Source organism: Passer domesticus, chromosome 15 (genome assembly GCF_036417665.1).
Source record: "Passer domesticus isolate bPasDom1 chromosome 15, bPasDom1.hap1, whole genome shotgun sequence".
Taxonomy (NCBI): Eukaryota; Metazoa; Chordata; class Aves; order Passeriformes; family Passeridae; genus Passer; species Passer domesticus.
The window spans coordinates 1,041,079-1,103,434 of NC_087488.1; the positions used below are offsets into that span (position 1 = coordinate 1,041,079).

General features: G+C 50.0%; 3 protein-coding genes and 1 long non-coding RNA gene across 10 annotated transcripts; 1 reads left to right on the forward strand and 3 right to left on the reverse strand.

Moving 5' to 3' along the window:
- Positions 1 to 15,126: 15,126 nt before the first annotated feature.
- C15H8orf33 (chromosome 15 C8orf33 homolog) lies at positions 15,127 to 24,490 on the reverse strand. 6 transcript variants are annotated; one of them, XM_064389786.1, is made up of 8 exons: positions 24,065 to 24,484; positions 23,345 to 23,432; positions 22,836 to 22,924; positions 20,720 to 21,036; positions 19,849 to 20,522; positions 18,289 to 18,379; positions 18,015 to 18,179; positions 15,127 to 17,909 (listed from the first exon to the last, which is right to left on the reverse strand). In XM_064389786.1, exons 4-8 carry the CDS (start codon positions 20,781 to 20,783, stop codon positions 17,716 to 17,718), a joined length of 1,188 nt encoding a protein of 395 aa, XP_064245856.1. In that variant the 5' UTR covers positions 20,784 to 21,036; positions 22,836 to 22,924; positions 23,345 to 23,432; positions 24,065 to 24,484; the 3' UTR covers positions 15,127 to 17,715. The 6 variants fall into 6 exon arrangements, with proteins under 6 accessions (XP_064245856.1, XP_064245859.1, XP_064245854.1 ...); XM_064389789.1 differs by lacking the exon at positions 22,836 to 22,924 and having other exon boundaries at positions 18,289 to 18,376; positions 24,065 to 24,490; XM_064389784.1 differs by lacking the exon at positions 22,836 to 22,924.
- Positions 24,491 to 24,527: 37 nt separating this feature from the next.
- AMDHD2 (amidohydrolase domain containing 2) lies at positions 24,528 to 33,372 on the reverse strand. Its single transcript, XM_064389783.1, has 11 exons — positions 32,991 to 33,372; positions 32,244 to 32,380; positions 31,422 to 31,561; positions 31,019 to 31,073; positions 30,416 to 30,628; positions 29,329 to 29,417; positions 28,214 to 28,358; positions 27,864 to 27,971; positions 27,101 to 27,169; positions 26,558 to 26,659; positions 24,528 to 26,158 (listed from the first exon to the last, which is right to left on the reverse strand). Exons 1-11 carry the CDS (start codon positions 33,071 to 33,073, stop codon positions 26,070 to 26,072), a joined length of 1,230 nt encoding a protein of 409 aa, XP_064245853.1. The 5' UTR covers positions 33,074 to 33,372; the 3' UTR covers positions 24,528 to 26,069.
- Positions 33,373 to 33,526: 154 nt separating this feature from the next.
- LOC135281170 (uncharacterized) lies at positions 33,527 to 39,730 on the forward strand. 2 transcript variants are annotated; one of them, XR_010347906.1, is made up of 2 exons: positions 33,527 to 34,123; positions 34,812 to 39,730. It is a non-coding gene; the product is annotated as an uncharacterized LOC135281170 (long non-coding RNA). The 2 variants fall into 2 exon arrangements; XR_010347905.1 differs by having other exon boundaries at positions 33,527 to 34,115.
- Positions 39,115 to 50,645, reverse strand: ATP6V0C (ATPase H+ transporting V0 subunit c). Its single transcript, XM_064389795.1, has 3 exons — positions 50,053 to 50,645; positions 41,015 to 41,198; positions 39,115 to 39,948 (listed from the first exon to the last, which is right to left on the reverse strand). Exons 1-3 carry the CDS (start codon positions 50,126 to 50,128, stop codon positions 39,744 to 39,746), a joined length of 465 nt encoding a protein of 154 aa, XP_064245865.1. The 5' UTR covers positions 50,129 to 50,645; the 3' UTR covers positions 39,115 to 39,743.
- Positions 50,646 to 62,356: the final 11,711 nt, after the last annotated feature.

Here is a 62,356-nt window from a genome sequence, read left to right on the forward strand (position 1 = left end):
GGCTGGGCCCCAGCTCCCTGTTGAGACTCAGGACATGGCTTTGCCAGCAGCAGCACTCTGGGGAAGCAGGTCCCATTGATCCACCTTCTTTCTGATGTGGTGGACAGGGGCTGACATGATTCACCAAGATCCCCTGTCAAAAGTCTGGAGCATGCCTCCTCCCTGCTCCCCACTTTCCTCTGAACTTCAGCTGCCAAGGAGACGGTTCCAATTATACATCAGCAGATGTTTTGGATGCCTGAGGGAGGTTATTTCAGCTGCCAGCATAAGCTGATGCTTGGAGACTGGGTCAAGTCTAAATTGCCATGACAGAGCATTGGTGTGACCTCCCTGGCAGAGCCAAAGCAAGGTTAAACCATGTCAGTACATGGAGGTAACAGTATATAATAATATACACATATACAGCATTCTAATGCACTATATGCAGCTAATGTGTATACATATGTTTGTAATATATAGGGGATACCTAACCATAAGTGTGCTTCTTCAACTGTGCTTACTTCCTTGAAATCATCACAAGTGTTAAACCTGTGCTGGAGAAGGTGGGAGAGGATGCTCTAGCTGAACACACACACTATATGTGCACATGCATTCCTCTATGCACTGTGCATCATACTGGGCACACAGCACTACTACAAGGTGTGAAACCATCTCTCCCAAGCTGTGGATTACAGGACAATTCTCAGACTGTATGAGCATTCACCACTGAAGCAAAAAGAAATAAAATCCCAAGGAGATGCTTTTTAATGGCTGAAGAACATAACAAGCATTCTTTCTTTTTCTATAATCCCTATATCCCCCTTACCCTTCTCTTTTTTCTCCTCCTTGCTTGGCAGTAGGAGCCCACACTGGGTTTCCATAAGTGTCATTTCTTCCTTTCCTGTCACGTAGATCACTGTAAACTTTGGAGCTGGGTGAACTCTCTGTGACAGGCTGTTCAGCTCTGCTCCATCAACCTGGCTCACTCTGAGTCCCTAAGCTGTGAAGTGGCTCAGCAACAGAAAAAATCCTTTTCCCTCTCCCCTCAGGTGTAGCCCCCAGCACGCTGTCTGAAGACAGCTCAGATAACAGAGAACAAGCTGCAGTGTCTCCAGGCCATGGGATACTGGACAGACTTCAGGCTCCACCGAGGGCTCTGCTGCCACCCAGGGACCTCATACTGGGAATGGGCTCTCCATTTCCATGAAGATTCCCGGACAAGATCCTGTCCCATCCCTCAGACACACAGTGACACCAAGTGAATGGCAGAAGCCACTCTGCCATTCATGAGACACCCCCTTCACACAGGAAGAAAATGACACCACCCCTTCCTCAGCTCTTCTCCTCCCATATGGTCACAGCTAACAGGGAAAATATCCAGAACCCCTTGTGTTCCTTCACATCCCTATCTCCACAGCTTCCCCATCCCCAGCCGAATCCTGCCCCACAGCACACCTCCCGTGGGGAGCCACCAACACCAGGAGGAGCAGTTGTTTTCTCACCCCAACCCATTAAGGACATGGCTGAGCTTAGCAGAGTCCAGAAGTGCAGGAAAGTGCAGGAAAGGGAGGCAACAAGAGCAAAGCCAAGACAAGAATGCCACGGATCTAAATGATCTTTGCTGGTAACACTCACGGTTATCTCTGCCACCCCTTCTCTTTGTGCATGTGGTCCCACATGCAGCCAAGAGACCACCCTCGGGCTGCACAGATGCTGTGTGCCAAGCATGCCAGCCACAGAACCACGTGTCTCCAGGGTTATCTGCTGTAGTGGTGTGTTTTTTGTTTTATTAGTATGCTTACTCTTTGATTTGCAATTTTATAATTTCCTTATGCTCTCCTTTTTGTCCCTGCCCTCTCCCCAGAGCTGTCCTCACTCCTCCTTTCATTAAATGTCAATTTTTCACCAAACCTGCCTTCCCTCGAGAAACTTCCCTGTCAATTTTGTATTTCTCCAAATTCTATTAGTTCACTGAAGCTGTTTTCCTCCCTTGAAATTCTTTATTGGTTTATACATTGTATTCCCTGCCTTGTTTTTCACTCCCAATTCTCCTGATTAGTTAAAGATTGCATCCTCCCTTGAGACCTGCCCCTGTATAGAAGTTGTTGTTTGCCCCTAGTTTGGGGTCCTGGGACACTGAGAGGGGAAGTTTTACCATCAAATAAAGGTACCCCAGTTCCACCCCAGGACCCATGGTGCTGCTCTTTTGTTTCCATGCCAACTTCCACTGGTAGCTGGGATTTTGCGGGGTTCAGAAGGAGGATGTCACACCCTGCCATCATCTAGCTGGGACAGGCGACAATCTGCCATGCCACTGGGACCTTCCTACTGACCCCACTTCAGGGCTCTGCAGCCACAGTGCTCAGAAGAACCATCCCTTGGCATTGAGCTTCATTAAAGCAATGCCCAAAGACAGCTCTTTGGTTTGCTCTAGGTTTGCTTCCTTCAAAAACAAATGGGCCACAGGGAAATGTCCACTTGCCTGAGGGATAATGCAAGCACTTAGAGCTGGACTCTAGATGCTAAGAAGGACCCTGAATACTTGGTATACAGATATTCATGCATGAGATGGCAAAGCCAGAAGCAGTGCCCATCATTCTTGGCTGAAGTAGCAGAAGCAAATTCCTGCATGGGAGAAGGAGATTTCAGCAGCCACAATCTTGTTTGGCTCGACTCTCCAATCGCTTCCACAATATTCTCAGTGTTTCCAGGAGTGTTTTTTCCTGCTCAAAAATGAAACAAGAAAGGAATAACCCTTTAAGCGCCCCTTGACCTGCCCCATGGGTCTGAAAGAGGAAGAAGAAAGACATTGAGGAGCTCAAACACGTTCAGAGAAGGGAACAGAGCTGGGGGAGGCTCTGGAGCACAACTCTGATGAGGAGCAGCAGAGGGAGCTGGGAGGGGCTCAGCCTGGAGAAAAGAAGGCTCAGCAGGGACTTTCTGTCTCTGCACAACTCCCTGATGGGAGGCTGCAGCCAGAGGGTGTTCAGGCTCTGCTCCCAGGGGAAACAGCCCCAAATTGTGCCAGGGAAGGGTTGTAAAGCCCTAGCACAGGCTGCCCAGGGCAGTGGTGGAGTCACCATCTCCAGTGGGGCGTTAGAAGACCTGTGGATGTGGTACCTGGAGACATAGGTTAGGGCAAGCAGTGCTGAGTTAATAACTGACTTGATGATCTTAAAGGTTTTTTCCAACCTTAATGATTTCATGTTCTGTGAATCTATGGTTCTGTGAAGCAGTGGAGCTTTCCTGGTCATAGCTCTGATTAACACCAACAGTGTGGGGACTGAACTGTCACCCTCTTGCTCTCAGCACCATCATGGATGTTTTCAGACACTCCACCCAGCAGTGTGGTGTCCAACCCACCCAGCCCAAGGCCTTCAGTTATGCTGCTGTGAAACTACATGAAGAGATAAGTTATTCTCCTCAGGGTGTTTTTTTTTCTTAAAACAGATAACTTTCCTTAAAAGATAACTGTACAAATTGGCACTGTTTGCTCCAGAGTTTGGAAAAAAGAGCAAGAAAAGCATAGTTCATTCTTCTGATAAACACCACTAATGTGACTGGCATGCACACAAAGAAGAACAGTGCTTCCCCCAAACCTGTAAACAAAGTTATTGTGAGTGATATGCTTCAAATAAGCAAATATTAGAGATTTCTGTAAAAGAAAGGAGTAAACTCTAACAACACAAAACTGTTGGCGCTCAAACCCATCTAAACACACACTGTCCTCCTGCAGCTGCATCAGAGCTGCCTGCAGACATGTCCAAGTCTTCAGGAGTTGGATCTCACCCTCCTGCACTGAAAGAACAGATCCAGGAACCTGCTCACGTGGACCTGTAATGCCTGATGAGGTTTCCTAATTCCAGCTGAATGATAAAAGCAAATACCTCAAAATGCAGATGTCATTTTCTAATAAATTCAACTCAACAGCCACATCTGGAAAAAGGGTGAATTTAGAAAGGAAATGGGTAAAATGATACTACAAATTTCCTCAGGGGTTGAGTTTATCAATGGCAAGACTGATTACATTGATCCCAAAGGTGTTGGAATATTTGATGCTTTGTTACTTGGGATAACAAAAGAAATCACAACACAGAGTCCATGGAGTGGCAGCAAATTTTAAACATTATGAAAAAAAATAATTTAGAGAGAGAAAAAATAAGAGCCTTTCAAAAATCATAAGAACCCTTTTTACAGTCATAAGGGGGAAATAAAAAAAACTGACTTGATTTAATTCAGATAAAAACTATCACCTGTAGTCTAATGCTACGTCAAATCCCTGCTGGCACTACCTTTTGTGCCCTCTGCTGTTGGTAGCTTCTTGCTGAGCCCTTTCTTCCATCAGTTTGGGTGCTTGCTGTTCTTTTCCTGCTCACCACAGAATCCAGCTCAGAAAATTTCATGTCTTTGGTAGGAAAAAATCAGAATGAGGTGCACAAATCTCATTTTAATTCATCACAAGCTCCCTACTGGAGCCATGCCCAAAGCTCCCTACTTTCCATGTTGTTTCACATGTCCTGTATTCATCCTGCCTGTACCTAACCTGGTAAATAAGGATGAGTGAGGGAGGAGAGCTGAGCTTGAGCAAGATCCAAGCAGTGGGAATCAGTTTGCATGTCTGAGGGCTGAAATTTGCTTTGCTCCTTCTCAGTGACTACAGGTAGCACTGAGCATTCTGCAGTCTGTGCACAGAGCTACACACCAGGAACTGGACACCAGTGACTTTGGAGCGTTCATGCTAAGGCTGCATGGGAGCATCCATGTTAAGGTGGTTTTTGATTGGTTTGTTCTGATTTTATGGAATGGGCTGAGTTCAGACTGCAGATTAGAGGATGGGATTCTCCGCCTCTACACCACCCTTGTGAGATCCCACCTGCAGAGCTGCCTTCAGCTCTGGGTCCTCAGCATAAGAAGTATGTGCCCCAGTTCAAACAGGTCCACAGGAGACCATGGAGATGCTTCAAGGAGTGGAGCCCCTCTGCTCTGGAGCCAGGCTGGGAGAGCTGGGGCTGAAAAGCTCCAGGAAGACCTCAGAGTCCCTTCCAGTGCCTAAAGGGGGAATATAAAAGAGAGGCAGGGCAAATTTTTACATGGGCAGTGATAGGACAAAGGCAATGTTTTTAAACTAAGCTGGGAAAGATTTAGATTGGGTGTTAGGAGGAAATTGCTCCCTGTGAGGGTGGTGAGGCCCCGCACAGGTTGCACAGAGAGGCTGTGGCTGCCTACTCTCTGGAAGTGTTCAGATTGGATGGGGCTTGGAGCAACCACGTCCCATGTGGCAGGACCCTACTGCGTCATGGAACGAGGTGAGCTTCAAGGTCCTTTCCAACCCAAACTCTTCTGTGTTCTGTGATTCCACACCCTGGCACTGGTACTGCGAACAGCTGATAGCCTTTTGGGTCACAGATGGGCTTTCCTGTGAGCAGGTACCCTTTGGGACCACTCCTTGTATGCCTGAGAAATTACCCTTTCTGAACTCACAGGAGCTCCTGGAGGTCACCAGGTTTCCTTGTGCGTGAGCTGGTGCAAGGATCTGTGTTTCTTACTGGAATGGCCAGTCTGAGCAGCTGAACAGACCTGACCCTTGAGCTGCAAAAACTCCTGTTTAGCATGCAGATCTCCCTGAAGGCAACACTGGCTGGGAGCCTGCTATGTGGGCTCTTTGTGGAGCACTGCCTTCCCTCCAGAGGGGTATTTGAACTTCATCACCCATCTAAGGGCTTTAAATCAACCAAACAGACCACCTGAACCACCCCAGGGAAAGGCTGGATCATCTGGGCTTCAGTCTTACCCTCCAGCATCCAAACTCTGATGTTTCTCCAGCAGGTTAGGTCCAACAGGTGAGAAGGAACAAACAAACAAATGGAAAAATACAGAACAGATGGGAAAATCACATCCAGTTAGGTCCCAGACTGCACTTTCAGGAACCTTCCTTCTGGCAAAGGTGTGCTGTGACATTAACTTGACCTCTCTGCTTAAAGGACTGCCAAGGGCTCCTGCTGTCAGCTGGGGTATCTGAACTGGTCATACTGGCACAGCCCTGCATTCCTGCAGGCACCTGACTGTAACTCAGCACTGCCTATGTCAGACTGTCCATACCCTGCAGCAGCCTGCCTTTGGAAGCAGGACCTAAGTCATGGCAAAGCCAGGTGCCCCATGAATGGCCCCATGAATGGCCCCTTGGAGGGAGCGGGCAGCAGCAGCACGAGGGCATTGCTTTGATGGATGTTGGCAATTTCCCATGTGTGGAGATGCGAGGCTTGGTTCTATGTTTTAGAAGGTTGGTTTATTATCTTAAGATATATATTGAAATACTACAATAAAACTATACTAAAAAACAGAGAGGGAAAGATCATTAGAAAGAACAAAAACAGAATACATAACAAAATCTCGTGACTGCTCACAGCCTCGGCACAGGTGGCTGTGATTGGTTATTAAGTGAAAACAATTTACATAGACTAATGGAAGATGCACCTGTTGCATTCCACAGCAGCAGATAGTTATTGCTTACATTTCTTTCCTGAGGCTCCTCAGGAGGAAAATCATAGCAAAAGGATTTTTCAGAAAATATTATTGCTACAGATGGAGACAGGTTTCAAACAACAGACAGGTTTTCCAAGATTTTTCCAAACAAGAGCTGTGGGTTTCTTGGGAACACCATTCAGTGGAGATGCCCAAAACTTGAGGCCAAAGCTGAACAGGAGTAGACAGGAAGGGGGCCTGGGAGATGCTCCGAGGGCTGGAGTCCCTCTGCTCTGGAGACAGGCTGGGAGAGATGGGGGTGTTCACCTAGAGAAAAGAAGGCTCCTGGGAGATTTTAGAGCCTCTTCCAGTGCCTTAAAGGAGCTCCAGGAGAGCTGGAGAGGGACTTTGGACAAGGGCCTGGAGTGACAGGACAAGGGGTGCTGGCTTTAAGCTGAAAAAGGATGACTAGATATTGGGTACTAGCAAGAAATTCTCGGTTGTGAGGGTGGTGGGGCCCTGGCACAGGTTGCCCAGAGCAGCTGTGACTACCCCTGGATCCCTGAAAGAGTCCAAGGCCAGCCTGGATAGGGCTTGGAGCAACCAAGTGTAAGTTGTGATTTGCTCCATCCTTCCTCAGACTTTCTCCAAGGGATCAACACACTACACCTGAATGCTCCACTAGCAGCTAAGCCAAGAGAAAACTGTCCTTGGGGGCACCAGGGAGGGGATTGTCCTGCTCTGCTCTGCACGGGGGTGGCCTCACCTCAAGTCCTGTATGCGACATAAAAAACACATTAAGCCATTGGAGAGCATCCAAAAGAGGCCATGAGGATGGGGAAAGGTCTGGAGGGGCCATATGAGGAGCAGCTGAGGGTACTTGGTGTGTTGAGTGTGGAGGAGAACTGAGGGGAGACCTCCTTGAGCTCTTCAACATCCTCCTGAGAGGCAGCACAGGAGCAGCTCAGGGTTTGCATATCTAACTTCTAGGTGCCTATGTTTGCACACAGGAATTTTCCTCCCATGTATGTCTTGCATTAGACAAAATAAAGGTTTAGGCTCATCTCTGTAAAGCACTTGCAGGCTGTTCACTGTTGAAGACTGTCACTACTGAGCTGCACATCTGCACTCACAACTCTTCCAGTGGCAATGCCATGGCTTGTTGGAGTGGTGCAGGCTAGGGGCCAGCTAATGGTAGGGAGTTGGTGTATGGTTAATTAATTGAGGTCATTGTAGGCGTTTTACTTTTGCTCCTACCTTCAGTGCTCCAAACCACACCTCTCTTCCACGGCACCTACATTTAATGTCTGCAGCTAGGTAGTGTGAATATGCCTGAGGCCACTTCTGCTCATCGTAAGAGGCTGGCAGGGATACAGTTCCAGACACTCAGAGGACAGTACAGAGAACATAGTGATCAAAAATCCCTCACAGTTAAACAGATTCCTATTTGCCAAGGGCTCAGATGCTGTCACTGTGGAGCAGAGCTTGGAGGACAAACTGCTGACATGAGAACTAGCAGGGCACACTGGTGGGCATGACCAGCTATGAGGACAAAACCAGGCTGATTTTGCTTATAATAAGAGGTCACTTGCTTGTTTATGGTAATTTTCTCCTGCTGCTCTTAACTCCTTTTGGGGGTCTCTAAAGCACACTACAAAGTCCTATTTAACAACCAGAATCAAAGACAGGAACACTGAAATGATCCCCAGATTTGACATGGCCAATATGACACAATGACCTTCCTAACCCCATCTGGGAAAGAATCAACAGGTTATGCCATGACTGGTGGCACCATAAGCAGGTGGCAAAACTTTAGGTGACAGCTCAGTTGCAGCTCAGCTCAGTTGCAGGCGATGTGCATCAACACTGCCTGATTCAAAGAGCCAAGAAAGGAAATAAGAGCTGGCAAGACTCTTCCAATGAACTCTTGCTAAATATTTCCCCTAAAATAACATCAACTTTTTCCACTCTTTCCCCCCAAGAACCAACCACATTCTTAAGTAGATATGTTCTCTCTCTCTTCCTTCACTTTGACTCACCAGGTCTCTGAGCACGTGCCACATGATTAAAAATGCCACATCACGAAGCCCCACAGTGATACCAAATGGGCAACATATGCAATACAGTCAGCTTATGAATAACTTGGGAGGTTGAAACTTATTTACACAATGTCCTTGAATAAATAAAATCCAGGGGCAGAGCTCTTGGAGTCTTTTGAGAGCAAAGGTCCATGGAGGGCTGTAAATATCAATCCTTTGCCATTTCAGTATTTCCACCAATTTGTGACTTCATACCCTCCCTTACCCTGAATCCTATGTTCACTCTGAAATGGGAAATCAACCCAACAAGCCTAAAAATGGAAATGTGTATAGGATGACAACATTGAATCACTTATTCTCTGAATATTCTTTTATCAAGTCCTGAAAGCAAGTCCACAAAAAACTCCCACATGCTGCCTAACAAAGCATGAACAATCAAGTGCTCCTCTCCAGTCTCTCTGAATGCATGAGGTGGATCCACGCACACATCACTGAGTGCTGGCTCACATTACAGACTGCTGGGACAAGCTGGGTCCTTACAGAGCTTCTGAATCACACCAAGACTGTGACACAATTAACTGCTCACCCAACTGGAAGCTAAATCTTGCAAGTAAAAGAAATCCTAATCTTCTAGACTACAAATATAGCTGTTACTTAAGTTCCACCAGCTGCTGAGGTAGGAAAGAGATTCAAGAAGGGAATTCTGTACTTGTAAATAAATGCTTGTTACTGATGATGGGCTCCAAACCTATTAAACCTCTGATCATTTTGCTGGAAGCAAATGTCATCATTTTGCTGGAACCAAATGTCATCTAATGGATGACAAAAAAGAGGGTAGAAATGTCTTCTCATGTTGAAAGAGACAATTATTAGCTCATTCTGCTTGGAATACATCTGATTAAAAGTCAGGGTTGAGACACAAACATGAAACTTCATTTTCCAGATACTATCCTGTCATCTGCCTAAATTACTTCTCTGAGGTTAATGTGTGCTAGAGAGCTAAAGAGAGTGGGAAACAACTAAATGCAATACAGAGATGGAGGACCTGAAGAGAAGCAGAGACTTCAAAAGAAACAGTGTTTTGTTTTTCCTGCACAAATGCTCAATTTTTCTTATGTTAGAGGACATCCAGTATCCAGATAGAGATACTAAAAATCTGACTGGATGTAGCCCTGGGCAAAAATGCTCTAGCTGACTGTGCATTGACCAGGGGGGCTTGGTTAGCTGATCTCATCCTTCCCACCTCATTGCCCTCTGTAGTTTTACAAGAGACAACATGGGACAAAGCTGTGCCAGGGCAGGTTTAGGTTGGATATCATGAAAGGTTCTTCCCCCAGAGGGTGCTGGGCACTGCCCAGGCTCCCCAGGGAATGGGCACAGCCCCGAGGCTGCCAGAGCTCCAGGAGTGTTTGGACAATGCTCCAAGGGGTGCCCAGGGTGGGATTGTTGGGGGGGTCTCTGCAGGGCCAGGAGCTGGGCTGGATGATCCCTGTGGGTCCCTTCCAGCTCAGGGTGTTCTATTAAACATAGATCAGAGGCCCTCTGAAACACTCATGTGGCAGATAGATGATCTTTCCCGAGAGCAAATGATGCCTTTCAGGCAGAGAAGCTGCACAGATGACAGATATCCTCTCTCCACAAACCTCTCTGCTTTGCGACACAACAGCTGCAACACAGACCTCCCAAAGCAGTGGGATTGCAGGGCTTGAGGGGATTACAGAAACATCCTAACAGTATTACCTCGGGCAGTGTCATTTAAGGTGTCTATCACTGCACCGTGTGATTCACAGAGATTTAATCAAATGACTATCTTAGTCATCCAGGTAGTTTTCAGGGCCTATGATGGGCTGAGGAAGCAGACTGAATCAGGTGATGGACTGAAGGTGCAGAGGCTCTTGCAGCATAAAGAAAATGTCGTGGTTTGGCCCGGAAAGGTGTTTTTGGAAAGGTCTAAGTCGGGCCAATCAGTGGCCAAATTCAAAACCACACAAAATGCACCAGGAATTCACTGCAGAAAGTTTGCTACTCTTGTCAAACCCGGAGAAGTGAGAAGGCCCAGTGCTACACAACAGAAGTGAACCTTGTGCAGGTGAATAATCTTTTTTCCCTCACAACTCTGTCCATTCTGCTGTGCTCACATGAATCTGTGCTGATTCTGAAACATCACCATGAGGATTTCCATGGGTACAACTCAAAAAAGCTGTGGCTGCCCCATTCCTAGAAGTGTTCAAGGCCAGGTTGGAGGGGGCTGAGAGCAACCTGGTTTGGTGGAAGGTGTTCTTGCCCATGGCAGGGGTTCGGAACAAGATGGGCTTTAAGGTCCCTTTCAACCCAAACTATTCTGTGATTCTATATTTGGGTTAAGGACAGCACTGGAGATTGCTGACTATGAAGCACTTCCAGCAGAGGCTGCCCCATGTCAAACTCTGCATACACAATTACAGGCCCATCAGAGTTGGGCAAGCCACCGTTAACTTACCCAGTGGGTGTTTCACAGTCCCTGATGACAGACACTCCAGGCATGCTTCTTCTGAACTCCAATTCTTGCTGTGACAGGACACAGACCCTTTGGAAAGGACTCCTGACTCCCCTCAGCTGGGGCATTACACAGACCTCCCGCTCCTGTCGGGCTCAAAGCTGGCACTGTGGGTTTTCTAAATCCATGTCTGTTATGCAAAGAGCTCCACCTCTTGCCTTGTCCCAGTGGGCACATGTGCTCTGCCACCCATAGCATATCCTGCAGACTGGCTGGCAATCTATTTTTCCAGCATGTGGGAGGCCCACGCCTCTCTGCCATCTGCCACCATTCATTTCTTGTTGTTTCTGAAGCAACCTGAAAAATACCTCTGATTAAATTTAATGAAGCAGGAAACCCTCTGAGTAAATTTATTTCCCAAATAATCTGCTTACTGCTCTATCACTCTTGCTGTGTGTGACAGACACCCATCTTATCCCTCCTGCACTTCTGAATCCATTCATTTGCTCCTGTTTTGGCTCTAATGAGTGGACTGCCCAGTTTCCACAAGAACAGCTAGGAAGTGCGAAATGGGGGGGAATCTAGAAAGGATTTTTAGATAATAAGGTATAGCAACAAATAGGAATTCTTAAGAAAATATGAATTCTACCCTACTAGGCAAAAGCTTAGATGAGTCTAATGGATGACAAAAAAATCCCTGTCTGTCCCTGTCTGCAGGAAGGGCTCTGAGCAGGGACCAGGCTCTGCTCCAGGGCCCAGCCATGGCACAAGAGGCAAAGCAGAAACTGATGCACAGGAAGTTTCACCTGAACATGAGGAAGAACTTTCCTGTGCACTGAGCAAGCACCCAAGAGGCTGCCCAGAGAGGGGATGGACTCTCCTCATTGGAGATATTCCAGAACCATCTGGATACAATCCTGTGTCATGTGCTCTGGGATGACCCTGCTTGAGCAGGGAGGTGAGACCAGATGAGCCACTGTGGGTCCTTCCAGCATGAACTGTGCTGTGATTTGTGTGAGAAAACTTCCTTTTTCTAAGCAAGTGAACATTCCCTGAAGCTAGCTAGCACTAGATTAAACTGTGTGAAAAGTGATCACTGAACCTTTTCTCCCCAGTCTGTATTCTGATAACATCTTTAACCATAGCAGAAAAATAAGCCAACACCGTTACTTTGCAACATGATCCATTTCTAGAATGAAAAAACATTGCTATTTTTTTATCTGTAGCAGATCTAATAAATTAGCATCTTCTTCAGTAAATTAAATTGGCTGCTAAATAAATTTGAATTACTAAGTAAACTTGAATTACTCTTCCTGCCTATGTGCTTCGAAAAACACACATTTTGTGTATCTGTCCCTCTGCTTTCAACTGGCTGTGCTAATTCCGTCAGATACTCAGGCAGCTCTGGAGGATTTAGGAAGTTACAACATCCCAGCTCACTGCAAAGGCTGTTCACATCTGTCTCTTGATTCTTGGGCAGGGCATCATTATTGACAGCAAGGTCTCCTCTGTGCTGAAGGCTTCATGCTGGCACTCCCACCCGCACCCAGGAGGTGCTCCATGACACTGGAGCACTGGCACTAAGGGATCCATGTCTCAGGAATGAAGAATAGAAACAGCTGCTGTATGGGGAGGAAGTGGGAGAAACAGCTACTGGCATAAAGTGACACAGCCTCACGGAGCTGCCATGAAAACTGTCATCTCAAGGGCAAAATCTGATGTATTGCAATGAAGCTAATAATTAAAATATAGAGACCCACATTGCTTCAGCCCCTAAAAAAGGGCTTTGGTCAAGGCAAAGAGAATTTTGCAGGTTCCCAATAGTGCCTTTCACGTTTACAGAGTACACTGCATGATCACTGTGCACAGAACAAAAATTCCTGAAGTATTTCCTATTGCTCAGTAGCCTCTAGATAAATGTCTGCAGAGCTCCTGTACTGTACTGGGCCAGACCCTTAGCTGGGAAAACTGGCAAAACACTGCTGTGTGAGGGGAAAGTGGGAGATCTGTAACAGCTGAAGAGCTGCACAATAATTTCTTGAAGTAAGAAATGATGCCTGTTTCTATGGGAGGGAGTAATTTACATAATAGCCACACACACATGCATAGATGCTAATGCCAACATTTACATATTTCACGTGTAACATATACTACACAAGTCACAGAACTCTCTCTGGAAGACTGCGTATTGTTGAATTAAGCAGTGCAAAAATAGGAATGCATTACCTTCAAAATAGCAAGACTTCCTCCCACCTCTTCCCCCTCCAAGTTCACGGACTATGCATTTCATCAGGATTCACTATATCAGCCAGGATTAACCACCTTAGCCAAGAACTCTACCTTGGGTTGAGTCTGACATTCATTTTAAGTCTCCTACCTGAACTTTTGTGTAGCCTGACAGATGCTGAGAACGTCCCACCTCCTTTCCTGAGTATTTCTTAGTTTCTGACACAACATCTGTGCTTCTGCAATGGAGAGACTTCTGATCATGGTGGCCATCCCTTTTTCTGGCTTCTGTGCCAAAGAAGACATGGTTTAGCTTCTCCAGATACTTATCCAGCTCTTCTTGAGGTTACTCCAGTTGTTTGCTAACATTACTGGGGGAAGAAGAGGGTGGCAGGGACAGTTTGCTTTTCCTCTCCTTCCTGGCTTCTTCCACATCTGGGTTTTGTTTCATTAGAACAAGCATGATGATAATGGGAGATAAGCAACCCAGACTGCTTCCCTTATGGTGGTGAGATACCGGGAGCTGGTCATGCCTGATGATGTACTTGGAAGAAGCCAAATGGACCAAACCATGGACCAAATGCTAGTAGTCAGAACTCCCAGCTGCCAGCATGCACAGGAGGACTGGTGCCAGGAATCAAATGACTGGGGATGTCACTGCTGGATTTTCTAAAGTAGCATGTCTTACAAACATTCCACAGTTCTAAAGATGAAAACAGCAGAAACAGTAAGCAGCAGAAAAATTTTAAGCAGCAGAAAAATACAAGATCATCTGGCACAGTTCTGTATGGTCTTAAAATAGCAGCATCTCTCCTCTTTTTATGTTATGGAGCTGCAGGTTAATTGATCTTTAACTTTCCTTCTGTTAGAATGTTCCAGTTGATGTCTTTCCTGAAATGGTAAGTTCTTCCTCTTCCTAATTCAAAGAAAAGTTAGGATTTCCCTCCCCAAATGAAGAGAATGTGTTATCCTTTAGGACTGTTTGGATGCTAAGTCCACAGTCTCAGCATCTAGAAAACCAAAGTGAGACAACGTAACATCAGTCACCTCAAACATAGGATCAGCAGGACCAATGTTGGCTTCTTTCTGGTCTTGGGAGAGGAAGTCCCTGCTGGGATTCTGAAAATAATTCCAGCTGAACTCTGTACAGATCCCTTGAAGATTCTTTGTGGGCGATTCCTTGGTGACTCTGGCCCCTGGTTACTCAGAGAAGGGCAGCCCGAAGAGAAGTAAATGCATTTCTACTGACTAAGCTCAGGAGAAGGGGTTGGACAAATGTCTGATGAGTGTTCAGTGTCCAGGGTAACAGCCAAAATGACAACTGGGACAAGGGCCAGCCTGTGAGGGGGCTGGCAGGCCATCCCCTGAAGGCAGGGTCTCCATTTGAAGGCAGAGTCTGTCTGGAATGGGATTGCATTTCCTAACCTTTTCTCAGGGGATCTGTTTACAGAAGCCTAAAAGGAGCAGAGATCACACCCAGATTTCTGCTGCCTCTGTGTGTATTTTTGGCCTCACTCTGCCACAGAAATAACCCTAAAATTCTTCACTTTGTTCCCAAAAGTGAGACATTTCCCCTTCTTTGCTACAGTGAATGGTCTGAGACAAGTTACAGTGTTCCTGTAACCCCCTGCTCTCTTTAGAAGATGATCCTCAGCTTTTAGGTCTCCAAGACTGATGCTGTGAAGCAGGTTTTGATCTAGAAGCACTGTGGTACTTCCCATCCCCTTTTGCCTTGTATTTTATTCATTCCTGAGCTCACAGCTGTGCTGGATACTTCTGTAAGCAATTTGCTGCCTACAAGCCTGGGCCTGGCACTGCTGCTCTACATATAGGGGGCCAATCAGCAAAGAGATACAGTATTCCCAGTCCAGTCACCCTGGCGGCACCAAACTCAAAAGCCAGGCACAAAGCTGAGAAGAGGATGCAGAAACAGGCAGGTCAGAATTGAGCTCAACTTTTTATCAAAACTGAGATACATTCCTTAAAGCAAGAACAGTGGGTCAGAGATGTCCAGGTAGATCAGAGTATCTCCCTTCCTCCTCGCTGCTATACATCATTAATGCCTTGGGGCATAGACCAAACCTCCAGCCATAGGTGTTACAGTTACTAGTAGAGCAAAACCCTGATCCCAACCTGACACTGCTGTAAGAAGAGACATCACTGAAACCCTAAATAGCACTGAAATCCTAAAGAAATGCTAAAAGGGGAAAACACAGCGTTTAAAAAACATTACTAAGACTGCACTGTGGCCCCTGTAAAAGGGGAAAAGGATGGATGGAGCAGCCATGGCATTTCCTAACTTCTAATATCATTGCCTGCTTCTTTTCAAACAAATATAATACAGCAAAGCTTAAAGGTGAAGTACAGACTGCTGTAGTTTCAGACACCTCTTCAAGATACGATCACTAGTGAAGTGACTTGGGCACATCTGTCAAAAACTCAGGAGACATCACCTTGACTACAAAAACAGGGAGTAGACAGAAAAAGGCAAAATGCTTTGTCTAAGATTCCACGGCTGAGTCGCGGACCCGAGCCGACATGGCACGATGTATCACACTGATGAACATCTGCCTTCCCAAACACATATATTAAATCTTCCAGTAATGAAGGAACAGAAAAAGGAAAAGGAACTGGTTTTACAGGTCAGCATTATTTAGATCTCTGGAAAACCACAGGAATTGTTCTCATTTTAGAATGGAGTTTTCTCTGACCCTTTTGAAGATAACTGCTGGATCAGGTTACACCAAACGTCCACCTCACTGGTATCTTTGATTTAATTGTGAATGCCTAATGAGCAGCATGAACATGATGCAATTATATAAGAATGCTCTCCAGAACACTTCTGCAGCTTTCTACAGCAAGGATTTTATAATGTTTTGGCAGCTCTAGCTTTACCTGAGACATGACAAGGAAAAAAATAACTATTTCCTAGGCATCTCCTGCATAATCAGCCAGGGAAGCAAACAGCTGTAGCTCCAAGGTCATGTAGACAATGCTCTTGAATCTCAGTAAACAGCGTGAAAACATGAAAAGCATGTCAAGGACACAGCTTTTGTATGTTGAATGTAAAATCCTGGAAATTAAAAAAAAATACTGTCTAAGATTGTTCTACACATTCAAAGTAGCAGCTGGGCTCCTTGGCAAATAAAGTGTGCCAACCTCGATTTCCAGTTTTCATCTATTGACTTCCAAAAGACAGATTCATTTCTCCATGTTTCTCTTCATCATATATGTTACCTGTTTCTCCTCATCATATATGTTATCCAGGTTCAGTTTCTTCTTATGCCCAGACAGGAATTCTTTAAAATATTCTTTAAAAATTTTTTAATTTAAAAGAAATGAAGAAGTATTGCAAATGCAACCGCCTGCCATCAGAGCTTAGTAATAAAATCAATTTTTTAGAGCAACAATCAGGTTTTTGTCTTTCACAGCCAATGTTTTTCACCATCTCTCAGCTGCTCTCAGCACTCCTATTTCCCACTTTTCACACAGGCCAACTGGACTATAAAAGGCAGGAAAGCACTGCTCCCTAGGGATACCTGATAGCATGTAGCCTTTCACAGCACTTCTCTTCCTTCAGTGTTTTTTTACCCTTGGTGGGAAAAACCTCCTGCATGAACTTAAGAGATGGCTTCAGTACTCAAGCAGTATTGACTGGAGACACACATTAAAAAAGCCAAAATTTAATACAAATCAAATGGAAGAGAGTCTTTGGGCTGTGACAGTTTATTTTACCACCACCCAAGGCTGGCATGCAGCTAATTTTCCTTCTGAGGCACTAGTGGTTGTAACTGAGCTACTTATGAAGTTAACTTTATTTAAGAGCTGATTGTACATATTTCCTAGCTGTCCAGAACCTGGCTTCAGCAACAAAATTTTTCCCTGTTTTCCTAGAAACAACTCTCTTTACATCTCTAGGCTGGATTAAATCATGATGTGCAGTTTTATTCTAGGTCTGCACCTGTCAGTGAAAGAGATGAATGAGCAAAAATGGGTTTCATTCACTTTTCTCCAAAGACCCTGAGCTCGTGCTCCTCCATGTCAGGGATGACACACTGCTGGTATCTGTTGGATGCCAGAAGCTGCATTCACACAGACTTGGGGAGTGGGAGCACCCAGCTATCCACTGCTCTGGATCTTGATTCCAAACCATTCCCTGCCATATGCATTGCCACCTCAGCTGCTAGAAAGGCTCTGCTCTATTTAAAAGCAATGGGAGAAAGGGAAAATCTCATGGTATAGAAGACAGATTCCATAGTTAATGTCAATTCTACAGGAAAGAAAGCAGATCCTTCCACACTGCTGACCTTTTCAAAGGCGCCTCTTTCCATCGTGAGCACAGAGGAGCACACAATTATGTATGCTGAGTTTTGGGGTCATATGCATAATAGGCAGATCTGGTTTAAACTTCTAGATAAGGCACCCTGGAAGAAGATCCAGAGATTCATGCACGACATTTCCTACTGCACAGCACTTTTCCACCATTCTTCACTTTACAGGAGATCTGGCACACTTTTAGTCAAAGTCACTTTTCTAGAAGAAATTAAAGCGAAATTCTTGGGGAGTTGTGGAATTGAATAAGCCTGTGTTAAGTGTCCTGTGTGACTCTGAAGGGGATTCTGCTGAACCTTGGCTTTTCCTGCAAGCTCCCAAGCACTTGCGGATGAACTGACCATTCTTCTTGTGGATGCTTCCCTTCAACTCCACGATCCTGGCAGATTTTGCAGCTTAAAGAAGGGAGAAAAAATAAGAGATGTTCAGTCATCTCATATAGTGAGGCCTCAGTCTGCAAAGCATAGGGCAGGATTGAACCCCTTTCTTCTCCTCCTCACCATGCAAAGTTCCTCTACCTGTTTCCATAAGCTTCAGCTCTCTGCACAGCTCCTCCTGCATCTTTTTCCTGTAGTCTCCAAACATGGCTCTCATGAGCTGACGCTTCTTCACCAGTGGAGCCTTCTCACTGCGCAGTGTCCTGATTGCCCTGAGAGCCTCCTCAGCTGCAGCAAAGGAGAAACAGCACACAGGTTAAGGCTCCCTGCAGCTCTGTCCCTGCATTCCTGCCACTGCTGCCCCCAGGAGAGAGCTCTTCTTTACTTCAATGCTCACCCTGCTTTGGAGTGGGTTTCTGTGTCTTCAAGCCGAGTTCCAGCTGGTTCACACACCAGTCCACCTCTTTCCACAGCTGCTCATCTGACTGCTATCAACATGAGGCACAGTGAGCAAGAGGAAGTAAATCACCCAAAAATTACAGCAGCAGTTGCTACACAGGATGAAAGGGAACTCCACAAAGTCAGAACTATTCCAAATATTATGTTCTGGTGACCACTTAATAGACTTCATGACATCTTCTCTCTAGTGTTTTTCATCAGATAAACTAAAAGCACTGTGCAAATGTTTAGTTGCAACTCACTGTCTCTATTAGATGGATTTAATGTGGCTGCCATTCAGAAGGTGCTGTTTTCTGGAAACCTGTACAGCTTTCAAAGAAACTTACAGATGGGAGAAATAAACATTAACAACAAAAAACCCCTATCCTCAAACCTGCACAAAATCCAAAAAAGCAAACAATGGACCAAATCAGAAGCTGAGTCTTTCTTCTCAGCTCCTCTGTGCTTGCTCAACCAGAAATGCATGAGGGACGAGGAAGATGAAGCCCATGAAGATGAAGGAAGCCAAGTGCCATTGAGCAAAGCCAGCTGGCTAACTCAGCAGTGGGACAGGGAAACAGGGCTCCACCCTGGGACTGCAGCAATTCTTAACTGTTATGTACATGTAAATACAAATGCCCTCACATTGTCTCCTTTTACCTACAACAGTGTCCTTCTAAACGACTGGAAGGGCTTTACCTGACCTTCAACTTTTTCTTTCTCTGGTGCTCAGCACTGTTTATTGGTAGGACTGCAGGTGAAGCAGACCTCTGGATGAAATGTTCCAGAGGCAGGTGAACACTCAGTGCAATTTCCTTGTAAAATATTAAGAAAATGAAGGTTTTGTGCAATCTTGTGTTACAGTATGAATCAGCTGGCACTGCTTGTTAGTAAAACCTACACCAGCGCTGGAAAGTAAAATAAAATGAAGACCTGGACCTCAGCAGAACAGAAAACCTCAGGGTGTGCCTTAATGTTGTGTTTACACATAACTTGCAACTTCAGCTGATTTCTGGCCATGCCCTACAGAGGAACCTTCTCGGAAGCACCCTTAAGTTCTACCACAGGTCCTTGGCTACACCAGGGTGCAGTTCTGTGCCTTGGCTTTGCTCCTTGTACTACAAAAGTAATTCATCCTGCAACACACACATCAGAGCTACAGGGCCTGGCTCAGCACCCACAGGCACCAGTTTGGCACCAACTGAACAGTTACCTCCATTTCCTATTTTTATTTTCTTGAAAAAACATAGCATCCAGCTTCCCAGGATTAGCTGTCACAAGCCTAAACATGAAATCTTTCAACACAAATCTGAAGGACCATTAACTTCCTTTGCTCTGGTCAGGTTCCTCAGCTGTGTAGCAGAGAAAGCAAACAGCTGCTGGAACATGTAAGCAGCACATGTGGGCTTTCAGTTTCCATCTCAGGGCAGTATGCTAGTTGTTCGTCTGTGCAAAGAGATGAAGCGTCTCTTTAGCTCAAGGGTTTATAAATAATGGGATCCCATCAGCATTTAATTACCTGAGAGGTCTTCTCATCCTGATGGGAAGTATCTGTATTTTGAGAGCTGTTAGCTTCTGCCTTTGTCATCCTGCTGGTCTCAGTTTCTTCTGTTTTGTTTTTACTGACAGGTGTTTTTTGTTTCTTCTTTTTCTTCTTCTGGGCAGCTCCACCTCCTGTTGATTTTTCTCTCATTGCCTCATCTGAAGGGGCTGTCTCTGTTTGGGGGATCTTTGATGTGACATGGCTTCTATCCTCTTTGGGTGCATTCCCTGTCACCTCAGTCTTCTGCAAGGCTGCAGCCTCTGGCAGAGCTGCTGATTCAGCAGGCAGTGAAGCATCTGCTGTGTGCTCTGTATGTTGGCTCACTGGAAGTAACTGAAGATGAGGACAGTCTTCATCTGGGATGGCAAAGTTGAAAGCAAACTTGGGTTCTTGTCCAGAGGCAGCAAAACTCAAGGCGCCATTCCAGTTCTCCTGCTTAGTGGCTCTGACATTGTTTTGTACCTGCTCAGCACCACTGTCACCAGGATCAGCTTCTGGGTCAGTCTCGGAAAGTGTAAAATCAAATCGGAAGCTGCTGCCAGACGATGTGAACAACTCTGGCTTTACCTCAGGGGGTGGGTCAGACTGTTTCACACCATCTGCAGCCTGCCCCTTGCTTGGCTGTACTTCCACAACATCAGGGGTCATGCCTAGAAAAGGCAAAGAATATTTGTTTGAGAACACCAATACTGGTGTTCTCAGTGCACCAGTTTCCTACCATGGGGGTGTCACTGCAGCTCCCACTCTAAGGCACTGCCCAGAGAGGTGACTCAATTAATGCTGAAACCTAAGAAATCTATAGAAAAGAACAAATCTTACCATCCCCTGAGGGACAGCTCAAGCTCACCTTTCTCCATGCTCTTCTGACCCTCATCCATTTTGAGATGACAATCCCCAAACTCATTGCTCATCACTTGCTGTTTCTCTGCAAGAGGAGTCTCAGGGGAGTGCAGGACGTTGAAAATGCGTTGGGTCTCTTCTGCTCCACTCAGAAAACATCAAGAGAGACAAGAAGCAGTTTACAGTGGGCCTTAAAATCCACACTATGGGATGCTGATGACTGACTCTTCTCTTAATGTACTCTGTGTTCATACCACCATAACTAGCATTCAATTGAAAAGAAACTCCAAGTGCTTCCAGAAGCTCAAATACTGTGAGATGTTCCTACAGAGGAGAAAAAAAAATCATAACTGCTTATTATTTACAGTTGGACTCTTATGCTGCAGTAAGTGCACTGCTAATGGCACAGAAGCTACAGAGAACTTAGCAATCTTTCCCTCAAGGTGAAGACAAATCCCAGAACGTAACTCAGTGTCTCTTCTCTGGAATACTTGAAAAAATCTAAATAGAGGGTATACCCTCAAAAGCAGGATTCTTGCTCTTCCCTACAAACCAGCCTGAACACAACAAGAATCCAAAACTTTTGTGTTAGAACAAATTCTCTAAAAAATAAAGTTGTTCTGTGACAATGGTCCCCAAGACGTCAATTTGGAAACCCTAAATATAGTCTTGTAGTGTTTGTTCCACTTATTTTAAACCACAGAACAACTTGAGAGTGGTACTGTGGAATGGGAACATCCCACCTCTCCCAGCTGCAGGGCCTGACCATCCTCTCGGGAAAGAGCCTTTCCCTAACATCCAGCCTAATAATCACCCCCCAACACAGCTCCAGCTGTCCCCTGTGTTCTGTCCCTGGTCACAGAAAGCAGAAATGGGAGCTGTCCCTCTGCTGCCCCTCAGGAGGAGCTGCAGCCCCAGTGAGCTCTGTGCTCCATCTCTTCTCCTCCAGCTGAACAAACCAAGTGCCCTGAGCTGCTCCTCCTACAGCTTCCCCTTGAGACCCTTCCCCACCCTTGTATCCCTTCCCTTGGACACTCTCTAACAGCTATAGACCCTTCTGATATTGTGGTGCCCCAAAGTGCCCGCAGCACTGGAGCTGAGGCTGCCCCAGGGCAGGGCACAGTGGGACAATCCCTCCCCTGTCTCAGCCAGCAATGCTGGGCCTGATGCACCCCCAGCCGTGGTGGGACAGAAGTGAGATGTACCTTCACAGCATCTGGGTGTCAGGGTCCTGGCCACATGAACTCTTATTTCAAGGGGTTTGGCTAGCTGCAATCCAGGCCAGTTACACAACAAGAGGTAGAGAAAGCCCCCCTCCCTCACCTGGGAGTTACTGTAAGCTGAGTGCCTTATGCATACAGTGCAACAGCCAAACAACTCATTGATCCAGACCCTGAATTCCTGGCTAGATGTTGGATCTGCCTCCTCACCAGACTTCTCCAGCAAGTGGGACTCCAGGCAGAGCCTGGGTACTATCAGCAGCACTGCTCAGCTCTCCTGGGTCACATACTGTGCAAAAGGGTCCTTTTCTGGCCAGGGCACTGCTTCTGCTGCCTCTTTCCTGTGCTCAGCTCCTGCTTCCCCTCCAGGAGCTGCCTTCTCTCCTGCTGGGCACTGGGGTCCAGCACAGGACACATTTGTAACAAAATGGTCTGATCACAGAATAGCTTGGGCAGAAACTTTAAAGCTGATCCCCTCCTGCCATGGGCAGAGACACCTTCCACTATCCCAGATTGCTCCAAACCTCATACAGCCCAGCCTTGGACACTTCCAGGGATCCAGGGGCAGCCACAGCTTCTCTGGGTAAGCTGTGCTAGGGCTTCACCACTCTCATAGGGAAGAATTTCTTCCTAGTATCTGATCTAAGCATTATCTTTGGCAGTGGGAACCCATTCCTCCTTGCCCTGTCCCTCCCTCCCTTGTCCCAAGTCCCTCTCCAGCTCTCCTGGAGCCTCTTCAGGCACTGAAAAGGGCTCTGAGGTCTCCCCAGAGCCTTCTCCAGAACGAACAATCATAACCCTCTCCCACAAGCCTTAATTCTTCTTGGAGCCTGATGCTCAAGCACAAGGTGCAGGCACCTATCAGTCACTGCTCCATCCTCAGGTGGACCAGCAAACACTCACCTGAGCATCTTACATGGGGTTCACAATCCTCTTCCAATGTTAGGTACTGACCAGCAGCAGGACATGTGTCTGCAGCTCTACAAAGTGGACTAAGGAGATCAAACCATGACCTTACAGAATTTTATCTTTCATGTAATTTTGCCCTGGAACAAGCTTCTCAAAAATAAACCTACTGGTGTTTGAGGGCCAGACATGCTGGCACAGCATTTCCTTAAGACAAAAAACAAAGGCAGAGCTGTAGCAGAACCAAACAAGTCATTATATGGGAAAAAAGAACATGACAAAGAATACAGAAACCAGGGAGAACAAACACTAAATGAATGAAAGATAAAACTGCTTCCAGAAACACAGTCCTTTAAGCCCAATGTTGTCCTGTGTTTAGAACAAATCCCAAATAACACAAGAACAGGGAACATAAAGGAGAGAAGAAATAGAAAAACACCCACATCTGCTAAATCACACCCAAGGCCAGAATATTGGGGAGTGTGGGCTGGGAAAGAGGAACATACCTAGTTTGGGGTGTGGAGTGAGATAGAGATCTGCCTCCAGTTGTGAAATGCACCACTCCAGCTCCTCCTGGAACACACCTTGGGGAGCCTTGGACATCGTGTGGGGAAGGCAGAATGATTAGAACCACAAATCTCTCACCTTCAAAACTGAGTTTTCTGAGGCCTCCTCCCCTCTCACAGGAGATCAGACCTGTCTTTACATTGGAGGTGTGCTGTGTAACAGTTCATTTATACCATAAATCAACACAGCACAGGGACACGTCCTGTGTGGAGGGCACCAAAATGAGCCCTCTGCATTGCAACTCTTACTAGCAGGAAAATTACAGCTCTTACTAGCAGGAAACCCCGCCACTCCTGGCAAGTCAGGACTTCCCACAAATTTCTTTTTTCATCTTCTTCCCCACCTGTCCCTTTTTAAAAGGCCCAAATGGGAAGACCTCTCATTTTCCTGAAGCTTAGGCAATAGCAAAATGTCTCTACAGCAGGAAATTTCCCTTTAGCACAGCTCTGGTAACAACAGAAGTTATCTTTAGCCTAAACACAAGCCCCATGTGCTGCCTCTTGATAAGCGGTGGGCGTTAAGGTTTGCAGCCCGCCTGGGGACAAGGAACACTAAAACACTGGGAACGAAGAATGTTCAGGATAAGGAGAGGAGCAGGGAAAGCCTTTAAGGAGCACCTGCGGGCGCTGTCCCCGGGCCCAGTGCAGTGGGAGCCTTACCTGCTCCGCGCCGCGCTCCCCGCGCCGCCGCCGGAAGACGCGGCCCCAGCGCACCGCCCACCTCCGGTCACGGGCCGCGTGTGGGCCCCGGGAGCAGCCCCGCCCGGGCCGGCACCGCTCTGGGCCTCTTGGAGCCCCCGGACCCTCCGCGGGGCCTCCCCCGCCGGCCGCGGGCTCAGGGCGGTGGGGGCCGGGCCGGTGTAAGCCGCCCGCAGCGCTCCCGCCGGGCCGCAGTGCCCAGCGCCCGGCTGGGCCGTGCGTTTGTGACCCCCGCGCCTCCCTCCGCTCCCCTGAGCCCCGCACTGTGCTGGGCACACGTGTGCCCACGGAGCCGTGCCACCTTCCCTGGGCCAAATCCCCGCAGGAGCGCCCACACCAGCCCTGGCCCCTCACATGCCAGCCTGACAGAGACCATGCCAGAAAGCACCAGCGCAGGCAAAAAAGGTTAATACACACCTACTGGTACTGTCTAATCCCATTTCTATTTTAGATTTCCTTTTGATTATTTAATTTTGTAAATAAAAAGTTAGACACCTTGTTTCATAGGCATTTTTCCCTATTGGATTGTTTCCAACAACAGCCGGAAGATCCCTGTGAGGTCAGTACTGCAGCAGCACAGCGTGTCACTGCACAGGATCTGGCGTTTCACACCATGGAGGTTGTAATTTCTCTTGACATTGGCAGTTGATGTTAGAAATCTTCCAAGGCTGACAGAATGGGCTCTAAACTGCTGGGGAAGCACTTCCAAATGTTGCTGCTAGAGATTATAAAATGGTACTGGAAAAATCAGTACACTTCTGTCTGCCTTAAAATCTCCACCCTCGCTGAGACTTAGCCATTGTCTGAGCCCTCTCCTCATTACAAAAACCATCTCAGTGGTTTGAGGCTTATCCAAGGTTGTCTTGTGACTTTATCTCGAGGCTTGTTCTGAGTGGTTGAGTAGGGTCGAAATCACCCTCAGCTCTCGTATACAAGTGTCCCAGCGTCAGGAAAAAATGCGACAGTCAAGTATTGGAGAAGATAATGAGCTATCATATCTATCTTGAAAGGCCAGAATCCCACCGCAGTTTTCCTCTCCCTTGGTGCCTGAGCTGGACTAAGGGCTTGTGAGCCTGTCACCACCAATCTGGATGCATCCCCTACAGCAAAGCTTCCCATCCATAGCCTCAGGAACGCACAAACCCATCAGGCGATGCAAAGACTCTTCTTGGTATGGCTGGCACAGAGCCTGCAGAACCCATCCACACAGTGCAAGGAGTGAAAGGAACATTGTTTTATGTGGTAGGATGCTGTCCATATCTCCAGCTCTGTGGACTCAATGCCCATGCAGGGAAAAGGCACAAAGGACCAGCAATGCCTTGGTTTTCCTGGGTTTGATCTCTGCCCTGAGGATTCAGGCCCACAAGGGCACCGAGTAAGCAAGCTGTGGCAGCCTTGCTCTGAGGACATGATAGAAGGGCTGTCGGGAGATCCAAATATGATCCTCAGCTTCTGCTTACACAACAGAAACCTTGTTATGGGAAGAGCTGCAAGCTGAGCTGGTGGAAGCTGATGTCTAACAAGTCATGGCTGCCTGGGAGTGAAGCAAACAGCTGGCAGAAGAATTGGAATGGCTTGAGCCTGCCTCAGGTACAGAGTAGGTTAGTGTGTGCTGTATAAACTGTGCAAAGGCTGGGAGAACTCCTCACTGCTGTCAGATGGTGACAGAAGCACCTGTTGGGGGGGGCAGGTCAGCTGTGCAGTCCTGTAGGTCACTCCAGGACTGGCATTCCTTGCCAGCACAGAGCTGCCTTCTTTCCCCATATCACCAACTGAGCACCAACAAATTCGTGGCAGGCATGGCTGTAACTGGAAGCTGGAAAATGCAGCTCTTTGGTATGATGCTCCATCGAGGGAGTTGCAGGAAGGAATTGGGGAAAAAAACCAAAAGAGAGAAGTGGGGTGGTTGCCAGAGCTGCTAACCACAGTGTCAGTGAGCCTTGGAGGGCACTGGGACAGCCCAGTGTCACATGCCCGACACATCCTGTCGCCAGACTTCCTCGCCGGCAATGTACGTGGCTTGCACATACAGGCTGTCATTCAGCATTAGAAAATCTGTGTTGGACAAGAGAGAAAGAAAGCAGCTGTCAGAATGGAGCTGCTGGAGTTAGCTGGGGAGAGCTGAGGTCATTGGGGAAGGGCTTCTCCCCACCCCAGGATGGCACTGCAGTGCAATCCTGGAAATGGCAGCTCTGCTTTCTGCTCAGCTGAAATGTAGGGGGCACTACAAAGGGTTTCCCAAACACCACCAGCATCCAAGGAAAAAAACACTGGAGCAAAAGCCCAGAGCATATCTCAGGTGGAGCAAGTCTTCCTGCAGCTCCCACGAAAGCAGGGGATGAGCATATGCTTACAAAGCAGCCCCTGCTTTGCTCCAGCACTTGTGAGCTCTGACACCATCATCTCCAGTACGTGCTGTGCCCACACCAGTACATGCTGTGCCCACACCAGTACCTGCATCAGAGTCATAATTCAGTGTCCCCTTTTTATGTTCAATCCCCAGGAGCTGAGCGGGATGCAGAGACGCCGCCTCCAACGCGGTCTCTACCGAGCACCCTTGGACAGAGAATTGGGGAGATGTTAGGGCAGCCAGAGCCCCACTGCCAGAGCAGCCCAAATCCCCCTGGACAAGGCAACACCCAACCAGGCTGTTGATGGACCCAAGCTGGAACACCCTCAGCACAGCCAGCTGGAGCTGGGGAGGGAAATATTCCTACAGGAGAGAGCAGGCGTAGGAAAACTGAATACCTGAGGTATGGAGAAGAGAAAAACATTCAGTTTTGTGAGGAAGAAGCAGGAGAGTTCATCTCTTATTAGTTCTATGGGTTAAAATGAAACTTCCTCCTAAAAGGGGCTCATCTGAAGGCACTGATCCCAGCCCTCACCATGTCTCAGGTGAGAGGGAACGTTCCTGGTGGAATGGACACATCTGGCAAAAGCAAGACCTCCTCCTGTGTCAACATAGGGAGCAGCAGCTTGTGGACAAGGCTCTCTTACCTGTGGCTTCTTGGAAGTGTCGAACACAAGTGTCCATGGTTGCCACGCTGCCACTCAGGGTCTTTGTGCCTGGGAGAGAAACAGGATGGCACTGAGCAGCACCCATAGCTCACAGCAAGAAGGAGAGCACTAGGGAAGCATAATGGGACCAGAAGTGCAGAAGTCCTGTGTGGCAGGAGGAGCAAGCTGAAGGGCCTGCAGCCAATTCCTGCTGGAGCACAGGAAGAGGTACGTGGGTGTTATTCCCAGCTCTACTATCAGACCAACTGGACTGGGTGAAACCAGCTCACAACACAGGCATCTGCTGCCAGAGGAAGGGAATGAAGAAAGGAATGCTTCTTCACGGAAATATCTTCCCAGTCTTCATCTGCTTGGGAATTTGAAACTTAGGGAATTTAGCTAGCAGGAGGTGCTAGTGTTAAAATGAAGAAAAGGGACAATAAATATATTTAAGATTTCTCTGTCCTTACTGACGCCCTGAACCTCTAGCACCCTTAACACTGGGCCATGAAGCTTTCAACGATGTTGCAGACAGCTATAACTGGACAGATTCTTCCACGAGGGTGGCACATTTCTCTTCTTTACCAGGAGTTTCATTATCCCCAAGGCCAAGTCACTGCAGATCCACCAGGCATCAAAACCCAAGAGGGTGGCACAAACGCTGCGACACACCAACAGGGACAGCAAGGTGTGCTCAGCTCCTCAGGAACGTTGCCAGTGGCAGCACTGTCCCGAGCTCTTCAGCAAGAGGGACAGCACTTACCTGCGATGTAGGTGTTCAGCCCATCGATCTCCACCACCTGCTGACCCAGTGTGTGCCGACCCGGTGCCAGCCCCATGCCAGCGATTGCATCTGTCACCAGCACCAGCCCTGCGGAACACAAGGAAAGGGGCTTGTCAACACTGCTGCTGATTTTGCTGCAGCTCCAAGCACTGTGCCCTGTTGACCCTCCCAGAGGAACCACGCGTCTCCAGCCACATTGCACCAAAGCAAGAGGACTGAGGGATCACATGTGGCTGTGACCTTCCAGACAGCAAGGGCAGCACAAATTCTTCTGGGAGATGGTACAGCTCGGAGTGGCTGGTAACACTGTGGGGACTGCCATGGCTCACCTTTGGGGTGGGCTCGGTGGGCAATGCGCAGGGCAGCGGGGTTGGTGTGGATGCCATCAGAAATCATGCCATAGAAGACCCTCCGCCCAGCCGGAATCTTGTCACTTGTCAGCAGCCCCACAATGCCAGGGTCACGGTGGTGGAACTGCTCGAGGGGAGAGAGGGGACAAGCTGTGGAGGACCAGGACACACTGGCTGAGACTTCACTTCAGGGGATGCAGCTGCCAACTCTATCACACAATGCCTGGCAGCTTTACCAGGCAAACCTGGGCATTGCCTTGAATCACAGAATCACAGGATGGTTTGAGTTGGAAGGGACCATAAAGCTTATCTTGTTCCAACCCCTGCTATGGGCAGCGTCACTTTCCACTATTCTGGGGTGCTCCAAGCCCCATCCAACCTGACCTTAAATGCTTCCAGGGATGGGACAGCTGCAGCTCCTCTGGGCAACCCGTGCTAGGGTCTCAGTACCCTCACAGGGAAGAATTTCTTCCCAGTATTCCATCTAAGTCTGCCCTGTGGCAGAGAGAAAACATTCTTCCTTGTCCTGCACTTCAGACCTTTGTCCAAAGTCTCTTTCCAGCTCTCCTGCAGCCCCCCTTTAGGCCCTGGCAGGGGCTCTGAGGTCTCTGGAGCCATCTATTTTCCAGGTGAACACCCCCAGCTCTCCCAGCTGGCTCCAGAGCAGAAGGGCTCCAGCTCTTGGAGCATCTCTGTGGCCTCCTCTACGCTCTCTCCAGCAGCTCCACATGCTTCTGATGTTGGCCCCAGGGCTGAAGGCAGCTCTGCAGGTGGAGTCTCACCTGAGTGGGGCAGAATCCCCCCCTTCCCTGCTGCTCACACACAGGAGGGCGTCTGGGTGCACAGAGCAAGGGCATGTCCACCTCTCACCCACCAACACTTCCTAGTCCTTCTCAGTGATGAACCTCAAGAGTCTGCTACAGCCTTGACTCTCTTTCAGATCCAGCAGTAGGAATGTGAAGCCAGAGGTTCAGTGCCAAAACCTCATTGCAAAGCATGTACAAAACCAGCTGGGGAGAACACAGACCCATGGGGAGCAGGAGAAAAAGCCCAAAAGCAGCCCTGGAGCAGGGCAGGTGCCTCTGGGGACTCACCGGCAGCATGGCATTGAAGAGGTGAGTGATGAAGGTTGCTCCGTGCTGCACAGCCTCCTCGGCCTGGGACAGATTAGCCACTGAGTGACCTGGGAACACAGACCAACACCTGATTCCTCTGCCCATCTTTCCACTGATTTCCCTACAGGACCAAAGACACTGCATCACTGCACTATGCTCTAATGGCCACTCTGGCCTGAGATCTCAGGTGCAGCCTCGACACAGATGTATCTGGCCATGACCTGGGGGGACTCTGGGGGTGGGTGCTTCACCTGAACTCCTTCAGTATTCACATCACAGCTGTCACAATGCTGCCTTGCTCACAGCATGTTGTCTTCAGGCTGAGTTTGAGGTCCAATGATATGCCTTTCTGCTGGCCTCACATACTTAAATGTTTTGTAGAGAATTATCAGAGGACACCCTCACAACAGTGGGAACTCTTCCAGGAAAACATATGGGAATCAAACTATCCAGAAAGAAATTTCTGTTTCCCCAACAGGACAGCAGCTCTGTGGGCTAACCTTGCCTTTCTGGAGTTGTTTATGTGGCTTTAGGATAAGAGATAGTCTGCTGTATGAATGCCCTTCTCACTTGAGGTTTAATTTCACCCTGAATAACTCCCTCCTTAAAAAAAACCAAACAAACTTCTTCAATGATCTGAGACAAAAAAGAGTTTGTGAAGCAAAGGAAAAGAAAAACGCAGCCAGTTTTAAGTCAGAAGTCAGATGTTGGAGGGAGAGGCTCCTACAGTACCTCTGGTTGAAAAACAGAGTTATCAAACTAAAAGTAACCTTTGGAAAATGATTTCACCTGATTTCACATAAGGCCTAAAGCAGTGGAACTTCAGAGTTTGAACCCTTCCACATCATCAAACCTCCAACTAAGACTGCTGTTCTTCCCTGTGTTAGAACAGCACCTTGTGTTTACTGCAGGGGCTCCTAAGTCGATACAAACTTTGGCCCTTGCCATGACAGAGTGACAGCATCAAGCAACGCCCCCATTTGTGACAGGTCTGTCATCTTCATCCAGAATCCCACCCGGTCCAGTTGCATTCATGAGACACTATTAGACATGCCCCAGCCCTCACCCAGGGAGACGCAGATGCCCCGCTTGGTGAGCTCCCGGATCACCTCACTGCTCCTCCTCATTTCAGGGGCCAGGGTCACTATCTGGACACAGTCCAGGGAGCCGTAGGTAGCAAGCAGGTCCTGGAAAGCACCTGCCTCAAAGGTGCGGAGGCAGTGCTCCGGGTGGGCACCCTTCTTCTCCTTGCTGATGAACGGCCCTTCCAGGTGGGCTCCTGTCCAAACAGGAACAAAGAACCATGACTTTTCCTCCCCCTGCCAAGGACCAAGAAACCTGGTGCTCCTGTCATACTCTTGCCATTTTTCTGCAGCAAAACATGTCCCAGGCAACTGTCAGCTCAGCACAGTGAAGATGCAGTTCTGGCCAGTCCAAGCCACCCCGCTGCCATTGCTCCAGGGGCTCCAAAGGGGCTCAAGCAGTGTGTGTATAGAGACAGAAAACAAGGTAAAAGCCAGGCACAGACTAAGGGAAAAGGTGCCCACATGTGCATCCCTCCCACTGAGAGTTCCAGCCCCTATTTGTGCTCTGTAACTTCTTTCACCTCAACTGTGAACAAGATAATTGCCAACCTAGGTTAGCACCACAGAGGGACGAATCCACTTACCCAGAATTCCTGCTCCATGGGCTCCACCATTTCTTACACTGATCTGAGGGAGAATCTAGAGAAAGGGGTTTGTCAGACATGGCAACACAGACACAGCCCCCCAAGCCTGCCAAGTCAGACCCAAATGTCAGGTCTGCAGGGAGATTTGTAGCTGGACCACTTGGGACCATCACAGCCCACAAAGGAAAAGCTGTCTCCAAGCCTTGGTGTGCAGACCTCACTTGGGAGACATGGCTGTCTCAGCATTCTAAAGGCTGAGGGCAAGAAACCCAGGGTAGAGTCCAGCTCCTCATGCCCATGGCTTTTCTGCCCTGGCAGCTATCCCAGTCTTGGCCCACCCACCTCCTGATACCAACCTCAGTCCCTGATCACCCTGCGCATGGGAGAGGAGAAGGCTCCTTACCTGGTGGTACACAGATGGAGGAGAGGTCACCAGGGTAGGACAGAAAGAGGTCACTCCATGGGAGAGGATCTTCTGACTGACCAGGTCAATACCTGATTTGAAGTCATCCGTAGCCAGAGAGAAGTCCACCCCGAAGCCTCCTACACCACAAACAAAACGGGGTGAACCTGCTGCTTCCCCAGTGGGTGTGCTCCACCCAGAAACACTGAAGAAAGACTTAATGTGACTGGAGGGAGATGTTCCATTTGTAGGGCACTGACACAGAGGGCTCCATCAGCACTTCTGTCCTACATTCCAAGGTTCCACAAGTACAAATCCCACCATCACCGCCCTCATGAAGTGCTCTTCCCTGCAGCACCCCGGTGTTTTGCAAGCACAACCTTTTTATTTTGATGCAGGGTAAAATGTGACAATTCCCAGCTGAAAAGGGAACTGACTTCCAACTTTACCTACCATAGAATAAGCCCCTCTTTCCTTCTGAAGAGAGCTGTTGCAGTTATTTGTTATTGTTCCTATGGGAAGTCTTGCCCTCTCCACCCACATCCTGGAAAGGGTAGGGCAGGCATCTTGCCAGTGCAGGGGCAGGATAAAATATAGATAAAAATGAGTTCAGAGGAAACCCTTACCTGGCCAAAGGAGATCACTTACACAATAGCAACAACCACAGGCAAAATTGCTCTTTGTCATTGGTTGGGTGACTCACACCTCCCTTGAGCAGGTGAAACGTGGCCATGGACAGGACACCCAACCGTGGGGCTGGGGGTCAAGGACTGACAAACCCGGGATGTCCCCAGTCCATGAGTGCATGTAGCTTCACTGTACCATTGATCTGGACATCAATGAATCCTGGGGCGATGATGCTGTCCTTGCAGTCCAGCTGGACATCAGCGGAGCCCTTTTCGTCAAAGAAGAGTTTCTCTGGGTTGAGGATCTTCCCCTCTCGCACCCACAGGTCCTCCCTGGAGGGACAGTCACAATAGCAAGCTCTGGTGCCATCTGCAGCACACGGAGCAGGTGGCCATGCCCCAGTGACAGTGATCCTGAGCAAAGTGGATCCCAGCGGCACCTCCAGCCACAGGCTCTGCAATGTCTGCCAGAGCACAACTGCTCTTTAAGCTGAGGCACAGCGAGCAGCCCTCTCTACCTGGCTCCGGCTCTACAAAACTCACAGGAATGGGATTTTCGTGGGCTGCTCCTCAAAGGTGATTGTAGTGATGATGGCCAAAGCACCAGGGGGTTGGCAGAAGAGGCAAAACAACAGGGACCGTACACCACACCCGCCCCATCTCCCTCCAGAACCTGGCAGAGGGGACATGGGATGGTAGAGCACGGCAGGGTGAGGGCAATAGCCGGTGCACAGGGGGAACCGGCGGCCGTCCTTCGGCACTGCAGGTGTCAGGCCAGGTCGGCAGCCTGTCCGGGAGCCCCGCAGCCCTGGCACCCAGACACACGATACCCCCAGACAGCCCTGGTGCCCGCAGCAGCCCTGGTACCCCCAGACAGCCCTGGCAGCGCCGGACAGCCCTGGTGCCCGCAGGCACCGTGGTAGCGCCGGTTCCGCCGCCTCACCTCTGGAGCTGGTGGTCCCTCAGGATGCGGCAGTTGGTGAACTGGACGATGGGCGCGTCCGAGACGGATTTGTTGGACGGCATGGCGGGGCAGCGGGAGGCGGCGGAAAGCCCGAATGCCCCGGTGGCCGGCGCAAGGGGAAGGGACCGGGCGTGGCGAAGCAAGGCCAGGCCGTGGCTCCGGTGCGAGCGGCCGCTGCGGGACTGGACAGCCGGCGAGGGGCGGAGGCACCGGAGCACCGCCTCCGGGGCAGGCGGAGGGTGAGTTCCCTCCCCTGCCGGGTGCTCTGAGCCGACGCTGTGAGGAACGAGCCCCTCGAGGCCGGGCCCCGCCGCGGTGCCCGCTGAGCGCCGGGCCCGGGGCGCTGTCCCCGCCGCGGGGCGCCGCGCCCCTCAGCACCGCCCGCGCCTGGTCACGTGAGCGCGCTCGGCACGTGCCGGGACTCCCCGCCCGCCCTGCGGCACGTGACCCGCCCCGCGGCACGTGACCCGCCCCGGAGAGCCGCCATCACGGGAAGGGCGCTGCCATCTTGAGAAGGTCGACGGCGGAAACCCTCCTCGTGAGACCCCATCCTGAACCCCCACAACGAAATCCCATTGTGAGACCCCATCCTGAACCCCCATAACGAAATCCCCTTGTGAGATTCCATCCTGAACCCCCATAATGAAATCCCATTGTGAGAGTCCATCCTGAACCCCCATAATGAAATCCCATTGTGAGAGTCCATCCTGAACCCCCATAATGAAATCCCATTGTGAGAGTCCATCCTGAACCCCCATAATGAAATCCCATTGTGAGAGTCCATCCTGAACCCTCCCCCGAGACCCCATCATGAGACCCCACTGTGAAGCCATGCTGACACCCCACCCATTGTGAGACTCCATCCTGGAATCCCCATCCCAGACTGCATTCTAAGACCTCATGCTGAGAATCCATCCAGAAACCCCCTCCTGAGATCCCCAGCCTGACACCTCCATCCCAAGACCCCCACTGTGACACCCTGGGCCCACTACCCCTGTGTACCCAAGGGAAGCTGACAAGGCATGGTTTCACCCAGCTGTTGTGGGCTCTGGCACTGCTCATGAATCTCTCCTAGGAAAGAAAAGTGATGGAGAATGCAATTGTGTACGAATGTAATATCCCTGTCTGGCCTGGAATTGGATTTTTATTAAGTTTTGAGCCATGCACATCATTCCATGATGTCAGTGCTTGTAGCTTGTAGCTACAAGCTTGTAGCGTGGAGCTACAAGCTGCTCCTGTTGTCAGCAGGATGCTGGGAAAGGGAACTGAAAGGGAGAGATGGGAGTGATGCTGCTTGAGGCTGGGAAGACAAAGTGCAGCACTGTTTTGGGAATTTGAGGCTAAGAATGGTTTCAGGCCACAGAGATGCTCCAAAAGCATCTGTTCTGGGGCCAGGCTGAGAGAGCTGGGGGAGTTCACCTGAAGAAGAGAAGGCTCTATGGAGCCCCTTCCAGGGCCTGAAGGGGGTCCAGGAGAGCTGGGGAGGAACTGTAGACAGAGGCATGGAGGGGCAGGACAAGGGGAATGGCTTCCCACTGCCAGAAGGCAGAGCTAGATGGGATATTGGGAAGTAATTCTTCCCTGTGAGGGTGCTGAGGCCCTGGCACAGACTGCCCCTGGATCCCTGGAAGTGTCCAAGGCCAGGTAGGATGGGGTTTGGAGCAACCTAGAATAGTGTAAAATGTCCCTGCCCATGGCAGGGGGTGAAACTGGATGAGCTGTAAGGTTTTCCTCATGAAATTATGTACATCTGGGACACCCAGCACTGTATTGCTGGGAATGATTTTTAGCTTCATACAGGTGGAGCTGAGGAGACCCCAAAATTAGAAGTTGAGAAGATGAATTCTAAAAACAGCTCTCAGCCCTTCTAATCTGTCTGTGAAGAAGAAAGGACCCATCCAAGCTGCTAAATCAAATTTGGATGTCAGAAGACATGTATAGCACCCAAACTGCCTGTGGCCAAAACAGGTCCCTTCCCCAGGAACACACAACTGACAGAGCTGTGACAGTAACGAGCTGGCAGTGGAAAAGATGCCAAGGTAAAGGTGCCAAATACTGACTGCAGAGATAGGAACACCCACCATAAACATCCTGCCTTGAGCCCACCTGGAGCAGTGATATAGCTTCTTCCCTGAGAACCCTTCAGCCACACAGATCCTCAGGCTGCCAGTCCCAAGCCTAGATCAGAGTGCTGAGACTGTCTGCACTGCTGGGAGAACTGAACAGCCTGTGCCAAGCGACAGGCATCTGCCCCTGGAGGCTACAGGTATATCATCCAGCCCAGCTTATGGCATGTTCTGCTACAGTCTTAATCCTTTGGATGTTCTCCTTTTATTTCTCAGCATTAAATTAGCCCTGTCTTGTATCACCAATACTGCACACCCCTCTAATAATAATTCCATATTTCTCTCCATTGCCCCAGTAACAGGCAGAAGGAATCACAGGCTGTAGTTTTGCTCACATTTTCTTTAGCAAACGTGTGGTTTTTTTCCTTCAGGTTGAGTTATTTTTAATCTGGCTCAATTCCCAAATTAGTTCGCTGCCTGGCAGCAAGAGCAGCTGTACCTGCACACTTGGGAGGAGCTGGGGAGCACATGGAGCAGCTGCAGGAGCGGGGCTGGGCCAGCACTGCTGCTGCATGAGGGGCTGTTGAAATATAGCCTTGTCTTCTGATTTTCACAAACATTCACAAAGATGTGTAAGAAATTGTCCCAAGGCACACAGGAGCCACGGAGGCTGCTTAGAACAAACTGCCAATCTTGGGAATATACATGATTTCCCAAGGTTTGTCCTTAGCCTACCTCATGCAGACAGCCATTAGGAGAGGGTGGCTGAATTCACTCTCTGCCAAAGGCAAAGGAAGAAAGCACAGATGTAACAGCACAGACAGGGCAGTTCAAAGTGCCAGAAAAGGCTCTGGAACTTACACAGACCCTGGTATCCCCTTGATGAATCCTGAAGATTCAAACCTGATCTCCTGTGGGGAGGGCAGCTTGTCCCTCAGCAAAAGGAAAATGGCAAAGACAAGCCACCAGTTCTCCAGGAGCTGCATCCTGGCCAGCTTGTGCTCTCAGGTCTGAGAGAGCTGTCAAGGGTCTGTAGGTCCCTAAATACTATAAGGTCAGGGCAGGATTTTTCCATGTGTGCTTTTGTGTTGTGACACAAGAACAAGCTTGGCTGAAAACCACTGATACAAATTGCAAAGCTGTGGCTCTCAGGAGTTCACTGAAGAAAAAAATAACAGCAATTATTAGCCTTAACAGGAAGAAAAATGGAGAAGCATTTTGGTACAAAATCAGTTGACCGTGAAACAGAAAATTCCCACTCCAGGGCAAGTGGCATTGCAAAGATGTGCTCTGGGTTTAATTTAATAATGTAAAGAGAAAAAGATGGTTAATAGCTATAAAACTAAGGCCAGAGGTTGCAAGTCCTGTACATCAAAGACAAGTAACTCTCACCTGAGCACAGTGATGGTTTGGACACTACAGATGTCTGGAAACAGCAGAATGCCCTACAATCAGTATCCTGTGGCCAGCCTGGGAAGGAAACTACTGAGAGCTGCAGTTATTAGCTCTACAGTTACTCTGTAATTGAAAACGGCAACTTCGTTTCTGGGATAAGTTTCTCTTAACAAGGTCTTCCTTATTTCCCCAAAGCTTATTTACTTTTCCAGGTTACTGTGCTTCTCTGCAAGCCAGATCTCCCCAGGAAAGCAAATCTCTGAGCAATCACAGATAAAATGCTGGTACTGAAAAATGCTTCTTCAACAGCAATTTAAAAAAAATTGCAGCCTTTGGAAAAAAAACAAAAAACAGTGTGAAAGGGTTAACAAAGAACAAGGTCAGCAGGCTCTGTGGAGGCACTGTCTGTGCTGGTAGCTCTGGCATTTGGTCCTGAACCTCCCTGAGCCTGCACCTGACTGCAGATGGCCCCGTCCCTGTGGTGCTGCTGCTGCAGAGGCCCCACTCCTCTCCTCTCCTCTCTGCAGGGCTGACTCACTGCAGCGCTCCCAGCCACGCACAGAACACAAAAGCACCATGGCTGTGCCAGCACAGCCACTCCCTTCCCCTCTTCCAAACTCACCACCGAGTCAATCCCTGCCAGATAGAACTGCCCTCTGAGCAGCCATGCTCCTGGCAGCAAAAAAATTTCAAAAATCCCAAGGGTCCCTTATATTGTTAATGCTGCGAGTCACTTGAGAAATGTGCTGATGCAATTGTACCAGCAAAGGATTTGAAATGGGAATTTTCAGCCGTGGGTCATCACAGAGGAGTCAGAGCATCACATGACATGGCTGAGGCACTACAGACTGTTAATTTGACTCTGGATGTATTTGCAGGTACTTGGCACAAAGTGATCCTCCACCAATCCATGCTCACCCCAGCTCTGTTCTTCTTGCATGGGTTTATATATTAATGACAAAGGCTTCATGTTCTAAGGCATGAAGCAAAATGCCATTGGAGATATTTTTCCTGCACTGGTTCTGCAAGTCCCTATCAACTGTCTCTGCATGATGTCACCAACCTACAAGGGACCTTAGGGTCCCTTGGAACAGGGGGCCTTTCAATTGCTTAATGCCCTTGGAGATGAGAGCACTTAGCTGCTCTCTCAAGTCAAGACTGGCAGTAGGGCCCCATTACAGAAGGTAGAACTGAATGTTAAGCAAGTTTGCAGCCCTGGGCAGGACCCTCTCCTATCCTTCCACACAATTTGACTTGCTAAATTAAATTCCTCTCACCAGAACTGCAAGCTGGATGCAGCATCCTCTGCAGAGCCTGGGTTTGGGATTCACCCCCCAGCTACAAGCTGTCACACTGCACCAGGAAGATCCCCTCTGCAGTGTGAGACAATTAACCTATAGATTTCATAAACATTTATGACCCCTGGAGAAAGCCTAATTCAGATGTTTAGTCTTCTTTTGCTGATGAATAACCAAAACCATTGAGATCAGAAATTTCTCCTTCTCCAGCCACTGCTTCAGCGGGCATGCAGGATTTTCCTTCAGTCAGCTTACACCTTTGTACAGCCCCATCTCACATTGCCATAAGGCAAAAGCACTGCCCAAGCAAAACCAGCCCAGCCCAGAGCCAGCCCACTGAGAGGTGACTGCATAGAGATCAGTGCTCTAGCAAACAGCAAAAAAAAGCCCATTCCTTTGTTAACAAGTACTGCTGAGCCTGACAGGACAACTGGCTCATAGCTACAGTCTCCTGAACGCCCAGAAGGTGCACACAGTGGCACCAGGCCTGGGCAATGCCCTTGCCAGGTTAGAAGCTCCAAACAACTTCAGTGAATTCCTTATGTTCTGGCCACAACACTTCATGGTACTCACACCACTTACTGGACGGGTACCTTGGTGAAACACAAATATGCATTTTCATTCCCAACCAGGTGAAACATCCCTCCAAATACATCAGCTTGGTTTGATGCCAAGGGCACTGCTAGCACCAGGTGTCTGAGTAGTAACATTCTGGCTTTAGCACTGAAAGGGTCCAACACATATTTCCCACATAAGCTCGGCAGTACTCAAAGTCCTCAGGCCAGAGGAGGCTGCTCCAGCACTCAGTAGCTGCAGCACCAAAATCTCCCAGCTCAAATGGTCCTGTGATTTAAGATAAAAATACAAGTTCTTGACTGAAGCCATTTTCTTGATGAGACTATTGTTGAGCTACTTCAGAGGCAATTACTATTCACAGTACAGCTTCCAAGCAGCTCAGCTTCTGCAGGGCCAGCACAAGGACAGGCTGCTTGTTTCCTGACAAGGCAGCTCCTCTCTTGGGCACAGGCTGCAGCCTGCATCCTCTCTCCCTGGCCCTTGGTGCAGGCTGCAGCTACCTGATCCCTGGTTACAGAGCACTGCACTGAGCCAGATGTGATCAGGGTGAGCACAGCCCTGCATCCCTGCTCACCACAAATATGGCCCATGGCAGCAGCTGGGAACCACACTGCCACGACCCAGGAGAAAGCAGAAGTCATGGCAGAGCTGGCAGCATCATTCTGGCATGCTACCCAGTGACTTCAGGAACCTGCCTGCCTCAAGAGACCTCACCCTCTTCCCAAAGGGGCAGCAACAGCTGGAAATCAGAGCCAGGGACGCATTACAGCAATGTAGTGAGGAAGTTTTATTTGGAAACATGGTAGAAGTTTGTAACCCAACACTGGGTGCACGACTGATGCCGGAGCATACGCAGTTACTATTGAAACACGGGAGTGTTTCAGACAATTGCTGTAATAAAACACAAAATTCTCATACTCCAATACCAGGACACTACAGCAATCTTTAGAATCAAAATTACATCCAAGGAATTCTCTGCACTTACAATTTACCCCACAGTGTAATCTACCTATATATAAGATTAATATATAGCATGGGAAATTGAAAATCCTTGCTCCATAGATGTATGAACATGTCAAGTCTTTTATAAATAAACATCCAGTGAAGAGAAAAAATTACATTTCTAGTTCATATTTATACATAAAATACTAACAGCAATGGGTGGAAAATTGCACATGGGCCACCCCAAGCCATGCAGCAGGCCTGGAGCAACCCTTCCAAGTTAATATTGAAGTACACACAGGACAGACAAGTCACTAACATATATTGCGCATTTACAAGAGATCAACTACCAAATTGGGACAACTGTACACATTGGAGAAACCATTTTCATTCTGGAGCTTTTTTTTTTTGTTAAACGTAGATTTGTTACATCTCTTTACATCATACTGCAACATTTACTTCGTGGAGAGGATAAGGGCAACAATGAGGCCATAGAGACCCAAGACTTCAGCGAAGATCAAAATGAGGATCATCCCCACAAATAACCTGGGCTGCTGTGCTGTGCCCCGGACACCCGCATCGCCCACGATGCCAATGGCAAAGCCAGCAGCCAGACCGCTGAGACCCACGCTCAAGCCAGCGCCCAGCTGAAGGAAGCTCCTGTGGGACAGAGATGGAAGAATTTCAGTGGCAAGGAACAGGACACCCAGCCTTAAGCCCCTACTTCTTTCAACAAGCTCCATGTGTCTCAAAGCAATGTTACTGACACCCCCAACTCTGATACTTAAAGATATGCAGCTGTGAAGGATATTCACCTGGTGTTCATGTATGGCTCATACATGAAACTGAGTTAGTGGGTTTATTTGGCCACCAGCAGGCTCAGTGTGCTGTCTGAACAGCATTTACTAGCACTTGCAGCAATGCCTGTCCCACAGTGCTTTGCAGCCTGTTAGCAGCTGCTCATCTCCAACCTTGAGCAACCTTATATACAGCCACAGCACATTCAGGTGTCTTGCACTGCAGGAGCTGGGTAGGAATGGTCTGGTTTTCCAAGAAGGAGAGCAGTCCTGTGGAGCAGTCCCTATCAGTGTCTGCTCACCTGGTAATTGCAAAGGACCGTTTGTATCTGGTGTTTTAGACCATGTCTTGTTAGGCTAAGCACACTGCTCATAGGTACAGCCTGTACAGCAACACAGATACCTGTCACACTTCAGCAGCATTGTTTAATTCCAACCACACTAGTCCCAACTGTTCTCAGAAGCAAAGGGCAGACTAAGTTTCAGACTGTAGCTGCTAGAGGCCCAATGTATAGCTCAAGGATTGACTTACCAAAGCAAAAGCAATATTAATTATTTATTTGACTTGCCCAGGCAACAGCAGATCTATTTAGACAGTTTTGGAAACACCTGCGCATCCAGGTCTAGAGTGTGGCATCATGACACAAGCTTTGCCTCCTATCCTAGTGCTGCCTGTACATGGCTTCTTTCAAGCCACAGCCCCACCACACGAGCAGCCCGATTGATCTGTGACAGCCAGTACAACCAACTCCACTGGGGCTGAGGCATCCGGCAGGACAGCTGGAATCCAGCCCATGCTCCTAAGCCTGGCCAAGCAGCATTTAGCACTGCCAGCCCTTCCAGGGGCCTTGAGCCAAAACCACCCACACACAGAGCATCAAACAGCAACAGGACAGTGGGAAACAGAACCGCCAGATGCAGCAACTTACTTGAATAGCGTGATTTCAGGTGAGAGGGCATTGGCAATGAGCACTGCCACTACAAGGCCGTAGATCGCTATAATACCCGCCATGACCACAGGGATGATGGACTTCATGATCAGCTCAGGCCTCATGACAGACATGGCTGCAATACCTGTGCCACTCTTTGCTGTTCCATACGCAGCTCCCAAGGCTGGAAGAGAAAAAAGAATGCATTACACACATCCCAAATAGCACTTCTTTCACAAGGCTGCAGTTAGAACAGCTAAGTCAGCACAAGGAAGGATTGTGCAAAACTAACATGGTCACATGACAGCCAGGAATACTCCCCTAAGGGATGAGGAAGTGACCTACCCACAGTCCTATTCCAAAGATGAATAAGAGGTGCTGTTCAAACACTACTGATAGCAGAACATCTTCCCAGGCCAGCTTCACAGCAGGGCACACCCCCAGCAGCCATCCATGCCTCTGCTTAGGGGCCAAAACCCAAAGTCCCAAGGGGAACTCCAGTGTTTGTGCCCTCCCAGAGGCCACACTGCAAGGCTCAGCAAAGCACATCTGTCTACCCCAGCAGAACACAGCTGAGAGCTGGGCCACATGAACAGATCTCCTTCATGGAGCCTGTTCTCCCACAAAACCAATTGGCCTATGCTTTGGCCCTAGAGTTAAATGCACCATTGCATCTTCATCAGACACACAGAGATAGAAACCAACTCAAATATTACTGCTCCACATCATTCATTGGAGAAAGGTTCTGGCACATGGAGAGTGCGACCTCACCTATGAAGGATTCTAGTCCAAACACTTGTCAATCCAACCACTGAAACCACAAAGAAGAGTTTGGCTTGCAGGTTATAGAGGACCACAACCACCTTACACCTAAGGTTTACTCATCATCTCTGTCAACACTTGAGCATGCAGAGACCTGCACAGGATGATGGACTTATCACCTGTACCTGAGACCTGCTGGAAGAGTCTAAAGCACTACCCCTAAGTAATTTCTGCCTTGAAAATTTTGTATTAGTCTCAAAGAAGCTTCCTCAAATACCTCATTCTCTGATTCTGCAGTACTTGAAAAGACACCTTTCCTTTCAGCCTTACTGGGGGGTACTCTGGGAACTCCACAGCTTCTTACTGTACTCACCATCATCCAGAGATGACATGCATGTCAACTGCCAGCCAAGAATAAGTGAAGCAGCAGAGATATGGAAGGGCAGGCAGTCTCCTTTTCTGACACCATCAAGACTGTCCTCAGAAGTCAATCCTATTTGGCAAGAAAATGTTCTTGCATCTGTTCTAAAATGCTGCTGGAGTGCACTTAAACCATGGGCATTTAAAGTCTTTGTACTGATCTGAGACATAATAGTTAAGCCTGCTCCACCCACAGAAAACTAAGGTTTCTCCAAGGGAGACCTGCTTGTTCCACAGAGAATTGTCACTGCCTTACACTGGTATTAAAGCATGAGATTGTGCACCTTGTCCTGAAGAGTTGCTGGGAGGTATATGGAGTTTAGATATGTGCTTCCCTGCTTCTCACTCAGCACTCCCATAAAGCCCATGTTTGGAGTAGTCATCATCCTGGCTTGGAACTAGAACTCCACACCATTTATATAAGCTGCACTAAGACAAGGTTCATTCTCAGAAGGAAGTTCAGTTTTAGTTACAAAAACCTGAAGGGAAAGTCTCATTAACTACCAATTTGTTCTGTGCTAGCAAAGCTCTCAAACCTTGACTGGCACCAAGTGGTGTAAAAGGCTATTTTGAGCTATTCAGAACTAGAAACAACTTAGGAAGCTTGAGCCAGGAGCAGGTTCTATCTGCAAATATAAGATGAACCTGGAAATTAGCACACGGACTTAATAAGCCATTTCAATGATGGCTCTGTTTAGGGTCTAGCCCTTAGGAAGTCTAGAAAGAAACCACTAACTTGGACTAGGAAACCTTTTTGTTGGATGAAGCACCTCCTGAGGGCCGGAACTAAGCCTGAATTCTGGTTTCACTGTCTACCCTAGGTATAGAATTTAGCAGAAACCACTTCTCCTGTCGGCAACATTTTACAAACCTCTCAAAAAATGCAGAAGCTTATGAAGGAAGTTAACTATTTAAAATTATATCAGTCATCACTTCCTCCAAGCATGAAGCTACTCGAGGGTGTTGCAATCAAGGCAGTGATGGTTTAGAGAACGTGATTTCATAACCCCACTTACAAGAAAGTCAGCTTGCTCAAGTTTTTGTGGAGGGGCAGTGCAGCATGAGTTTATCAGTCCCCAGTTAAAATCCCAGAAGAGGCCTTGATCTTATGCCTTGAACTTGTTTTAGACACAGTTTTAAAGAAAGCCTATGTTTACCAGTCTTCACATGACAGTCTTAGATGTCACTGAAACTGTACTGAACTTCCACTGGTGGGCACACAAAGCTTCAGAGCCTGGCACATCTGCTCCCAAGGAAGTCTTTACCACCACCCTAACCAAGAGACATCTCCAGCACCTTACAAGGCAGCTTTACTAGTCTAGCAAGTTTACTAGCAGCTTCATTAGCCTGGCAAGTTGTCCTTGCATCTTCAACATTATCTCAGTATTACACGCAAGGTGGCAAATACAATACCTGCTTCCCACCATGTCCCAGCCTCTAGTGGCACAGCCATTCAGTTCTGGGCTATGGACAACCTGGACAATGCTCCTCCACACCTACATCTCTACCTTGCAGCAGCTCTAAACAACTGAAGCACATATACTTCATATGCTACATTTAAATATCCCTGATTGATTGGAAGGATGCATTTTCTAGAATCTCAGTAAACAGGGTTTGAGGAGCTCTCTGTGGCAGACACTGGAAATGGGGCAAGAGCTGTACCTCTGCTACACACCAGGACTCTGGGTTTCTGTGTCAGCTCATCCAGCTCCCTCACCTCTAACATACAGACCAAACAAGCTCCAAACACTACCTTTAAAGAGTAGTGTTTGGAGCTTGCTTGGCCTGTATGTCAAAATATTTACCTGGCAGGTCGAAAAGCATTAATCTATCTAGTTCACCAGAGATGGAATCCATGCTGGTCTCTAACCAGGAATTGTGCCATTTAGAAGTTCAAAGGTGTTACAATACAGAGAAGTTGCAATGCACATCACTCAAGACCACGTACTCCCAGTAATCCTGTTTCAAAGGTTAACCCCCTTGTGGTATACTTGACTTACTCCTTGAACTCACAGCTCAGAGCCGATTTATGTACTGCTCCTGGGGGTAAAATGCCCTCCCTTCAGGGCTGAGGATGTTCTGCCTGGCACCTCACCATATCTGTCCCTTTAAAAGGGATAGCAGAGGCAGCAAGGCTGCGCAGCTCCCAGGACCAAGTATAAACTAGACAGACACTTACCAGATAGGCTGTAGTGTCAAAGACTAAAAGACTGGTCGTAGTCTTGCCACTGCCACAGCTTACCATAGGGCTCTGCCAGCATCCTCCTCTTCAGATCAAGGGCAGTCACAGCACCAGAAACAACCTTTTCCAGTTCCAGCAGGTGACTGTGCTCAATCAGGTCACACAGCAGGAAGAGTACCCTTGCAGTTAAATCAAATGCAAGTCACTCCCTTGATACAGAAAGAGGCTGTGAGGAGCCTTCCAAGCCAGGAGACCTAGTAGCACAGATCCAGTTTCACCAGTTGATACATTCAGACAGGCTCAGCCCAGGAACAGGCTCAGAACCAGCCACATACACTCCAGCAGCATTTGGGCCATTCAAAGCCAAGGATTCCTCCCATGTCCCACCATGGTGAGGCAGATTTTCACACTGCATGTGAGAGATTTCCAGAGCACCTGGCTTGGCACTAGAACTCCACACCATTTATACAAGCAGCACTGCTGCACTAAGACAAGGTTCATGCTCAGAAGGAAGTTCAGTTTTAGTCACAAAAACTTGAAGGGAAAAATCTCATTAACTACCAATTTGTTCTGTGCTGGCAAAGCTCTCGAACCACGTCAGATTTCCAATTAGGATACCACTGGTTACCATCACAGCAAGCATGAAGGACCATTTGGCATGAGCACTTACATCTGGAGCCTTTTAAAGCAAATCATTATCAAATGTGCTGCCCTCTGCAGTAGGTAGGCTTCCCTGGGAGCAGACAGGCACCAATTCAACAACATCTATTCATCCCCGAGCAGGCTGTTCCTAAAAGGCTGGAGAAATGTCAGAGGTGACATCCAGGTCAAGTACAGTCCTTGCTTCACCATACCAGAAACATGGACACTTCCAAAGAAACAGGCTGCTTCCCACAGGTTGGCCCTGCCCCCTCCCACCCCACCACATTCAACAGCTCCACCTCAGGTTACAGTAATGGATACTTCTGGAAAAATCCTGCTGCTCTGCCCAGATGCATCTGCACAGAAGAGACAAGCTTTGTTAGGGGAACTGTACTGGAGCCTATGCAAATTCCCATCACACTGGCTGAAGCCTCTTCCCCAATGAAAACCCAAAGAGTTAAGAACAAAGCTGCCCTACAGGAAGCTCTAAGCTCTGAACCCTTTAGTGAGGGTTCAGAACTGGGGATAACTTTTTGTTCTTCCATAACGTAATGAAAGGGTGTGGGTATTTCCACCAGGCCTGGCACTGTCAGCCTACAGCATTACCAAAAATTCTCCAAGACTGGCAGGCCTTTTAGTCTTGGGTCAGTACATCTGAGAACTTAAACCACCAGCTCCTGGAGACATTGCTGCAATAGTAGCAGTTCAAGGAAAACAAAGGATCTGCCAGTCAACTGAGCAAAAGCTGCTTCAACTGGCACTCTGGATTGTCTGACACAGCACACAGAGCTCTTTGATTTTTTTAAGTATGGTAAAGCACTTGTACCATGGAGCACAGACCTGTCCTTCTGCAAGCAGCCAAGTCCATCCAGACACTTGTTACGTATCTTTATCATCAAAGAGGCTCCCCTCAAAGATGACCCATTCCACAAACCAGGTGACCAGCGTATTCCAGGTACCGACTGGCAGAGCAGTGTGTTACACCACTTAGCAAGACCCCTTGCCAAGCAGCAGGTCCAGGGGAGCTTAGAACACTCAGCAGCACCCACAGCTCTGCTGCCCCATTGCTGTGGCATGGGACAGCCCATGTCCCCTGCCTGCACCCAGCAGACACTCCTGTGGCCAGCAGGAGCAGCCTGACCCAAAGCCTCGTGCTCACAAGATTCAGAGTCTGAAGGAAGTGAGTGCACCCAGTTATGCCTCAATGGAGAAGCACACACTGCTGTAAACCATTGCTTCAAGGAGTACCCAACAGCCTGGTCAGGCTGGGATGCTGTTCATTTTGCAACATCTGTGTGCAGCAGTCAGGCTCTGGAGATGGAAGAGGCCAGTTCTAGGAAGGAAAAAAGCTGACCAAGAGGTCCTGAGGCAGCTGTCATTCATGTCCACTGCTGCTCCCAGTGTTCCCACCACAGGGGAAGCACCTGCAGGCTGTGTAGTGACTCCAGGGTGACACAGGGATCCATCAGGAAGTCACAGTACAAACTGCAGCATAACTGCTTAAGCCATGTTCTGCAGAGCCAATGGTTTATACTGATGATCCATCTCATTCTCAGATGTTCCCAAGACTGGCATTTACTGAGAGGAAATGATGCTCTTGTTGAGATGCCTTCCCTCATTCTCAAGCTGTAAAAACATTGCCTACCTCACTTTTGTTACAGCACTTAGGTCTCAGCCATCCACTGCTTCACCTGCTGTAAAGGATAAAAGCTTAAGCTAATCTCTGCTGCAGACAGTCTGGTAGCTCACACACCTGCCCACATCATAAGCACCCTCATTTTGGAGCAGAAAACTACCTTGAGCTGAAATCCACCATTTCATTTTTACCGGCAAGCAGCTCTCCTGTTCCACCTCCCCACCTCTCAGCATTTTGGGAAGCAGAGGTGCCATTTGCCTTTGAGGATGCAAGCTGTTTATAGTCACGATGCCTTCCAGAATCAGACTGTGCAGGGCTGTCAGCTGCATCAAACTACATGTTCTGAGCCAGCTATTTCACCATGGAGGTCCCTTGAAAGCCAACCAACTGCTATGAGATCTAAAGCTCTAGTTTAAAACAAAAGTACTATTTCACTGCAGCAAAAATTAGAGGACACAGGACTAATTTAACACTGGCAGCTAAAGTTCCCTTTGTAGAGGAATATTCCAGCTGCTTGGCAGTGCAGCAGGTCTTGAAGGCACCAAATGCCCAGCTGGAGTTCAGGCCTAAGGACAACTCCTCTCATCATGGAGGGCAAAGTGGGCACTCTTGTGACAGCTTTGCACAGAGCACCAGCACACACAGAACCAGACAGCTCTGCCCAACAGCACACTTGCTCATTCTGGCGTGCTCAGATCACATGAAAAAGCAGCAATAATTTAATCACTCAACAGCACCTGACCCACCACATTTCATACATGGGAAAAAAGGAACTGCAGCAACGAGAACAAGTTGTAATCTGCAAATAACCAGAGAGGCTCAAAGATGGCCAAGGTCACAGCAGCCTGCTCTTGTCTCTTGCTGACCAGAACAAGTTCTGCTATCTATTTACCATCAGCAAGTAATGCTCACATAGCACACAGGACTGCTCCAAGACACTTGTTTTCACATCAAACTAGCCTGGACAGTACAGAACCTGAACATATTTACTAGAAACATGTCTTGGAACTACAAGGTCCACAAGAATGTGATCTTTAGATATAGCATGAGTCAAGCATGATTCACTGCACCAATTAACACTGATCCAGGACAATTTTAGAGTTTTAACTGCTTCTCCAGATTTAGTTCCTTACTTCAAAATCAGGGAGAGTTTAACAACTACCATCAGAACGCGCTGTGATGCAACGGGCCTGTTACAAAAGCTACACAACACTGCAAGTTTTAGTTTATCCTGTGTTGGCACCTCTGCCATATTGCCTTAAAAATACAAACTGCTTCACTGAACAGCCACATCTAAGAAACAATTTCCCATCAGCAGTATCTATAACCTGTTGTCCAGCACCTGAACACATCACTGGCCCTGGCAAGAGTACCTGCATGGCTCAGACCTGCTGCTATTGCAACATCATTGAGGTTGGGGTAGACCTCCGAGTTCACTGAATCCAGGACTACTTGACACAGATTCTGCATCAGGGACCTCTCACAAACTGGCTGCCACAGAACAGATGCCAAACCTTCATCAATACAGCTTATGCACTGACTTTGCATTCCCCTACTCAAACCTTCCCCTTGCAATCCCACAGCACCATGCTGTCATGCTGCAGCTTCTAGGAAAGGCTTCTCTGCTGGTTCAGACATGCCAGCACCACTCAAATTCCTGTTTAAGCGCTGACTCAAGCCCTCACTGATGTTTCAGCTGAAGCACACTGACACGTCACAAACATGGTGTCTAAAGCCATACAGCCATGTTCTTTTGCTTCCAAAATCCATTCTGCAAAAGGAAACCAGCAACTCCTTCCTTGGAAGGAAAGGTCACTATTTAAGACCATTTTGCAAAATGCAGTGAACTACTGACTATTTTTTCCCAGCAAGTAACTAGGTCTTAGTTTCTTTCTCCATTATCTTCAGTAGCCAAGGGGCAGGTAGGTCAGCAGCCCCAACTCTGGCTCCTACATCATTTTAACCATTGAGTTTTCAAGAAAATTTTTACCTGTCAAGTGTGCGTAAAATGTCTGAAATCCAAGATGGCAGGCCACTGACTGCCCTCAGCATGGGTATCTGCATCCCACCACCAGGTACAAACTAAACAAGACTAAATACACGTAACCAAGATTTTGTTTTATCAAAAATTAAAACCACAAACATGGCTGGTGTGAAGCCAGTCCATGGTGCCCACACCAGCATGGCTAGACAGCTTCCTCTCGAACACTAATTTTGATTCACTGTCTACTTGGCTCTTTGCATGATTTCATCTCCCACACGCATGAATCAAGAGCTGCTTCCCAAAATCCATCCTGCAGACCCAGCCACCATCCCAGAGGCCATATTAACACAATGAGATCCCAAGCACCTCAACAGCACTTACATAGCTTGAGCTACAACAAATTCAGTACTAGAAGGGAGCCAAAGACCAGTAAGTACGTTCACATCTGTGGTGACATGGCTAAGCCTTCAGAAGGGAAGGCCAGATTGGCTCCTAATTATTTTATTCCCAATTACTGTGACACCTGCATTTGGGAAAAAAAAACAGCTGAAGCCTTCCCCATGTTGGATCCCAAAGGGAACAGCAGGTCTGCACCCATCAGAGACCAGCAAACGCTGTGCGGGAACAGCCCTCACCTTCTGTATGTTTAACAAGGCTCTGAGAGACAATGCATTAAAGGACGGTCTTTCTGCTGTAACCCAGCATTTACGGCCCCTGTATCTGTGCTCCTGGAGTGGGGAGGGCAGTGCCGCAGGATGACCCAATTTACACCGCACTGAGCTCGCTGCCTGGAGACGCAGAGGGAGGGCCACGGAGCGGGGCTTCCCCCGTGCCCCGGCATCCCCGTTCCACGGGCACCTCGGGACCTGTCCACTGCCTGCGATGGCATCAACGTCTCTAAGGCGGCCTGCCCGCCAAATGAGCGCACGTTTATGTTTAATCCCGTTAAAAATCGGTCTTGCGTTATCCGGGGAATGGTTTAGACACCAACCACGTCCGATTTACAGTGGGAGAAGCGCCGCCGCCGCGGAGGCCGGGGCAGGCAGAGCCCCGGGGACTCGGCGGGCAGCCGGGGCGCGGCACCCCAGCACCACCGGGGGCAGCGGGGGAGCCCGGCCCGCGGCTGCCCGGAGGAACGGGGGGGGGGGCGGCCCGGGCGGCGCCGCCGCAGTCACGTGGCCGCGGGGGCTCCGCCGGCGGTGACGTCACCGGCAGGGACCCTCCGCTGCCCCGAGAGCCCGGATGGAGCGGGGGAGGGGGCGGCCCCAGGCCCGAGGAACCCCAGCCCCCGCCGCCGAGGGCGCCCCGCCGGGGCAGGGGAGGGACGGGGAAAAGAAGGCGCTGCCCCCACACCGCGCTCCCCCTCCTGCCCACCCTCTCCCCGGCCCCTCCCGTTGCCGGTCGGTGCTCACCGCTGAAGACCATGGCGGCCGAAGCGCCCATCACGGCGAAGAAGGAGGCGTACTCGGGGCTGCCGCCGGAGGACATGGCTGCGCGAGCCGGGCCGGGCCGAGGCGCCGCTAGAGTCGGAGCGCGAGAGGGCGGGGGAAAGGCGGAAAGCTCCGCCGCGGCGCCGGTCCTCGGGGGGCAGTGCTCGGGCACAAAATGGCGGAGGCGCGGCGGGAGCAGGCGCGGGGCGGGCGGCGGCGGGGCGCGGGCGCGGCAGCTCCGTCCCGGCACAGTGGCAGCGGCGCGCGCGCTGCGCCCTAAATACGGCCTCCGCAGGACAAAATGGCGGCGGCCCGCCCGTCACGTGATCGCCCCCACCGCCCCCGCCCGCCCCGCCCCTGGCGCACACCACGCGCGCGGTAAGGGGGGACGCCCGCTCGCTCGCTTCTCACGCCTTCTCCCCGCGCCCCGATCCCGCTCTCGCGGCGGGGCCGCCGGCGGTGCCAGCGGCATCCCGGCTCCTCCGTGCGCCCCCGGGTCGCAGCGGCGGCGCTTGGCTGCGCCGGCAGCCCGGCTCTGATGCCCTCCCCGCGCTCCCCCCTCCGCGCCGCCTGGTTGAGCCCGTCCTGCCCGGCGGCCGCGGTCCGCCGAGCGTGATTCAGCTCTCATTAGCATAAGGGGCGTGTCCTGCCGCGGCCCCGCCCACGCGGCGGCGGCCTGGCCTCGGGCCGGCGGTGTTCGTGTCGTGTCCGTGTGTCCTGTCCCCGTCCTGGCTGTGTGTCGTGTCGTGTCCCTGCAGCACCGCCCGGGCCGTGTCCCCTATCCTGACCCCAGGACGCGGCTTCTGCCGGGTATCCCCGTCGCCATGTGCCGTGTCCCGTATCCCGTGTGCCGTGCCCCTCCGCAGCACGTCCCGTGTGCCGGGTGCCGCCTGCCCTGTGCCTTGCCTGCATGCTGTGCCCCCTTTCCTGTCGGCCCTGTGGCCTGAGCTGCGGTGCCCTGTTGGGAGCTTCCCACGAGGCACCGCCTGTGCCCGTGGGCCCTGCTGGCTCGGGGTCCCCTCTGGGGCCTTCCAGCCCCTGCACTCCACATCCTCGCGGGTCCAGTACCATCTGTTGGAGTCCTGCTCCCCTCCCATCCATCGATCCTGCTCCCTTGGATGTGACAACCAGCCCCTGGCCCATCCTTTTCCCTGGGCTGGATGGTATCATCCCTCTGTAGGCTCTGCCACCTGCTCTCTCCTGCAGGCACTCCCCTGAGCCAAACCCATCCCAAAATATCCGGGGGGATGCTCCTATAGTCCGTCCTGGAAGGGTGACTCATGGCATTCTGTTACCCAGGATTTGGGGGGTCATTAACAGTTCCTGCTGCCACAAACCTGGCTGAGCTTTCCATGTCCCAAAACACCAGGTCTCTTAATTACTCAAGGGCCACCTGTCCTTTCTCCTGTGTTGCCACTTTTATGGCCACCTCAGCCTTGTTAGAGCCCACAGGGGAGCTGAGGACAGGATTTACTTCGGCAAATTCCTTGCTGCTGCTTGAGCATTGGCACTTCAGTGGGCAGAGGTTGCTGGCATGTGCTGGGGACTGGCAGCAGGGCATGCTGGCTCTGAGAGGGATGCTGTCGTGGCAGACTGTCACCAGGTCTTCATGGGGACATCCAGCACATGGCCCATGGCAGAGGTTGGCTGGAGGCACAGAGAGGAGCAGTGGGCTGGGGGTCAGAGCCACAGAGGCTGACCCTGTCCTGAGCCCTGGCAGAGGTGGGTGCAATGGCTGCATGTCCCATGTGGGGAGCACACTGCCACTGTCACCACCACCACTGCCACCAGCATCCCCACTGCCACCACCATAACTGCCACCGGCAGCACTCCCCCCCACTGTTGCTTTTCCACACTGGGACATGTTTTTTTTCAGTGTGGTCATTGTTGTCATTGCTCTGCACTGGTGGCTGTCACTGCTAGCAGTGTTTCCAGCAGCTTCAATTAACCTTTCACTGTCACAGGACAATCCCTGCCTCTAGGGTCCAGAGCAGTTGGTCACTGTGTGAATTTCTCACCGCCAGGCCGCTGGCAGCATCAGCAGTTTATTCACCAGATTTGGGCTGGTGAGGGGAGATGGGGCCTGGCCTGTGGCGCCTCATCCCACCCTGGTGCTCAGCTCTGTGCCCTCCTGGTGCTCACCTGGGCTGGGTCTGGCCGTGCTGCCACCAGTCCTCACCTCATCTGTCCCAACGCCGTGCCCAGCCTGGCTGCAGTGAGGGGACCCTGCAAGGTGCAGAGCCCAGACCGAGAGTGGCATGAGCATCCTGGCTGGCAGGGATGAGCCCAGAGATATGCCCCATGGAATTCACCTGTGGCTGATGGGTGCTGTCGTGTTGTTGGGCGCAAGCTTCAAAGCCCCAAGGACACCAACAGACTGGAGCGACACCAGCAGCAATATTTGGAGGAGGGACCCAGGGCCCAGGGTGGATTTTAAGGCCCTTAAAGGGTGTTCTTGCCTCTGGGCTCTCCTGGGTGGCGGGGGGCAGCCGGTGAGTGGCCATCCCGGGGGACAAAGAGCCTCTCTGGAGCTGCGAGCTCACGGGTTGCGGCCGTGGGGACGCTTCGGGGATGCCGTGTCTCCGGAGAGGCCGAGCTCCCCTCCCTCCGGACCTGCCCTAGTCCCCTTGCCCCTGCATTGTGGTCCAGCACCTCGAGCCAAGCCCTTTCTCCTTCCTTCTCCTCGTCCCATGCTCTTCATTTGGGACTCACTCAATGTCTCTGGGTCTCAGTTCTCCAACACTACAGGTCCAATAAATTGTTTGGGTGTCACCTGAAATTGATGATTCACAGCAAGGATTTTTTTTAAGCTCTTAGCAACAAAATTTCCTTTCAAAACATTGCATTTTACATTTTCCCTGCAGTATGTGTTTATTCAGCCTCCTCCTACCGAGGTGGATGGAGCCATGGAGGTCATGGAGGTCAGTGTGGTTCCCCCTGCACATCCTGGTGCCAACACTCCTAAGGGTCTGGGTGCTGGAAATGAGAGCATCCACCTCCTTTCACCCATGCAGGACTGCCCAGTCCTCCTCACTCTCTCCACATTGCCCTGGACTGACCAGGCCAATGGAGGGACCGTGTGCCAAGTATCCTCCTGAGGTGCCCGTGAAGCCACACTGGTGGCCCAGGTGTGACTGTGACTGGTGGAGCGAGTGGACACAAGGATGCACAAAGCCCACGTGGGCCAGAGGAGGGGAAGGACTCATTGGATACTAGTGACACAGCACATGTGACCTTTCTGGGCTCCCTGTCACGCCTGGTGTGTTGCAGCAGGTACCCAAGAGAGGCTGAGGTCCTTCCCACAATAGTGCTGTTTGAAAGCAGTGTGGCATTGCCACCACCAGCAGCACTGCTGCTGCAGCTGCGCCTGCAGGCCCGGGAGCAGTGGCATCCTGGGCTGGGGGCTCTCAGTCAAACCTGGCTCTGTTCTGGCCCCATGGCTGCTGCACAGAGCCAGCCCTCCCCAGGATGTCACTGCCCCCCTGCCACCCCTCAGAGGGGACACCAAGGCTCTCATGCCTGTTCTGCTTTTGCCTCGTGGGGATGCAGGGGTATTTCTTCCTCAGGGAAAGGGCAACGGAAAGAGGAACAAAATTCAATGCAAACTGGGAGGCGAACACAACATCAGAGGCAAAGGGCCAGAGCCTGCAGAACAACCCGAATGGATTCCTGTTCCCACAGCAACCAGCAGTGCCCCCCTCGCCCCGGCGCCAGGCACTCGCCAGGCTGGCACAACGCGCCCACATCCGCCGGGGAACGTGAGCGCGGCACCTCCAGTGCTGCCTTTTCCTTTGGAGATGGATTCACCACATGGCACGGCATGGCATGGTATGGCACGGCATGGCACGGCATGGCACGGCACGGCACGGCACGGCACCACACCAAACCAAACCAAACCAAACCAAACCAAACCAAACCCAGGCTAAGGGATTTTGGGTTGCCTGTTGCCATGCCAAGGAAGGAGCAGAGGGATGAAGTGGGCTTTCCAGCAGGTGCAGAGGAGAGGTGCCACCACCTTTTGGGGGGTCTTTTCTGAGTGGCCTTATGGTAGATGACTCTCCCACTGCATGGACAACCACTCTGGAGAGCAATTTCAGAGGGCTCCAGCTTCTGCCAGCTGCTTCCAGCGAGCAGGAGCTGGACACTGTCTGCTCCATGCTACATGTGGGACTCCAGGGCTGCTGACCTGCCCTGACCCAGCTGGTTTTTGGCAAGTTGGAGAGCTGTTTGCCAGGGGATCTGTTTCTAAAATCCATGGCAATGCTTGTGGTTTTGCCCATGTTATGAAGCAAGGTGGGAGCACCCTGTCCCTACAGGACAGGTCTGGGTACAGAGATGCCAGCATGGAATTGCATTGCTGCAGGACAGGCAGGGAATGCTCTGGCCCCCTGGGTACCATGAGGGAATTTGTGTTAAGGTGTTAAAAATGCAGCTCAGCTCACAACAAGCCTGGGTGGGCTTTCAGTCTGGAGGTCTGATAGACTCAGTGGAGCTGAGCTGGTGCTGGGATTGGGAATGAGAAATGCAGGTCTGGCAGTGGATGCATTGCTCATGGTCTCTGCAGCAAGCGCTGGCCAGCCACAGAGCAAACCCTGTGGAGCATTTCCTCATTCAGTGTCTCCTGCAGTGCCTCACTGCAATCACAGGGCAGGAGTCACGGGCCTTGGGGACCCATCCCCCAGCTCCTCCTCCCTCCCTGAGTCAGGACTTTGGGCCATTTGCAAAAGGGGTTTCTCTTGCTCTATTTGGGTCTTAATTAACTCTTGAGTTGTTAACTCAACCCTGAGTTGTTAACTCTTTCCTGGGATTCCCCCGGTGCTGGACTTCCCCATGAGGCAATCAGGGGCCTCTAATCCTATCCTATCCTATCCTATCCTATCCTATCCTATCCTATCCTATCCTATCCTATCCTATCCTATCCTATCCTATCCTATCCCCATCTACCCTGATCTAATCTCTTTCCCTTCTCATCTCTCTGTCCAGGACTTCCCTACCTTATGTAAACCCTCTGATCTGCCTCTTTTCAACACCATGCTTCTGTGTGAATGCAGCTGGGAAAATTTCCGTGTTCCTACAGTTTCTTCAGCTCCTGGGAATGGTGTGGAGAGAAGCTGGGTTTTTTTCTGCCATCCTTTTCCTGAAATGCCCTATCCAGGACTGCACACTGTGTGGGGCTGGTCTTCATCCTTCCTTCCACAGGGCATCCATTCTGGCTCCCAGCACTCAGCTGGCAGTGGGGATCAGCCAGGGCTTCTCACAAGGAGGTTCTGCCTGTGGTTTGAAAATAGCATTTATTTGCTCTGGGTTACCATAGTTACAATGTGGCTCCTGCTGTCGGGTTGGGAGATCCTCTCCATTGTGGCATCACTGTCTGGTTCCACCTTCACACATGGAAAAGGCAGGAATTTCTTGGGCATCGGGTGGGCTCTGCATGGGAGACCCCCTTCCCCCCCTGGCACCCTTCAGCGACCCACAGGCTGCACCTGCAGTGCTGTTGGGGATTGTCAGTCCCCAGCCACAGCGTTTGTATTTGCAGGAGGAGCCCATGTGGTTTTCCGAGCACAGAGCCTGTCCCTACACTGCATCTGAGAGCTCTTGGAAGCAGACACTGGGACACAGCACACCAATCTCCCACCATATCCCACCCCTGGTTTTTGGGAAGCTGGTTTGCAAATGGGGGCCTGGAACAGCTGACATCCTGGAAAGGCAATTTTGGAGGCATGATGCTTGGTGAGGTGGGCATGCAGCGTGGGAGGGATGCTTGGTGGCTGGGAGCCACACGTGGGCTGTGCTCCAGGGCTCCCTGCAGAGACACCCAGAGAAGTACAAACCCAGTGCTTGGGCTAGCCTGCACTGGAGCCTTCCAGCAGTGGTTTTTCCCTGCCAGATGGGCTTGTGAGTGCAGGCAGTATTTGTTATCTTCTCACAGCCATGGCAGACATCACCCCACAGAGAGAGCCTGGGATGCCACTGGGACTCTCCTGCCTGTGGTTATTCTCCTGCTGCCGTGGTGTCACTGAGACTGTGGGAAAAACAAAAACCCTCCAACATTTTTATGTTAGAGGGTCAAGATATTATTTTATTATCTGGCCAGGATGTACCACAGAAATCATCTCATCCACACATAGCCTGGGTGTGCAGAGAGAATCATTCCACGACACATGCTTTTACAAGATTTCCCCCAAACTTTATACAGTCAAAACCCATAGAGATGCACTGTTTCAAAGTTCATTGGTCCAGAGTTAAGTAAGCCCCAGTATTCAGTTTCCCACTGAATCTGAATCTCCTCACCTCTGATGTTAATTAGAACTTCATTCTTCGATTTTTTTATGAGTCCTTTCCAGAGGAGATGTCTCTAACTCTGCCAGAGGCAGAGTGTGGGATAGATGTTGGTAGATGGCTGCTGATATTCCGTTGATGTTCTGTTGATGGCCTTTTATCTTTCTGAGTGTCTATGGGCTACTCCAAGTCCATTAGGCCTCACCTAGAGAAACAATGTCCTGGGAAAAAAGCTTCATTTCCCTTTCCCAGGACAAAGGTGAACAAACCTGCCTCAAGTTATATATAATATTTTTTAAACTGGTATGTTTTCCAACACTGAGAGCTGCCCTGGGGACACGGTGAGAGGAGCATGTTGGGGACAGTATGTGGCAGGACAAATCCAGGCCCAGGATGCCACAATCCTTTTGAGGATGGAGCTGCTGGCAGATGCTGAGAATAGGCAGCCACAGGGCATCAAGGAAGGGAAGGATGATTTTGGGTCAGTACACTCAGTTTTGGGGAGAAAATCTGGGTTGGTGAGGGCAGAAAGCTTCTGCTGCCCGGGTGGGAGCTGCTTCAGAACCATGTGCTGCACTGCTCCCAATGTGTCCTTTGTCACTGAGCTGGGACAGTGCCATGGCTCTGCCCCCACAACCTGCTTGTGCTCTGTGCTGCCAGCTCTCCCTTGGCCTATGGCCCTGGCAGGTAGGGAGGGAGATAAACCTTGGCTGGCTGGCAGAACAGCACCTTCCTGCAGAGCTGCTGAGCACGAGGTGCTGAAGAACCGCTGCTGTGAGAGGCACCAGGGCAGGAGTCTCCTGTCCCCTCCCTGCCTCCCTCCCTGCCTGGCTCAATGCGTGTCAGAGTCCTCACTACCAATTAGCAAATTAAATCAAATCCCTCTGACACTTCCTAAGTATTCCTACACAGCTGCTGTGCTTGTGCTCCTCCTGCCTTGGCTCCTGCACTCCGATGGAGCATCACCTCTGGCATGCTGCCAGGCTGTGCCTGCTGGCCTCTCCCACAGGGTTCCCATGCCTATGGACCCCTCAAGAACTAGAGATGAGACTGGGATGGTGTTGGTGCCAGTGGCAGCTGACTGGGAGCCCCTGAAGCTCCTGTCCTCTGCATTTCACAGATGCAGTGTTACCCCCACCTCCCACTCTCCTGCACACATTCTCTGTTGGGCTTGACTAATACACTTAGAGAAGGATATTTTTGAGTGGGTAAAGAAATTTGCCAAAACAAGGTCAGATTGTCCCCAACAATTGTTCTGTTCATGGGTTGGGGTGACCAGTTTTTCTGCAGATGTATTTCTGGGTGTGGGTGCTGGCAGTGCCCCAGTCTCACTCTGCCTAGTCAGGGGGACCACAGGAGCTGTGCTCTGACCCCTGGCAGCCCCTGTTAGCTCACAGTGGGACAGGACATCCCACAGCCTTACCTCCCTGCCCCACTATTGGACAAAGGATGTGGCAGCCGGTGCCTTTCCTGACCGTGTCCCTGCTGCCCAGGCCCACTCAACCTAAAATGTTGTGGGTGAGCCAACTTAACCAGCTCTTGGTTATTACTTTGTTTGAGGAAAGACAAGCTGAAAGGCAGAAGGAATGTGTTTCCTGTGTTATGGTTATTCCCCTCTCAGGGTGTTGTTTCCTTGCTCGGTTTGCTGGGGGAAATCCAGCCCTGGCTGCCCCTAGAGCTGCTGCCGAGCAAAAAGGCACGAGACCTTTTTATTTTAAGCATAATTTTTGTGCTTCCTGGGTTTAGAGTCTCCCTTGCGGGCAGTTCCTCTCCTCCAACCCCCTCTGTGAAATGTCCTGCTGGTGGCGAGAGGACAGTTGGCTAATCATGGGGACGAGGTGACATCTGCTTGTAGGAGCCCTGCCCGGGGCGGGCAGCCCGCGGGGACCCAGGGCGGCTGCAGGGACCAGCGCCTGTTTCCCCAGAGCATGGGCACCTCCTCTGGAACGAGCAACCTGGGAAGGATCAACACTACCAGAAAGCAGAAAAGGCTGCGGCAGTGAGAGAGAGTTCTTGTGCTGGAAGAAATTCTTACCCAAACCCAAAATTCATATCCTGAGATCACCTAGGCTGGTCTGAGCCCTCAGGGTCTGCCCTGCCTCTGGCTTCACATGCTGCCTTCTCCCCTAAGCCTCTGGAGACCAAAGTGCTGGTGCCTGCAGCCAGGGGCATGCCCATCCCCAGGAGACTCAGATTGTATTTTAGAGCTGCCTTGGCAAGATGGAGAAGAAAAAAACGTAGATTTCACCACCAGCCCCAGGGCTGGGATTTGTCACACTGCAAAGGGGACTGAGCCCTCAATGTCTCTGGCTGCTGCAGCCAGGAAAAGTGGAGGCCGGACACACTGTGGGATTGCAGCCTGGGGCTGTTTCACCTCTCTCCCGTGTCCAAAGCCTGACTGGCACTTCTGCTCATGCTCATCATTGACCATAGGTGTGGCATTCAACACCTCCTTCGAAGGAAGCTCCATCATGCCTAGTCAAAGGTGGCCTTATACAGACCTGTCCTAGCAAGGAGAACACACCACAGGGAAATTCAGAGGCCTCCATGTGTACTCCAGGCCTCAGCCCATAACCACCACTGCTGGCAGGAGATGTGCTGCCCTTGGGGCTGAAATACCCAAGAAAGATGATATTTGATAGGAGAAATAACCGTGTGCCATGGACCTGCTCACCTCGATGACACCAAAGCAGAAGATCTGGATGACCCCAGGGTTTCCAAAGCCCAGTCTTCTGTTTTCTAGTGCTTTTTAGGCTTCCCATCTATAATGAAATTGTTTAGGTTGGAAAAGACAGCCAAGATCCTTGAATTCAAGCATTACTCTAGCTTGGCCAAGGCCACCACTAAACCATGTCCCCAAATACTCTAATCCTACTTGTTTCCTGAACACTTTCAGGAATAGCAATTCCATCACTACCTGGACAGCCTGTGCCACTGTCAAACCACCCTTTCCATGGAGAAATTTTCCCTAATTCACAATCTGAACGTCCCCTAGCACAACTTGAGGCCATTCCCTCTCCTCCTGTTCCCTGGGAGCAGAGCCCGACCACCCCTGGCTGTCCCCTCCTGTCAGGAGCTGTGCAGAGCCACAAGGTCCCCCCTGAGCCTCCTTTTCTCCAGGCTGAGCCCCTTTCCAGCTCCCTGAGCCACTCCTGGTGCTCCAGCCCCTTCCCAGCTCTGTTCCCTTCCCTGGACATGCCCCAGCCCCTCCATGTCTGTCTTGTTGTGAGGATCTCAGAGCTGACCCCAGGACAGGAGGTGCCTCAGCAGTGCCCAGCACAGGGGAAGGTCACTGCCCTGGTCCTGCTGCCACACCATGGCTAGTACAGATCAGGTATCACTGGCCACTGTTGACCACAGGCAGCTGTCACAGGCTCTGCAGGCATTGCCTAATGCAGAGACAGCTCCAGTCTGGGCTCCTTGCTGGGGCAGAGCCATGGCTGCACTAATCACTGAGCTTTGGAGAAGACACAGCCAAGATGGCAAAGTTCAGTGGCTGCAGATGAAAAGGGCAAGAGTGTTTGCAGATAACAAAAGATCATACAGGGATGTTGGCTCAGAAAAGGGGAAGAGGGAGAGGAGATTCAGTGGAAAGATGTGGGGGAGATATGAAAACAATTGGTTCCTCTTTCTACTATATCCCCTAAGTACAGCACAGAAATTAAAGGGCAGCATGTGTTGAACAGATTAAAAGAAGCTGATTTTATATATTTTATTTGTTAGTTCAGAAAGTTCAGGCATTGTTCAGAAAGCCAGAGGTAAGAACAAACATGGCATGAAGCCCAGGGAACAATAAAAGTGACAATCAAGCACTGTGTTTTCCAGCACTGCTTCATGGGTTTAAAGAACAAGAGGTTTTACAGTGAGCATAAAACCAGCTTTATGACTCCTTTTGGGAAAGGGGGAAACACCAGCACCTTTAGTCCCTGATGGAAATGGGAGACAGCTGGGATGAGTGCAGCCACACGATGTCCTCACAGCCTGGTCCTGCACTGGACTCTCCCCTTCAAAACACTCTCCTCTCCCTGGAGTGAGAGTGCAGCTGGACACTCTTGGTGTATGCTGGGAAAGGGAGGACACCTCTCTTCAACACAGGGGGACTGTGTTTAGATTGCAGCCCCATACCTAAGATCAGGACAGGAGCCTCCACCCAGCCAAACATCTCAACCAAATCTCAGTTTGGTCCCTCCTCCATCTTCCCTCCAGAGTACACAGGGCTCTGTCCTCACCCATCCCTGACACCCAGCTGGCTCCAGGCTGGCTGAGCCCAGAGGCGAGGGATGGCCTGCACAGTCCCAGGCCTTTTCAAGGAACAGCCGTTTCTTCCACACACAGATTTTTTCCTATCAGCTGACACAAGTCAGGATCACATGGGGTGGCTGAGCTCAGGAATAACTGGTTATTTCAGAACGCCTGTACATGTGTATTAGTAATATTTGCTGAGGCAGTGGCTCACTGGAACAGCTACTACTTGTTCCCTGGGTACTTCTCATTCTCATGGTCTAGCCCTCCCTCCTCATTTTGTGATTGCAGGAAAACTTCCAAGTGCTGCAGCAGCCCTTGGATAGAGATCTCTGCATCTCACTGGGAGTGCAGGCTCCTGGCTGGGGCTGCTGGGTGGGAGGCAGCAGCTCAGTGTGCTGGATCTCACCAGGCAGCCCTGGGGATGGCACAGCCTGCAGAAACGGCAGTAGGGAACACTTGGGATTGGGATATAGGGATTCTTGACCCCCAAGGGCTTTCATGACAGATCCATCTGTGGTTGCTTTGGTGATGGTGACGGACCAGCAGTAGGGAGGATGGGCTCAGGACAAGGGCCTCTGAGGAACAGAAGGTTTGTTTGGGGACAGGGCAGGGCTGTTCCACAGGGGACAGTGGCTGGCTCCAAGGCATCAAGTGGGACCTGTTGGATAATCCCCATTTCTGCAGCCTTAGGAAAAGGGAGACCCTGATCCCATGCATGAGGAGGAACAGAGCTGGTCCCAACAGCCCTGGTGTGACCAGGGGAACCAGCATTGCTTTGGTAGTGCCTGAGGCCACAAGAGCTCACTGTTGGACATGGCTGCTCCTGCTCAGAGCAGTGTGTTTCTGCAGAAAACTGCCCAGAAATTCAAAACTTCCCTGTTTTCCCTCTTCCATGTGCTTGCAGTGCAGCTCTCCTGCCTGGAGGGGTATGTTCATCATGTGCCTTTCATCATCCCTGGCAAGTGGCTTTTCATATGGATTCACATCCCTGGATTTCACATCACTGCCCTTCTGAAAACTTCCCAGGCTGGAGGCACACAGAGCCTGGGAAGGATGAGAACCTTGAGCCACATCCCAGGCTCTTGTAACCTCTACAATTTCTCCTCTTCAGTAGGGTGCAGATTAAATATTAAACCCCTAAAAACATCCCCTGCCCAAGAAAACCAGCGTAAAGGCAGGGCTGGAGCTGACTGGAGTGTACCCTTGTTGTGTACAAGGAAACACAGATCCAGCGCTGGCAAGCAGGTTCCGGCTGCCTGAGGACAGACCACGGCAAAGGTCGTGAGCAAATCAGGCCAAAAGCTTCTGCCTGGCACGTGCTTGTGCAGGTTTACAGGACAAGAGCCTGCCCTTCCTCCTTTGGGCAGCTCTGGACCCTTTCTTTGCAAATAGCTCTCGGGACAGCCCAGGAGCTGGGACTGGATCTGACCCAACTGGAGGTTGCTCTGACCCAGGGAATAGGCTGGAGCAAACATCTGCTTCCACCAGCCAGAGGAGTAGCACATTTCCCTCCTAAATATGGGCTAGAAATGCTCCCCAAGAGACTGGTCTGAGCTGGAGGCGTCTCCAACATTGTCAGAGGGTTGAGCACAAGGCAGGCAGCTGGTCTGGAGAGGTGCTCCCACACTTCCTTTGAAAGCCCTAACTTGCCCCTGCCTCCACTCCAAGGTTCTGTCGAAGACATTAATAAGATTTCCTCAGTGAGTCAGTTACTCCTTCTGTGGTTTCCACTTCTGCAATGTCAAAAATCTGTTCATGAGTC

Excerpts from the sequence above, each read along its gene's own strand:
- C15H8orf33 (XM_064389787.1), bottom strand. The coding sequence starts at position 20,783 with ATGAGCAATGAGTTTGGGGATTGTCATCTCAAAATGGATGAGGGTCAG. Across the intron at positions 20,523-20,719 it reads TCAGAAGAGCATGGAGAAAG|GCATGACCCCTGATGTTGTG; the intron begins GTGAGCTTGAGC and ends TGCCTTTTCTAG. Across the intron at positions 18,180-18,288 it reads GAAACCCACTCCAAAGCAGG|CTGAGGAGGCTCTCAGGGCA; the intron begins GTGAGCATTGAA and ends CCTTTGCTGCAG.
- AMDHD2 (XM_064389783.1), bottom strand. The coding sequence starts at position 33,073 with ATGCCGTCCAACAAATCCGTCTCGGACGCGCCCATCGTCCAGTTCACC. Across the intron at positions 29,418-30,415 it reads GGGCATCTGCGTCTCCCTGG|GTCACTCAGTGGCTAATCTG; the intron begins GTGAGGGCTGGG and ends CTGTGTTCCCAG. Across the intron at positions 28,359-29,328 it reads TCTTCAATGCCATGCTGCCG|TTCCACCACCGTGACCCTGG; the intron begins GTGAGTCCCCAG and ends CCCCTCGAGCAG.
- ATP6V0C (XM_064389795.1), bottom strand. The coding sequence starts at position 50,128 with ATGTCCTCCGGCGGCAGCCCCGAGTACGCCTCCTTCTTCGCCGTGATG. Across the intron at positions 41,199-50,052 it reads GGCCGCCATGGTCTTCAGCG|CCTTGGGAGCTGCGTATGGA; the intron begins GTGAGCACCGAC and ends TTTCTCTTCCAG. Across the intron at positions 39,949-41,014 it reads CCTGAAATCACGCTATTCAA|GAGCTTCCTTCAGCTGGGCG; the intron begins GTAAGTTGCTGC and ends TCTGTCCCACAG.